A 72,089-nucleotide genomic window follows, 5' to 3' on the forward strand; every position below is an offset into this window, starting at 1 on the left:
TCCGACGGAGGATGTGGACAGGTTGTCTGCCACCAACTCTGAGGTGGAGAGTGCCATGAACCATAGGCGTCGCCAGAAAATTCTTCGCGACGTCTGTTTCTCCCAAGAGGCATTAGATGCCTTCAATTCGGGAGATGCGTACCTCCGTGCCGCTCAAAATGGTCTAGCCAGAGCCACGGAGCAATATGTAAAAGACATACGGGTAAGAAATTTTTGGTAATTATATATATACCAGTAGCCCCCGAGACTTGAAACAGTTAGAATAACTGATTTAAGGATCATTTGTTATGCAGGTTCTTACAGAAAAGAATTCCCTACTATCCCAGGAGCTGGAAGAGTGCAAAGCCCAACTGGAGGCCGCACTAGCCGCGGCAGGGGAGCCCAAGGAGACCCCCTCTGGTAATATACACTTCGAAAGATAAGTATTTTGCGAAGCACGGCATGGGTGCGAATCTGACAAATGAAATTGCAGATGGCGCCGGATTGAATCCGGACAGGCAACAACTCCTACGCCAGCTGAAGGCTGGTGAGAAGGTGCTGACAAAGGTGAGGCAGGAGAAGAATGATCTCCAAGATGCCACACCAAGCTGGGCGTCGACCTGAAAGATGTTCGTGCCCAGCTATCAGACTCCGTTAAGGAGAATCAGCGGCTTCGGCGCGGCATATTTAGTAAGTGCTTGAACGAACCTTTGAAAAAAAGTTCGGCGGGGAAGTCGACTAACAGAGTAATGTCTGTAGGTGTGTTAACAGGTCGTCCTGCAGAGGAGATGCCCGGTTCTACGGGTGACCTTCTTCCCGAGCTCTCGCAACTGCTCGAGCGAGTTCGGAAGGCGATGCAAGGCGTTGCTCAGGCCTTGTGGCCATCCATCTCCATGCCCGAAGGTCTTGGAGAGCTTGCGGAGAAGCTGAAGGGAGCATGGCGGCGCTTCCGATTGTGGAAGATATCGGCCTGCCGTCAAGGCGCTAGGGAGGCCTGGGCCATGGTGAAGACGCGGTACACAAAGGCTGACCCCAACCACATGGACGAGGTCGGTCCTGCGGGGCCCAATGGGAAGGAGATCCCTGTAAGCTTAGTATACGGCCAAGTAGAATTGGCCGCAAAGTATTCCCAACAGGACTGTAAATTAGACAGCCTGTTAGATGGTATTGAAGAGGAATACAATCAGTCAGAATGACTATGTAATTTAATTGACATTTATAATGCCTTCTAGCCGGATTGTAGATCGTTTGTCATGGCCGACCTTTTCGCTTCAGCCTCGGGACCTGACGGTCCGGAGTGTGTCCGAATTCCCATGCGGTTATATAAGAACCGGGGAATGCATGGAGACCAGGCGTAGGGGTCATTAGTGCGTGAACAGACAAGTGCCCGACTAGTTATGTTATATTACATGGTTAGTAAGAAACATCTTCCAGGGAGAATAGTTCCGTTAGGGGTTCCTTTCCGTGGGAGGCATGCCCTAAAGTGCATGTCCATTCTGCAAAAAAGACGAGGGAAAAAGCATCTGGGGGCGCATAAATAAATAAGTGAAAAGATCATCTTTTAGGTCACCGACCGAATATTCCCTTAAGAACGCTAGCTTTAGGCTTCACCCAGTCTGAGGTACACATCCGGCTGATCCGGCAGTAACAATCGCAGAGGTGCTCCCTTTACCGCCTAGCCGAATAATCGAGAACGTAGGGGTAAGCACAGGAGCCAGGCAACCCAGCTTGGCCAAAACATAAGTCATATCGATGCATATAATGGTGAAATAAAAGGTACATGCGGAAGTATAACACATGTGTTGGGCATGAAGCCCGTATAAATAAGCTTCTGTAAAAAGAAGCCCCCAGGTTTAATGAGTGCGAATAGCACGTCATTTGATGAGCCTTTAAAGGCTATAGGAGAAAGGAAGGGGAGAAGGAGAGAAATGTAAGACAGACAGTATATAAAAAATGGACAGAGGAAGGAGACGAACACAGAGTCCAGTGCTAGGCATAGAATCTTCGGAGACGGGCTGCGTTCCATGGGTTCGGCTCGAGTCGGTTATCCGATGCATCTCGCAGGTGGTACGCTCCACCAGTCAGGACTTGGTCAATTATGAAGGGACCTTCCCACTTGGTCTTGAGTTTGTCCTTTTTCTTGTCCAGCAGGCGTAGAACTAATTCGCCAACATTGTAATTTTTGGCCCGTACTTCTTTGCTTTGGTATCTTCGAGCCTGCTGTTGATAGAATGCAGAACGGGCTTTTGCCACGTCACGCTCCTCCTCCAATGCGTCCAAACTGTCCTACCGATCGAGCTCGGCTTCTCTTTCTTCGTACACGCGCACTCGAGGTGAGTCATGAATTATGTCGCAAGGCAAAACTGCCTCTGCGTCGTACACCATAAAGAATGGTGTGTATCCGGTGGTGCGATTCGGCGTGGTCCGCAGCCCCCAGAGTACGGAGTCGACCTCCTCTACCCAGTGTGTGTTAGATTCCTTAAGGGACCGCACTAATCTGGGTTTGATGCCGCTCATGATAAGACCATTTGCACGTTCGACCTGGCCGTTAGTTTGTGGGTGATAGACGGAAGCATAATCGAGCTTGATGCCCATGTTTTTGCACCAGAGTTTTACCTCGTCGGCTGTAAAGTTCGTGTCGTTATCAGTGATGATGCTGTGGGGGACGCCGTAACGGTGTACAACCCCGGATATAAAGTCTATCACTGGTCCGGATTCAGCCGTCTTAACAGGCTTGGCTTCTATCCATTTGGTGAACTTATCCACCATGACCAGTAAGTATTTTTGCTTGTGGGTTCCGCCTTTAAGTGGTCCAACCATGTCAAGCCCCCAGACCGCGAAGGGCCAAGTGATGGGGATGGTTTGGAGGGCGGTGGGTGGCATATGGCTTTGGTTTGCAAAGAGCTGGCAACCGACGCATCGTTGGACTAAGTCCTGGGCGTCTGCCCGGGCCGTCGGCCAATAAAAGCCTGTACGGAAGGCCTTGCTTACAAGGGACCGAGCTGCAGCGTGATGACCGCCGAGTTCGGCGTGAATTTCAGCCAGGAGGTTCCGCCCCTCCTCTTCGGAGATGCACCTTTGAAGGACTCTGGTAGTGCTTTTCTTATAAAGCTCTCCCTCGTGGACTTTGTAGGCTTTGGATCGCCGCACTATGCAGTGTGCCTCATTTTGGTCCTCGGGGAGTTCCTGCCTAGTAAGGTAGGCGAGGAATGGTTCTGTCCATGGGGCGATGACGGCCATTATTACGTGGGCTGAAGGTGTTATTTCATTGGCAGAGCCTCCGATTGTGTCAGAATATTCGGTGTCGGGCAGTGCGGTTGGGTCCGGGCTGTTATTGTTCGGATCCCCTTCCCATACTACGGATGGCTTGAACAGCCTTTCCAAGAAGATGTTGGGGGGGACTACATCGCGTTTAGCGCCGATGCGTGCCAGGACATCTGCCGCCTGATTATTTTCCCGAGCTATATGGTGAAATTCAAGCCCTTCAAACCGAGCTGACATTTTTAGGACGGCGTTGCGGTAAGCTGCCATTTTTGGATCCTTGGCGTCGAAGTCTCCATTTATTTGGGATATTGCGAGGTTCGAGTCCCTGTGCACCTCTAGGCGTTGAATGCCCATGGATACTGCCATCCGAAGACCATGTAAAAGGGCCTCATATTCGGCTGCATTGTTGGAGTCTGTGTACATAATCTGGAGTATGTATTGAACTGTGTCTCCTATGGGGGACGTCAAAACAACGCCAGCCCCTAGTCTGGCCAACATCTTGGAGCCGTCGAAATGCATGATCCAATTTGAATATGTGCCGTACTCTTTAGGGAGTTCGGCCTCCGTCCATTTTGCGACGAAGTCGGCCAAAACTTGCAACTTGATGGCTCGTCGTGGCTTATACGTTATGTCGAACGGGAGGAGCTCAATGGCCCATTTTGCAATCCGGCCTGTTGCATCACGGTTGTTTATAATATCGTTAAGTGGTACTTCCGAGGCTACTGTTATTGAACACTCTTGAAAGTAGTGTCGTAGCTTCCGGGATGCCATGAATACCGCGTACGCAATCTTTTGATAATGCGGGTACCGTGATTTGCATGGAGTGAGGACAGTGGACACATAATAGATCGTCCTTTGAAGGGGGAATTTGTGTCCGTCCGTTTCTCGTTCGACGACGAGCACTATGCTTACAACCTGATGTGTTGCTGCAATGTACAATAGCATTGGTTCGCCAATGTTTGGCGCGGCCAGGACTGGGTTTGTTGCCAATATGGCCTTTATTTTGTCGAGTCCGGCCATGGCTGCCTCCGTCCATTCGAAGTGTTCGGTGCGCCGAAGGAGGCGGTAAAGGGGTAGGGCCTTTTCTCCCAAGCGGGAGATAAAGCGGCTTAGAGCCGCCACGCATCCGGTTAACTTTTGTATTTGTTTGAGGTCCTTTGGGATATCCAATTGTGACAGAGCTCGGATCTTGGCTGGATTTGCTTCAATTCCTCTACCGGATACAATGAAGCCCAAGAGCTTTCCGGCTGGAACGCCGAAAACGCATTTTTCCGGGTTGAGCTTGATGTCGTATGTCCGGAGGCTATCAAATGTGAGCCTCAAGTCATCTACTAGAGATTCGACATGTTTTGTTTTGATGACCACATCATCTACATATGCCTCCACTGTTTTGCCGATCTGGTTTGCCAGACATGTCTGAATCATGCGCTGATATGTTGCGCCGGCGTTTTTGAGCCCGAAGGGCATTGTGTTGAAGCAGAATGGGCCGTATGGTGTGATAAATGCCGTTGCGGCTTGGTCTGAATATGCGTCATTGATTTGATGGTAGCCGGAATATGCGTCGAGGAAACGCAACGAATCGTGTCCTGCGGTAGCGTCGATAATTTGATCGATGCGGGGGAGGGGGAAGGGATCCTTTGGGCAAGCCTTGTTAAGGTCTTTAAAATCAACGCACAGGCGTCAGGATTTGTCCTTCTTTGGTACCATCACCAGGTTTGCTAGCCAGTCCGGATGTTTTATATCTCTGATGAATCCAGCCTCCAACAGCTTTGCTAGCTCCTCTCCCATGGCCTGTCTCTTAGGTTCGGAAAAACGCCGAAGAGCTTGTTTGACAGGTTTGAATCCTTTTAGGATATTTAAGCTGTGCTCGGCCAGCCTGCGTGGGATTCCTGGCATGTCTGAAGGGTGCCTGGTGAAAATGTACCAGTTCTCTCGTAGGAACTCTCGCAGTGCGGCGTCTACATCAGGGTTTAACTGTGCCCCAATGGAAGCTATTTTATTGGGGTCCGTTGGATGGACCTGGAATTTGACTATTTCGTCCGCCGGTTTAAAGGAGGTGGACTTGGATCTTTTGTCGAGTACCACATCGTCCCTATTCACCGTGGAGCGCAGCGCAGTCAGCTCCTCAGCCGCTAGGGCTTCAGATAGTGCCTCGAGGGCCAGTGCGGCTGTCTTGTTTTCGACGCGGAGTGCTATGTCCGGATCACTAGCGAGAGTGATGATCCCGTTAGGCCCGGGCATCTTGAACTTCATGTACCCGTAATGGGGTATTGCTTGGAAGATTGTAAACGCTTCCCGTCCTAGCAGAGCATGATAAAGGCCTCTTCGGACCTGTAATTATCCGGCGTGCCGAACACCACATCTAGTATGATTTTTCCTATACAGCGCGCTTCCCGACTAGGGATTATTCCTCTAAAGGTTGTGCTGCTTCGCTCAATGCGGTTCCAGTCTATTTCCATTTTTTGAAGGGTTTCCTCATAAATGAGGTTCAATCCGCTACCGCCATCCATGAGTACCTTGGTAAGACGAAAGTCTTCCACTATTGGACTGAGGACCAATGCGGCTGGTGCTCGGGCTGTTCGGAATTTAGGTTCATCACTGGCATTAAAGGTAATAGTCGTGTCACTCCATGGGTTTATTGTTGCTACTTGGTAGACTTCGGCAAGGCTGCGGAGTGTCCTTTTTCGCATATTATTTGATGCGAAAGTCTCGAAGACTGTTAATACCGTATTGGTGTCTCTGGGGTGGCTTTCTGTGGCCTCCGGAATTAGGAGATCTTCGCCAATTTTGGCCACCTGCCGGAGTATCCAACATCCTCTAAGGTTGTGAGTTGGTGTGGCGTCCTCTGTACTGTGAATTTTACAGGGTCCATTAAGCCATCCTTCCAGTACGTTTCCATGCCCTATAGAGGGTTTTTGCTTTTTGGTGTTTGACCCGGGTGTCTGGCGATGATGCACCCTTTTTATTTCGGACTGGGTTTGTATTCAGGGCCGGATCGTCCCAAAATTTTATTTCGGTTTTCCAGGCGCTTTCCATCGCATAGTACTTTTTGTACAATGGACGCCAAGTCAGCGAAGCGTGTAATATCACGGCGACTTATGGCGTTGAGGATTCCCTTGTCCGTGCAATTATTGCAGAAGATTGAGATTGCGCCTTCCTCGCGGCAGTCCCTTATCCTGTTCCTAACCAGGAGGAATCTGGCCCAGTAATGATGTACTGTTTCTTCGGGCTCTTGCCTGATTTGGGATAGATCGCTTATGTTCGGGTGGGTGGGTGGAATTAAATCCGAAGCCTCACCCAATCTGAGGCTCAGAGGCCAAGGAATTTCCGAACTCGAAAATTTGGATTCCTGGATGTTTTCCAATGAATCCAGCCCGTCGCCTGACTCTAAGTTCAGGTCTTGAGTGATATCCTCCCCTCCGCGGGTATCCGGCTTGGAGGGGTCGGGAATTCGGACATAGCTAGTCCTTAAGATAGATGAAGGGTCGCCGCACTGTCCCTCTACCACGGCAACGTGATGGGTGACTTGGGGAGAGTTAATCTCTCTCAGATCGGGTTTAGGCCCAATCTGGTCGTAATCCGTAGCGACTCCCAGGGCGGCGATGCAATCCAAGAGCTCGTTTATGGAGGAGAACTCCATTGGATCTAACTGCTCGGCGAGTTCCGAGCTGACCTGAAGATTGTATTCGATGGCTCGAGAGGTCATCGTCGGCGCAGAAGCCGAACAGGTGGTCGTAAGAAAACCACCTAGCCGGAGGGTTTGGCCGACAGCCAAAGCTCCCTTAGCGACAGTGCCGTCTTTAAAGACGGGGCGAGGCATCCTTCCTGATGGTGACGACACAGAGGAACTATCAATGAAAGCACCAATGTCAGTGTCAAAACCGGCGGATCTCGGGTAGGGGGTCCCGAACTGTGCGTCTAGGCCGGATGGTAACAGGAGGAGAGGGACACGAAGTTTTACCAAGGTTCAGGCCCTCTTGATGGAGGTAAAACCCTACGTCATGCTTGATTAATATTGATGATATGGGTAGTACAAGAGTAGATCTACCACGAGATCGGAGAGGCTAAACCCTAGAAGCTAGCCTATGGTATGATTGTTGTTCTGTATGTTGTCCTACGGACTAAAACCCTCCGGTTTATATAGACACCGGAGAGGGTTAGGGTTACAAAGTTGGTTACAATGGTAGGAGATCTACATATCCTTATCGCCAAGCTTGCCTTCCACGCCAAGGAAAGTCCCTTCCGGACACAGGACGAAGTCTTCAATCTTGTATCTTCATAGTCCAGGAGTCCGGCTAAAGGTATAGTCCGGCCATCCGGACACCGCCTAATCCAGGACTCCCTCAACAGGGTTGTCGTACCACTCTGGTGCGGAACGTGTCCTCATGGACCTACGAAGTTCAGTAGCAACTTGATCTGAAGTTTCATGATCATCATCATTAACTTCCTCTCTAGTCGGTGTAGGCACCTCAGGAACATTTTCTTGAGTTGTGCCACTTACCGGTTCAAGAGGTAATACTTCATCAAGTTCTACTTTCCTCCCACTTATTTCTTTCGAGAGAAACTCTTTCTCTAGAAAGGACCCATTCTTGGCAACAAAGATCTTGCCTTCGGATCTGAGGTAGAAGGTATACCCAATAGTTTCTTTAGGGTATCCTATGAAGACGCATTTTTCCGATTTGGGTTCGAGCTTTTCAGGTTGAAGTTTCTTGAGATAAGCATCGCATCCCCAAACTTTTAGAAATGACAGCTTAGGTTTCTTCCCAAACCATAATTCATACGATGTCGTCTCAACGGATTTCGACGGAGCCCTATTTAAAGTGAATGTGGCAGTCTCTAAAGCATAGCCCCAAAATGATAGCGGTAGATCGGTAAGAGACATCATAGATCGCACCATATCCAATAGAGTGCGATTACGACGTTCGGACACACCATTACGCTGAGGTGTTCCAGGCGGCGTGAGTTGTGAAACTATTCCACATTTTCTTAAGTGTGTGCCAAATTCGTGACTCAAGTATTCTCCCCCACGATCTGATCGCAAGAACTTGATTTTCCTGTCACGTTGATTCTCAACCTCACTCTGAAATTCCTTGAACTTTTCAAAGGTCTCAGACTTGTGTTTCATTAAGTAGACATACCCATATCTACTCAAGTCATCAGTGAGGGTGAGAACATAACGATAGCCATCACGAGCCTCAACACTCATTGGACCGCACACATCAGTATGTATGATTTCCAATAAGTTGGTTGCTCGCTGCATTGTTCCTGAGAACGGAGTCTTGGTCATTTTACCCATGAGGCATGGCTCGCACGTGTCAAATGATTCATAATCAAGAGACTCCAAAAGTCCATCTGCATGGAGCTTCTTCATGCGTTTGACACCTATGTGACCAAGGCAGCAGTGCCACAAGTATGTGGGACTATCATTATCAACCTTACATCTTTTGGTATTCACACTATGAAGATGTGTAACACTACGCTTGAAATTCATTAAGAATAAACCATTCACCAACGGAGCATGACCATAAAACATATCTCTCATATAAATAAAACAACCATTATTCTCGGATTTAAATGAGTAGCCATCTCGAATTAAACGAGATCCTGATACAATGTTCATGCTCAAAGCTGGCACTAAATAACAATTATTGAGGTTTAAAACTAATCCCGTAGGTAAATGTAGAGGTAGCGTGCCGACGGCGATCACATCGACCTTGGAACCATTCCCGACGTGCATCGTCACCTCGTCCTTCGCCAGTCTCCGCTTATTCTGCAGCTCCTGCTTTGAGTTACAAATGTGAGCAACCGCACCGGTATCAAATACCCAGGAGATACTACGAGTACTGGTAAGGTACACATCAATTACATGTATATCACATATACCTTTAGTGTTGTCGGCCTTCTTGTCCGCTAAGTATTTGGGGCAGTTACGCTTCCAGTGACCACTTCCCTTGCAATAAAAACACTCAGTCTCAGGCTTGGGTCCATTCTTTGGCTTCTTCCCGACAGCTAGCTTACCGGGCGCAGCAACTCCCTTGCCGTCCTTCTTGAAGTTCTTCTTACCCTTGCCTTTCTTGAACTTAGTGGTTTTATTCACCATCAACACTTTATGTTCCTTTTTGATTTCCACCTCTGCTGATTTCAGCATTGAATATACCTCAGGAATGGTCTTTTCCATCCCCTGCATATTGAAGTTCATCACAAAGCTCTTGTAGCTCAGTGGAAGCGACTGAAGGATTCTGTCAATGACCGCGTCATCCGGGAGATTAACTCCCAGCTGAGTCAAGCGGTTATGCAACCCAGACATTTTGAGTATGTGCTCACTGACAGAACTATTTTCCTCCATCTTATAGCTGAAGAACTTGTCGGAGACTTCATATCTCTCGACCCGGGCATGAGCTTGGAAAACCATTTTCAACTCTTCGAACATCTCATATGCTTCGTGTCTCTCAAAACGCTTTTGGAGCCCCGGTTCTAAGTTGTAAAGCATGCCGCACTGAACGAGGGAGTAATCATCAACACGTAACTGCCAAGCGTTCATAACGTCTTGGTTCTCTGGGATGGGTGCGTCACCTAGCGGTGCTTCTAGGACATAATCTTTCTTGGCAGCTATGAGGATGACCCTTAGGTTCCGGACCCAGTCCGTATAGTTGCTGCCATCATCTTTCAGCTTGGTTTTCTCTAGGAACGCGTTGAAGTTGAGGACAACGTGGGCCATTTGATCTACAAGACATATTGTAAAGATTTTAGACTAAGTTCATGATAATTAAGTTCATCTAATCAAATTACTCAATGAACTCCCACTCAGATAGACATCCCTCCAGTCATCTAAGTGAAACATGATCCGAGTTAACTAGGCCGTGTCCGATCATCACGTGAGACGGACTAGTCAACATCGGTGAACATCTTCATGTTGATCGTATCTTCTATACGACTCATGCTCGACCTTTCGGTCTTCTGTGTTCCGAGGCCATGTTTGTACATGCTAGGCTCATCAAGTCAACCTAAGTGTATTGCGTGTGTAAATCTGGCTTACACCCGTTGTATTCGAACGTTAGAATCTATCACACCCGATCATCACGTGGTGCTTCGAAACAACGAACCTTCGCAACGGTGCACAGTTAGGGGGAACACTTTCTTGAAATTATTACGAGGGATCATCTTATTTAAGCTACCGCCGCTCTAAGAAAATAAGATGTAAAACATGATAAACATCACATGCAATCAAATAGTGACATGATATGGCCAATATCATTTGCTCCTTTTGATCTCCATCTTCGGGGCTCCATGATCATCGTTGTCACCGGCATGACACCATGATCTCCATCATCATGATCTCCATCATTGTGTCTTCTTGAAGTTGTCTCATCATCTATTACTTCTACTACTATGGCTAACGCTTTAGCAATAAAGTAAAGTAATTACATGACGTTTATGTTGACACGCGGGTCATAAATAAATAAAGACAACTCCTATGGCTCCTGCTGGTTGTCATACTCATCGACATGCAAGTCGTGATTCCTATTACAAGAACATGATCAATCTCATACATCACATATATCATTCATCACATCCTTTTGGCCATATCACATCACACGACACATGCTGCAAAAACAAGTTAGACGTCCTCTAATTGTTGTTGCAAGTTTTTACGTGGCTGCTATAGGTTTCTAGCAAGAACATTTCTTACCTACGCCAAAACCACAACGTGATATGCCAATTTCTATTTACCCTTCATAAGGACCCTTTTCATCGAATCCGATCCGACTAAAGTGGGAGAGACAGACACCCGCCAGCCACCTTATGCAACTAGTGCATGTCAATCGGTGGAACCAGTCTCACGTAAGCGTAGATGTAAGGTCGGTCCGGGCCGCTTCATCCCACGATGCCGCCGAATCAAGATAAGACTAGTAACGGCAAGCAAATTGACAATATCGACACCCACAACTGCTTTGTGTTCTACTCGTGCATAGAAACTACGCGTAGACCTAGCTCATGATGCCATTGTTGGGAACGTAGCATAATTTTAAAATATTCTACGCATCACCAAGATCAATCTATGGAGTCATCTAGCAACGAGGGAGAGAGGAGTGCATCTACATACCCTTGTAGATCACGCACGGAAGCGTTCAAGAGAACGGGGTTGATGGAGTCGTACTCGTCGTGATCCAAATCACCGATGACCTAGCGCCGAACGGACGGCACCTCCGCGTTCAACACACGTACGGTTGGGAAGACGTCTCCTCCAACTTGATCCAGCAAGGGGAAAGGAGAGGTTGATGATGATCCAGCAGCACGACGGCGTGGTGGTGGAAGCAACGGTGATCTCGGCAGGGCTTCGCCAAGCACAGGGAGACGGAGGAGTGTCACGGGAGGGAGAGGGAGAGGCCAGGGGCTAGGGTCCGGCTGCCCTCCCTTCCCCCACTATTTATAGGACCCCTAGGGGGGAGCCGGCCCCAGGAGATGCCATCTCCAAGGGGGGCGGCGGCCAAGGGGGTGGCTTGCCCCCCAAGGCAAGTGGGGCGCCCCCACCCCTAGGGTTTCTAACCCTAGGCGCAGGGGAGGCCCATGGGGGGGCGCACCAGCCCACTAGGGGCTGGTTCCCCTCCCACTTCAGCCCATGGGGCCCTCCGGGATAGGTGGCCCCACCCGGTGGACCCCCGAGACCCTTCCGGTGGTCCCGGTACAATACCGATTACCCCCCGAAACTTTCCCGATGGCCGAAACTTGACTTCCTATATATATAAATCTTCACCTCCGGACCATTCCGGAACTCCTCGTGATGTCCGGGATCTCATCCGGGACTCCAAACAACTTTCGGGTTACCGTATACTAATATCTCAACAACCCTAGCGTCACCGAACCTTAAGTGTGTAGACCCTACGGGTTCAGGAGACACGCAGACATGACCGAGACGACTCTCCGGTCAATAACCAACAGCGGGATCTGGATACCCATGTTGGCTCCCACATGCTCCTCAATGATCTCATCGGATGAACCACGATGTCGAGGATTCAATCAATCCGTATACAATTCCCTTTGTCAATCGGTACGTTACTTGCCCGAGACTCGATCGTCGGTATCCCAATACCTCGTTCAATCTCGTTACCGGCAAGTCACTTTACTCGTACCGTAATGCATGATCCTGTTGGGTTTCGTAGTAATTTCAAAAATTTCCTACGCACACGCAAGATCATGTGATGCATAGCAACGAGAGGGGAGAGTGTTGTCTACGTACCCAACGCAGACCGACTGCGGAAGCGCTGACACGACGTAGAGGAAGTAGTCGTACGTCTTCACGATCCAACCGATCAAGCACCGAAACTACGGCACCTCCGAGTTCGAGCACACGTTCAGCTCGATGACGATCCCCGGACTCTGATCCAGCAAAGTGTCGGGGAAGAGTTCCGTCAGCACGACGGCGTGGTGACGATCTTGATGAACTACAGCAGCAGGGCTTCGCCTAAACTCCGCTACAGTATTATCGAGGAATATGGTGGCAGGGGGCACCGCACACGGCCAAGGAATAGATCACGTGGATCAACTTGTGTGTTTAGAGGTGCCCCCTGCCTCCGTATATAAAGGAGCCAAGGGGGAGGGGTGCGGCCAGCCCTATGGAGGCGCAGGAGGAGTCCTACTCCTACCGGGAGTAGGACTCCCCCCCAATCCTATTCCAAATAGGATTCCCAAGGGGGAAAGAGAGAGAGAGGTGGCCGGCCACCTCTCCTAGTCCTAGTAGGACTAGGGGAGGGGGGAGGCGCGCAGCCCACCATGGGCAGCCCCTTTCACCTTTCCACTAAAGCCCAATAAGGCCCATATGGCTCCCGGGGGGTTCCGGTAACCTCCCGGTAACCCGGTAAAATCCCGATTTCACCCGGAACACTTCCGATATCCAAACATAGGCTTCCAATATATCAATCTTTACGTCTCAACCATTTCGAGACTCCTCGTCATGTCCGTGATCACATCCGGGACTCCGAGCAACCTTCGGTACATCAAAATGCATAAACTCATAATATAACTGTCATCGTAACCTTAAGCGTGCGGACCCTACGGGTTCGAGAACAATGTAGACATGACCGAGACACGTCTCTGGTCAATAACCAATAGCGGGACCTGGATGCCCATATTGGCTCCTACATATTTTACGAAGATCTTTATCGGTCAGACCGCATAACAACATACGTTGTTCCCTTTGTCATCGGTATGTTACTTACCCGAGATTCGATCGTCGGTATCCAATACCTAGTTCAATCTCGTTACCGGCAAGTCTCTTTACTCGTTCCGTAATACATCATCTCACAACTAACATATTAGTTGTAATGCTTGCAAGGCTTATGTGATGTGTATTACCGAGGGCCCAGAGATACCTCTCCGACAATCGGAGTGACAAATCCTAATCTCGAAATACGCCAACCCAACATCTACCTTTGGAGACACCTGTAATGCTCCTTTATAATCACTCAGTTACGTTGTGACGTTTGGTAGCACCCAAAGTGTTCCTCCGGCAAACGGGAGTTGCATAATCTCATAGTCATAGGAACATGTATATGTCATGAAGAAAACAATAGCAACATACTAAACGATCGGGTGCTAAGCTAATGGAATGGGTCATGTCAATCAGATCATTCAACTAATGATGTGACCTCGTTAATCAAATAACATCACTTTGTTCATGGTTAGGAAACATAACCATCTTTGATTAACGAGCTAGTTAAGTAGAGGCATACTAGTGACACTTTGTTTGTCTATGTATTCACACATGTATTATGTTTCCTGTTAATACAATTCTAGCATGAATAATAAACATTTATCATGATATAAGGAAATAAATAATAACTTTATTATTGCCTCTAGGGCATATTTCCTTCAGTCTCCCACTTGCACTAGAGTCAATAATCTAGCTCACATCGCCATGTGATTTAACAGCAATAGTTCACATCACCATGTGATTAACACCCATAGTTCACATCGATATGTGATCAACACCCAAAGGGTACTAAGGTGTGATCATGTTTTGCTTGTGAGATAATTTTAGTCAACGGGTCTGTCACATTCAGATCCGTAAGTATTTTGCGAATTTCTATGTCAACAATGCTCTGCACGGAGCTACTCTAGCTTATTGCTCCCACTTTCAATATGTATCTAGATCGAGACTTAGAGTCATCCAGATCTGTGTCAAACTTGCATCGACGTAACTTTTTACGACGAACCTTTTTGTCACCTCCATAATTGAGAAATATTTCCTTATTCTACTAAGGATAATTTTGACCGCTGTCCACTGATCTACTCTTAGATCACTATTGTACTCCCTTGTTTAACACAGTGTAGGGTATACAATAGATCTGGTACACAACATGGCATACTTTATAGAACCTATGGCTGAGGCATAGGGAATGACTTTCATTCTATTTCTATCTTCTGCCGTGGTCGGGCTTTGAGTCTTACTCAATTTCACACCTTGCAACACAGGCAAGAACTCTTTCTTTGACTGTTCCATTTTGAACTTACTTGAAAATCTTGTCAAGGTATGTACTCATTGAAAAACTTATCAAGCGTCTTGATCTATCTCTATAGATCTTGATGCTCAATATGTAAGCAGCTTTACCGAGGTCTTTCATTGAAAAACTTTTATTCAAGTATCCCTTTATGCTATCTAGAAATTCTATATCATTTCCAATCAGCAATATGTCATCCACATATAATATCAGAAATGCTACAGAGCTCCCACTCACTTTCTTGTAAATACAGGCTTCTCCGAAAGTCTGTATAAAACCAAATGCTTTGATCACACTATCAAAACGTTTATTCCAACCCCGAGAGGCTTGCACCAGTCCATAAATGGATCGCTGGAGCTTGCACACTTTGTTAGCTCCCTTTGGATCGACAAAACCTTCCGGTTGCATCATATACAACTCTTCTTCCAGAAATCCATTCAGGAATGCAGTTTTGACATCCATCTGCCAAATTTCATAATCATAAAATGCGGCAATCGCTAACATGATTCGGACGGACTTAAGCATCGCTACGGGTGAGAAGGTCTCATAGTAGTCAATCCCTTGAACTTGCCGAAAACCTTTTGCGACAAGTCGAGCTTTGTAGACAGTAACATTACCATCAGCGTCAGTCTTCTTCTTAAAGATCCATTTATTCTCAGTTGCTCGCCGATCATCGGGCAAGTCAACCAAAGTCCATACTTTGTTCTCATACATGGATCCCATCTCAGATTTCATGGCTTCAAGCCACTTTGCGGAATCTGGGCTCACCATCGCTTCTTCATAGTTCGTAGGTTCATCATGATCTAGTAGCATGACTTCCAGAACAGGATTACCGTACCACTCTGGTGCAGATCTTGCTCTGGTTGATCTACGAGGTTCAGTAGTATCTTGATCTGAAGTTTCATGATCATTATCATTGGCTTCCTCACTAACTGGTGTAGGTGTCACTGAAACAGTTTTCTGTGATGAACTACTTTCCAGTAAGGGAGCAGGTATAGTTACCTCGTCAAGTTCTACTTTCCTCCCACTCACTTCTTTCGAGAGAAACTCCTTCTCTAGAAAGGATCCATTCTTAGCAACGAATATCTTGCCTTCGGATCTATGATAGAAGGTGTACCCAACCTTTTCTTTTGGGTATCCTATGAAGATGCACTTCTCCGATTTGAGTTTGAGCTTATCAGGATGAAACTTTTTCATATAAGCATCGCAACCCCAAACTTTAAGAAACGACAACTTTGGTTTCTTGTCAAACCATAGTTCATACGGTGTCGTCTCAACAGATTTAGATGGTGCCCTTTTAACGTGAATGCAGCTGTCTCTAATGCATAACCTCAAAATGATAGTGGTAGATCGGTAAGAGCCATCATAGATTGCACTATATCCAATAAAGTACGGTTATGACGTTCGGACACACCATTATGCTGTGGTGTTCCATATGGCATGAGTTTGTGAAACTATTCGACATTGTTTTAACTGAAGACCAAACTCGTAACTCAAATATTTGTCTCCGCGATCAGATCATAGAAACTTTATTTTCTTGTCACGGTGATTTTCCACTTCACTCTGAAATTCTTTGAACTTTTCAAATGTTTCAGACTTATGTTTCATCAAGTAGATATACCCATATCTGCTCAAATCATCGGTGAAGTTCAGAAAATAACGATACTTGCCGTGAGCCTTAACACTCATCGGACCGCATACATCAGTATGTATTATTTCCAATAAGTCAGTTGCTCGCTCCGGAGAACGGAGTCTTAGTCATCTTGCCCATGAGGCATGGTTCGCAAGCACCAAGTGATTCATAATCAAGTGATTCCAAAAGCCCATCAGCATGGAGTTTCTTCATGCGCTTTACACCAATATGACCTAAACGGCAGTGCTACAAATAAGTTGCACTATCATTATTAACTTTGCATCTTTTGGTTTCAATATTATGATTATGTGTATCACTACGATCGAGATCCAACGAACTATTTTCATTGTGTGTGTAACCATATAAGGTTTTATTCATGTAAACAGAACAACAATTTGTTCTCTTACTTAAATGAATAACCGTATTACAATAAACATGATCAAATCATATTCATGCTTAACGCAAACACCAAATAACACTTATTCAGGTTCAACACTAATCCCGAAAGTATAAGGAGTGTGCGATGATGATCATATCAATCGTCACTTCACCCTTAACTAGTCTTTGTTTATTCTGCAACTCCCGTTTCGAGTTACTAATCTTAGCAACTGAACTAGTATCAAATACTGAGGGGTTGCTATAAACACTAGTAAAGTACACATCAATAACATGTATATCAAATATACTTATGTTCACTTTGCCATCCTTCTTATCTGCCAATCACTTGGGGTAGTTCCGCTTCCAGTGACCAGTCCCTTCGCAGTAGAAACACTTAGTCTCAGGCTTAGGACCAGACTTGGGCTTCTTCACTTGAGCAGCAACTTGCTTGTTGTTCTTCTTGAATTTCCCCTTCTTCCCTCTGCCCTTTTCTTGAAACTAGTGATCTTGTCAACCATCAACACTTGATGTTTTTCTTGATTTCTACCTTCGTTGATTTCAGCATCACGAAGAGCTTGGGAGTTGTTTCCGTTATCCCTTGCATATTATAGTTCATCATGAAGTTCTATTAACTTGGTGATGGTGACTAGAGAATTCTGTCAATCACTATCTTATCTGGAAGATTAACTCCCACTTGATTCAAGCGATTGTAGTACCCAGACAATCTGAGCACATGCTCACTAGTTGAGCGATTCTCCTCCATCTTTTAGCTATAGAACTTGTTGGATACTTCATATCTCTCAACTCGGGTATTTGCTTGAAATATTAACTTCAACTCCTGGAACATCTCATATGCTCCATGACGTTCAAAACGTCTTTGAAGTCCCGATTCTAAGCCATTAAGCATGGTGCACTAAACTATCAAGTAGTCATCATATTGAGCTAGCCAAACGTTCATAACGTCTGCATCTGCTCCTGCAATAGGTCCGTCACCTAGCGGTGCATCAAGGACATAATTCTTCTGTGCAACAATGAGGATAAACCTCAGATCACGGATCCAATCCGCATCATTGCTACTAACATCTTTCAACATAATTTTCTCTAGGAACATATCAAAATAAACACAGGGAAGCAACAACGCGAGCTATTGATCTACAACATAATTTGCAAAATACTACCAGGACTAAGTTCATGATAAATTTAAGTTCAATTTAATCATATTACTTAAGAACTCCCACTTAGATAGACATCCCTCTAATCCTCTAAGTGATCACGTGATCCAAATCAACTAAACCATGTCCGATCATCACGTGAGATGGAGTAGTTTCATTGGTGAACATCACTATGTTGATCATATCTACTATATGATTCATGCTCGACCTTTCGGTCTCCGTGTTCCGAGGCCATATCTGCATATGCTAGGCTCGTCAAGTATAACCCGAGTATTCTGCGTGTGCAAAACTGGCTTGCACCCGTTGTAGATGGACGTAGAGCTTATCACACCCGATCATCACGTGGTGTCTGGGCACGACGAACTTTGGCAATGGTGCATACTCAGGGAAAACACTTCTTGATAATTTAGTGAGAGATCATCTTATAATGCTACCGTCAATCAAAGCAAGATAAGATGCATAAAAAGATAAACATCACATGCAATCAATATAAGTGATATGATATGGCCATCATCATCTTGTGCTTGTGATCTCCATCTCCGAAGCACCGTTATGATCACCATCATCACCGGCACGACACCTTGATCTTCATCGTAGCATCATTGTCGTCTCGCCAATCTTATGCTTCCACGACTATCACTACCGCTTAGTAATAAAGTAAAGCATTACATCGCGATTGCATTGCATACAATAAAGCGACAACCATATGGCTCCTGCCAGTTGCCGATAACTCGGTTACAAAACATGATCATCTCATACAATAAAATTCAGCATCATGCCTTGACCATATCACATCACAACATGCCCTGCAAAAACAAGTTAGACGTCCTCTACTTTGTTGTTGCAAGTTTTACGTGGCTGCTACGGGCTTAAGCAAGAACCAATCTCACCTACGCATCAAAACCACAATGATAGTTTGTCAAATAGACTCCGTTTTAACCTTCGCAAGGACCGGGCGTAGCCACACTTGGTTCAACTAAAGTTGGAGAGACAGTCGCCCGCAAGCCACCTGTGTGCAAAGCACGTCGGGGGAACCGGTCTCGCGTAAGCGCACGCGTAATGTTGGTCCGGGTCTTCTCGTCCAACAATGCCGCTAAACCAAAGTATGACATGCTGGTAGGCAGTATGACTTATATCGCCCACAACTCACTTGTGTTCTACTCGTGCATATAACATCAACATAAATAACCTAGGCTCGGATGCCACTGTTGGGTTTCGTAGTAATTTCAAAAATTTCCTACGCACACGCAAGATCATGTGATGCATAGCAACGAGAGGGGAGAGTGTTGTCTACGTACCCAACGCAGACCGACTGCGGAAGCGCTGACACGACGTAGAGGAAGTAGTCGTACGTCTTCACGATCCAACCGATCAAGCACCGAAACTACGGCACCTCCGAGTTCGAGCACACGTTCAGCTCGATGACGATCCCCGGACTCTGATCCAGCAAAGTGTCGGGGAAGAGTTCCGTCAGCACGACGGCGTGGTGACGATCTTGATGAACTACAGCAGCAGGGCTTCGCCTAAACTCCGCTACAGTATTATCGAGGAATATGGTGGCAGGGGGCACCGCACACGGCCAAGGAATAGATCACGTGGATCAACTTGTGTGTTTAGAGGTGCCCCCTGCCTCCGTATATAAAGGAGCCAAGGGGGAGGGGTGCGGCCAGCCCTATGGAGGCGCAGGAGGAGTCCTACTCCTACCGGGAGTAGGACTCCCCCCCCCCAATCCTATTCCAAATAGGATTCCCAAGGGGGAAAGAGAGAGAGAGGTGGCCGGCCACCTCTCCTAGTCCTAGTAGGACTAGGGGAGGGGGGGAGGCGCGCAGCCCACCATGGGCAGCTCCTTTCACCTTTCCACTAAAGCCCAATAAGGCCCATATGGCTCCCGGGGTAACCCGGTAAAATCCCGGTTTCACCCGGAACACTTCCGATATCCAAACATAGGCTTCCAATATATCAATCTTTACGTCTCGACCATTTCGAGACTCCTCGTCATGTCCGTGATCACATCCGGGACTCCGAACAACCTTAGGTACATCAAAATGCATAAACTCATAATATAACTGTCATCGTAACCTTAAGCGTGCGGACCCTACGGGTTCGAGAACAATGTAGACATGACCGAGACACATCTCCGGTCAATAACCAATAGCGGGACCTGGATGCCCATATTGGCTCCTACATATTCTACGAAGATCTTTATCGGTCAGACCGCATAACAACATACGTTGTTCCCTTTGTCATCGGTATGTTACTTACCCGAGATTCGATCGTCGGTATCCAATACCTAGTTCAATCTCGTTACCGGCAAGTCTCTTTACTCGTTCCGTAATACATCATCTCACAACTAACATATTAGTTGTAATGCTTGCAAGGCTTATGTGATGTGTATTACCGGAGGGCCCAGAGATACCTCTCCGACAATCGGAGTGACAAATCCTAATCTCGAAATACGCCAACCCAACATCTACCTTTGGAGACACCTGTAATGCTCCTTTATAATCACTCAGTTACGTTGTGACGTTTGGTAGCACCCAAAGTGTTCCTCCGGCAAACGGGAGTTGCATAATCTCATAGTCATAGGAACATGTATATGTCATGAAGAAAACAATAGCAACATACTAAACGATCGGGTGCTAAGCTAATGGAATGGGTCATGTCAATCAGATCATTCAACTAATGATGTGACCTCATTAATCAAATAACATCACTTTGTTCATGGTTAGGAAACATAACCATCTTTGATTAACGAGCTAGTCAAGTAGAGGCATACTAGTGACACTTTGTTTGTCTATGTATTCACACATGTATTATGTTTCCTGTTAATACAATTCTAGCATGAATAATAAACATTTATCATGATATAAGGAAATAAATAATAACTTTATTATTGCCTCTAGGGCATATTTCCTTCAGATCCCGTGATCAACCGCTTGGTCACATTGAGCTCATTATGATAATGCATTACCGAGTGGGCCCAGAGATACCTCTCCGTCATACAGAGTGACAAATCCCAGTCTCGATTCGTGCCAACCCAACAGACACTTTTGGAGATACCTGTAGTGTACCTTTATAGTCACCCAGTTACGTTGTGACGTTTGGCACACCCAAAGCACTCCTACGGTATCCGGGAGTTGCACAATCTCATGGTCTAAGGAAATGATACTTGACATTCGGAAAATCTACAGCAAACGAACTACACGATCTTTGAGCTATGCTTAGGATTGGGTCTTGTCCATCACATCATTCTCCTAATGATGTGATCCCATTATCAATGACATCCAATGTCCATAGTCAGGAAACCATGACTATCTTTTGATCAACGAGCTAGTCAACTAGAGGCTCACTAGGGACGTGTTGTGGTCTATGTATTCACACATGTATTGTGATTTCCGGATAACACAATTATAGCATGAACAATAGACAATTATCATGAACAAAGAAATATAATAATAACCATTTTATTATTGCCTCTAGGGCATATTTCCAACAGAGCTCGCCCGTGCCCGTGGCCGGGGCGGAGCTCGCGCCCGCGTCTGCGTGGCCGGGGCGGCGTCGAACGCGACAGCGGGGCAGCGGACTTGGGCACGCCATGCCGCCTCCACCTCCATGGCCGAGCATAGGAGAGACAGATGAGGGGGTGGGGGAGACAATGAGTGGAAACTTTTTGACACCCGGGCAAAAATCTCGCCCACAGCCCCCCAGGAGGCGAAAAAATGCCTCCTGGGGGGGGCAAACGGCTGGAGATGCTCTTAGATAGGTTAGTGTGTTAGTCTTCATATTGGCAACACTCAGACGAAGGGGGATGCTTTTCTTCGGGTCAACTTGGGCTTCGGTCCTTCTCAAGCTCGTCCATCAAGACAGATTAGACAGAGCTTTGACGTAGGTTTGTGCCAGCTCCTCAAGGTGGCGAGGTTAGGGCTTCTCCACATCCGTACGCGACAACAAGATCTAGTCACTGGCTCTGCATACCGATTCAAGGGTTCAATAGTGGCAACTGTAGCTCTGGGATGTTGGACCTTAGGGGCACGCGCACAAAGGCCTCTTAGTTTTTATTGACAAGGTCAAGCTGGCTTTAGTATGGGAGTGGCGGCAGCAGTGCGTCGGTGGTTTGTTCTGTCAACGGCAGTAGTCGTTTGGTGGTCCAGAAATTATGATGTAATTTTTATTATGTTTGGGATGCTTTGTACTTCTGATGACTTTTATAATATCTTTTGAGTTATTTTCGCAAAATAAAAGACCTTCATGAAAGCCACGTGTGATCTGAGGGCCGCTCGGATGCTCCAACTCTGAGCTCGTCCAAATCCACGCATCAAGAGGGGCCGAACATTCCAGTTCCGTGGAGCCCAAATTCGAGAACGAACGTAGTACGAAATCGCAGAGCACCAAAAAATCGGAGTCCATAGAGCTTAATTCTTAGAACTGTATAATATTACCACAATGTCACTAATATAAATAGAAAAATGTTTTCATCTCTCTCTCTCCCTACATGCAAAGTAAACCATACATAGAGCACAATGATCTCTCCCTCCCCTCTTGCTCTCCACACCATTTGCCGAGAACAAGAATGCCGACGGCGAAGAGAACCACCCTGCACCTCCTGAAGTCACACTGTCGATGTCATTGCCCCTCCAGCGTTAGGATAGAAGGCCCATGTGGAGATGTTGCTCCATCTGCTCGAAATTTGGCCGCCATCGCAGCATAGACACAACACCATGCCTCCCCTTCTCGTCATGTTCTCCATACTCCCGACGACGACCTTCTCCCCACTTCCCACTCCCTTCGATCCCCCAAGCATGCTAGAGGCTCTCTCGGAAAGTACTCAAGAGGGGAATTCACTGAGGAACCATAGATGAGCAGTACCAACGACAAGAAGTGAAGAAGACGAAGATTGGCCGTCGGATCACTGATAACCCACAAGTATAGGGGATCGCAACAGCTTTCGAGGGTAAAGTATTCAGCCCAAATTTATTGATTCGACACAAGGGGAGCCAAAGAATATTCTCAAGCATTAGCAGCTGAGTTGTCAATTCAACCACACCTGGAAACTTAGTATCTGCAGCAAAGTGTTTAGTAGCAAAGTAATATGATAGTGGTGGTAGCAGCAACAAAAGTAAAGAAAGCAAAAGTAATGTTTTTGGTATTTTGTAGTGATTGTAACAGTAGCAACGAAAAAGTAAATAAGCGTAAACCAGTATATGGAAAACTCGTAGGCACCGGATCAGTGATGGATAATTATGCCGGATGCGGTTCATCATGTAACAGTCATAACATAGGTGACACAGAACTAGCTCCAATTCGTCAATGTAATGTAGGCATGTATTCCGTATATAGTCATACGTGCTTATGGAAAAGAACTTGCATGACATCTTTTGTCCTACCCTCCCGTGGCAGCGGGGTCCTATTGGAAACTAAGGGATATTAAGGCCTCCTTTTAATAGAGAACCGGAACAAAGCATTAGCACATAGTGAATACATGAACTCCTCAAACTATGGTCATCACCGGGAGTGGTCCTGATTATTGTCACTTCGGGGTTGCCGGATCATAACACATAGTAGGTGACTATAGACTTGCAAGATAGGATCTAGAACTCACATATATTCATGAAAACATAATAGGTTCAGATCTGAAATCATGGCACTCGGGCCCTAGTGACAAGCATTAAGCATAGCAAAGTCATAGCAACATCAATCTCAGAACATAGTGGATACTAGGGATCAAACCCTAACAAAACTAACTCGATTACATGATAAATCTCATCCAACCCATCATCGTCCAGCAAGCCTATGATGAAATTACTCACGCACGGTGGTGAGCATCATGAAATTGGTGATGGAGGATGGTTGATGATGACGATGGCGACGAATCCCCCTCTCCGGAGCCCCAAACGAACTCCAGATCAGCCCTCCCGAGAGGTTTTAGGGCTTGGCAGCGGCTCCGTATCGTAAAACGTGATGATTTCTTCTCTCTTATTTTTTTCTCTCCGAAAGCAAATATATAGAGTTGGAGTTGGCGTTAGAGGGTCTCCAGGGGGGCCCATGAGGTAGGGGGCGCGCCCTAGGGGGGGGCGCCCCCCACCCTCGTGAGAAGGGTGTGGGCCCCTGGTCTTCATATTTGGCGAGGATTTTTTATTATTTTTTCTAAGACCTCCCGTGGAGTTTCAGGTCATTCCGAGAATACTTGTTTTCTGCACATAAAAAAACATCATGATAATTCTGCTGAAAACAGCATCAGTCCGGGTTAGTTTCATTCAAATCATACAAGTTAGAGTCCAAAACAAGGGCAAAAGTGTTTGGAAAAGTAGATACGACGGAGACGTATCAATCACACCTAATGGCATAATCATTAGCCCTTAGATTTCGTCCCTGGAGCGGAATCGGGAGCCAGGCGTTGGAGTTGCGTATTTGACAACGCTTAAGGACGTTCAAATATGGCCTTTATCGACCACTGCTTGTCCACGCAAGGATGCATTGATGAACAATGGTTCAAAACTTGAGAAATGAAGCTAACACTCTAGTGTACATTTACTGGCAGACAAGAAGTTCATCCCAAACTGAATTAACCAATCGACCTCGATCATCTAGCATTCACCCTGGTAAAAGTACCATAGCTCGAATCATACTAGGAGGAATTCTATAGAGAACTTTATTAGTCAGGATTTATTGGCCCCCTCTAATTCCGAGCCTAAATTTGGTGAAACAATTGACCAAGAAAGAGTTTTATGGCACGAAAAATATATCAGTGAACTCGTATTGAAAAGAAGTTGCAACTGATGTAATTTTTGTGGCCTATGACTCGCAATTTTTAGTTAAATTATGGCTCAAAATTAGACACAAAATTCTAGGTGGACTTGTATACCTGGACACACCCGACCGAAGTGTGACTTCAATTACTATCTTCGTATCCACGCAAAAAGAAAAATACTATCTTTGTAAATCTGAGAATTAGGCAAATTCCTGGCTCCATCATGGACTAATCGGCTTATTAGCAGAGCTCAAAAGGGGAAGATCCTCGATGAATTTTAAGCTAGGTGCAGCAACAAAATTAAGGCTTTGCATGGGGTTAGTATGAGTAAAATGCATCACAAGTCCTAAAACTATCATAGGTGTGTCAGTTTAGTCCTATAACTTTTAAACTACACTTTTGAGTCCTAAAACTATCGGAAGTATGTCAGTTTAGTCCTATAACTTCGAAACTGCACTTTTGGGTTCTAAAACTATTGGAGGTGTGTCATTTTTAGTCCCATAACTTCAAAATTCCAGTTTTGGGTCTCAAAACTATGTATGTTTGTTCATCTGAGGTCCTAATCTTGCATGGCCACCATCCATGGTGCATTTTTTCAAATGAGCCCTTTGTATGTGTTTATATCCCCCAAAGTGGTACATACGCTTCCACGTTGCAGTGTGTCCTGCAATCTGCATGCCCACCACCTGCATGGCCATGAGCTGCACGGTAGCCTCCCTGAGAGGTTTGGCGTGACCGTCGAGGAGACCCCGAGCTAGTCGGCATGAAGGACGACATCCCTCTCCCTCGGCGAGGCCGCCGGGGAGATCCCGAGCCAATTGGGATGGAGTACGCCATCCCATCTCTCTCTCTCTCTGTGTTTGATGATATCGTCGTTGCCCCGACACCCTTGCCGTAGAGTTGGCCGTGCAGGCTGTTGTTTGGGCACGAGCATGGTCATAGGTGGTGAGTTGTCGGGCGACACAGAGGAGTGCGCGGAAACTGCAAAGCTGGCGCAGAGGTCGTCGAGAGTGACACAACCCTAGCAGTAGCCATAGGTGGGTAGCAATTGGACGTTGTGCGACATGTCGTTCTGCTGCTGTTGGGGGAGGCTGAGATGACCGGTCTACTCTCCTTGCTGGAGCTCAAACCATCATTCCACTGATGGCCTCTGTACCGTCGCCTCTGAGCATTCTATGCGTGGGAGAAGACGAGCGCGTGAGAATGAGGCGAGACAACGCTCTAGTTTTTTTTTGCATATTTACCTGGTGGGCCCATTGGGTCAGGTCAACGTGGCTACAATCCAAGCATTTCCAAGTGACTCGTTGGTGGGTCAATGCTAACCATGCAAGCTTTTAGGACCCACAACTACTATTTCAAAGTTATAGGACTAAACTGACACACCTTTGATAGTTTTAGGACCCAAAAGTGCAGTTTCGAAGTTATAGGACTAAATTGACACACCTCTGATAGTTTTAGGACCCAAAAGTGCAGTTTCAAAGTTATAGGACTAAACTGACACACTTCCGATAGTTTTAGGACTTATGATGCATTTTACTCGGTTAGTATTTAGGGCATGTACAATGGTGGCATATGGTTACATATGTCTCATGACAAAAAGTAATTTGAGGTATCTACATTTATTTTTTCTCCCCAATGCAAGCTACCACTAGTGGACCTCATTAAGAAATAGAAAATAAAGACTCTAGTACACATGCATCTCTACTTTTTACTTCAACCTTTTTAACTTTTGTCACCGGATCATACTTTTTCTCTTCAAGCACCCGCCTCCTGAAGAGGATCCCGCTTCCCTATCCGAACCTACTTTACGTTATATCCGATCCTACATGGCATGCGAGACATCATCTTAAGACTATGCATTGTACATGCCCTTAATTAGGCGGCTGTCATGCACTCCCACGTGCCGCCACCTACCAACCATGATCGCCGCCCCTTTCGCAATCTCGCGAGATGCCAATCAGCTCCCCGCATGCACGTGCCACGGTTGGCGCCAAGGATGAAAGATGCCATGCGTTTGTCACCACGGCACCACGTACGCACGCACGCACGTAATCTAGCTAGTCTGACAGGCCGTCATGTACGTACGCCGGTACGCGTACGTACCGTATGCACGTATACGTTGCATGCAGATCTGCCGTACCTGCAGGCCTGAACTCTGGACATGTGGCCGGTGTCGCATGCAGATAAAAATAATCCTTCATGCTAGTGTACTGTCAGAAAATTTAGGAAGAACACGACCCGGCAGTGCTTGCATGCTTGCAGCAGCAAGTGGCATGTGGCAAGTGGCAAGTGGCAAGGACGTTTATGTGTACGGTTGGCCCGGCCTGTACGATCTAGCTAGCTTCTAGTTTTCTGTCTCAAAATCCTTGCGTGGTTTCTTTTTCCGGTCCCTCAGGCAACCGAACACCGTATGGACATAAATGTGTGAGCCGGTCATCCAAAATTATCCGCATGCATTTTAAATCGGATATTTTTATCTAAATCGAACGAAAATATTTACATTTCTGACATATTGTAACTAAACTATACCGGATTACGGTAAAACTAGTCTATGACAAGCCGTGGCGGATCTCTATTCCCACGACATGTCTTTCCTATGTCCAGCATCCCGCTTGTCAGACTGTCGGAAGCCCCAGAGGGATATGTTTTAATGAAAGGGGAAGAATAGCCTCCCTCCACCTATGTAAAGCACGAATCAGGATTGGTTTTTTGGACGGGGGAAGACGGTCGCTGTGGTCTACACCCCTGCTCACTGGGCAAGTCACCGGTTATGTCGCCCGGTGATGTAGTGGCGGTGGCCTTCCTGGACCCAAGCGGCGGCGACCTCCCATGATCTACTTTTCCTTGCTGCCAGCGGCGCCCGCAGGAGTGCCAGCCTCCGCAGACATGACTTATTTCCCTACCTGCCTGTTGCGTTGCTGCCATTGCTCGCGATGGATTCTTCGGGAGACAACGTGAGCTAGTGTGGACGGGCGAGGAGGGGTGGCGATGGAGGTGGCGCCGGATCCGGAGGGTTTGCCGACAAGCCAACCTGTATTGGGTTGGCTCGCCAAGCAACCCAGGCCATTGCAGTGCCGGAGAACTCCTCCTTCTGCTCGTCGAAGACCATGCAGGTGTTGTACAAGGAGAAGATGGAGAGAGCGGAGGCGGGGTGTGGTTCTTGCCCGGCGCCTGGCCACGCTTATATAGCGTGGCGGATGCAAGGAACCAGTCGGAGAGGTGTTTAATGCCGATCGACACAGGAACGGACGTGTGGCGCTAAGGGCGTCAGAGTAGATTCCTTAGCACACATGTCAGTTTAATGGAGGTAGGCGGGCAAACGGATACCATTTCAATGTGGAGAGAGGGCGTGCGCAGCGGACGACGCTCTCGACGGGCGAGCCGCTTCAATATCGGCTCCAGTGAGCGGTTACGTCCGCTCTGGGCCGGCATGAATGCGGGCTGCTGGCATTGGCAGGAAAGTATGCAGGCGCGAGAGAGGGGTTTGTGGTGGGCCACGGCTGTGGGACGCAAGCATGGGAGCAGTTTGTGGAATAAGTACATCTAGACTGGTCTATGGACCAATACAAGACCACGTTGGATGACAAAACATAATCGGACCGTGCGGTCTGAACCGTTACAGGCGGTTTGAGGGTTGGTGTTGGAGATGCCCTCGCCTGCTTATTATTAGTTCCGCTAAACTTTTCGCTGCTCTTTCCAGCTATGGGCACTCCAGGCTAGTGCACACACGATGAAATGAGAAGGGGGTCTGTAAGATGGAGGATACAACAGTTGGATGCGGAGTTGATTAGGGGAGGACGAAAGGAACAGACTCAGCTTTTTCAAAGTTATAACAAACAGAGTAGGGCGTTTTGAAGCTCAGTCTTCATAGAGGCCGGAATTTTGAAAATTTCAATTTTGGACTTCTTAGTGCCCAAAAAATCTGAAAGTAAATTGTACAGGTATATAAGGATGTAATGTGGGACACGGATTTTTGGCTATGGGGAGCATATGCGCCCTAATGAATAGTAAAATAAATTTAAATAGTAAATAAATTTAAAAATTCTGAAGCTTTTTGTAGATGTTCATATTAGTGTAGAAAGTGTGCTTGGCGATTTTCATGCCATATGGGATAGCAGTGCTTAGTTGCTGAAAAAACAAGATTAAGTGTAATATTTGGACGTAACGTTGGGCGTTTGACTTGTTTTTTTTCACTGGTCAAAATGTTTTAAGTTTTTCCTCTGAAAATTTACATGTACAATTTGGGTGTGACAATGAATACATTTTTTTTTTACATTTGTAAAATCCATTTGTGGCACGCAGGAGCATGTGCTCCCTAGAGCCTGGATTTCCATGTGATGTGTGTATTTGTAAAATTTCATAATGTACACACTTGTATGAATAGTGCATGTGCTTTGAAATGCGAGTTGCGCGGTAGAAACAAAATCATAGACTTTAAGGATGAATAGTGCATGTGCTAGAAAGCTGCAGATTTGTTTTTCTATGTAGCACTCATTTTAATGTATTTCGTACTAAAAATGTACACACTTGTACATTATGTTTCCAAGTATACATGTATGTTTAAAAAAAATGAAACGTATAAATATGGATTTTGATCATTTCAAAACCGACAAGGTTATTACATTGATAACTCTCTCCCTTTCTCACTTCTGGCATGGCTAATTTTAGCGTTCGTGTTAGGCCCACTAGTATATCAGGCCTGGAGCACTCGATTTTCTTAATAAAGAAAATACATAAATATCGAAGAGGTGTCAATTACATTTAGTTTTTGCACCAACACGGCTCAAGAGCCACTTAAGATATCGAGGATGCACACAATCAAAAAATTACAAAGGGAAAAAAACACCAGGAGAGCGACTGCAACAAACAACACCCAACAATCATCGAGATGGCGACCCCAGGTAACATGATAGAGACTCCAACAACGATTTCTCCAGGAAGGGAACGCCCCATGAGTGATGTCGTCGTTGGACCCAACCAATGAGGCCAGATGATCTGTTTCCATCTCGGAGAGGAGTCTGAGTAAGCTCCATGCAATATCTTCCGCAAGAAAATGTTGTGTGAATGACACCGTTGTTAGGTTCAACCAATAAAAGTTGGACCTAAAGTTTTCACCCCTGAAACTCAAATCCTTGCAATCAAAAAGCACCACCTGCTGATGTCGCCCTATATTGGTATCACCTATTGACCCATCATTGCAAATCCACGCACGCGCATAATCCGATGAACCTAACCACACAAGCAGAACCATGTCCGCCTAGCACATGTTGTCGAGCAATGCGTAGGCCTAGAGTTCAGACCACCCATGCATCCAATTTATTCATGCCACATGGGGTACCTTGGACAAGGGCGGAGTCCACACATCAAATAGAAATTGAGTCGCTCGATTTGTTGTCGCACACGCCATATCGGGCCATGTCGAGCACTATTAACCTCTACATGGAATGTTAGTCCGTGAATTGCCTCCATGAAGAGATTAGGAAGATGCGACGCCGCAAAAACGGGAACCATAAATATTTATCTATGTCGCGAATTAGGGAACAAAAAGCCTCTGCCGCAAATCACCTCCACCGTCCTTGACGCCACATCCGGTCGCCTTGTTGCCCTCATAGCCATTGCGACATGGCCATTGCCGAGATGTCCTTGGGCCGCTGCCCTAGCGTCGAATCTACGCTGACGTATGCACTATTCAGGGCTGCCGCAACACTCTAGCCCCAAGGACTCATGTGGCATACATTTAAGGCTAGCTGTCTCATTTTCAATCTTGCATTAGTGTGGCATGACAAACGTCCTAATGCGATATAGTGCACGAAATTGTCATCTATTATATCAATTCCAAATCAATTGAAGTTTCAACTTTATCGCAATCGACCAAGTCTATACAAATCATCAGCATTTAAAACATTGAACTATTTCATTACATTCTTTATAAATGCACTATTTCCATACTATATATTTGATGTTGTAAATCTTTTTTTAGTTGATGTTGCAAATTTTAACATATTGTAATCTGCCGATATAAAGAAGGCATACACCATGTATTAACTCAACATTACATTGGTTTCTTGACATGGCATCTAAAACGTGTACCCAACATATTTTCTTTCCTTCATAGTACTAGTTTTGCTATATATTTCTCTGTGTACTACATGTGCTTTAGCTGGCTAGCACTCTGATCCTGTCTATATAGTCGAGGATGAGGGGGCTCGACACGGACCCATGCATGCACCGATTGTCTGATTCGGCTCAGCTTTTACCGTGCAACGACGGACACCAAATGATGCGATGATGTGCATAGAACCTCGGACCTCACCAATCGACGCGTCGCCTTTAAATACGTCCCGTCGATCAAATCGACTGATGCGGCATGAACATTGTACGTACGCCATCACCGGTTAACTCCTGTAGTTGAAACTAGTTATCCCAAAAGAGTAGCGGATGCAGCCACATGACACATGCCTGTGGTGCATCTTGCGTGCATTGCATGTAAAGATAGCTACGGAGTAGATAGTTAGACGAGGAAGTGGCTATCATTGCATAATTAATTGTACACTGTTGTAGTCATTTGACATTTGTAGCCACTCGAGACACGACTTTATGATGCACATACCGAACTTTACCGACCAAGAGAGGCTTACTGTCCTTCTGAGGGAAGAACGGCGCATGAATATGTGCCAAACACTAACGCCGACTTAGAAAGTGCGAGAGCTAGCATGTCACTAATAGATTATCTGATTAAGTCATGTAATCTTTCATTTGTACCCATCATTTGTGGTGTTTTTGTTTTTTTTGCCGTTTTAGTTGATACTATTGACGTTTCAGACCTATTTATTTTCTTTTAATAAAAATGGTTATGTGCATCATGATAATGCAGAGGTCGGGGTCTTTTCTCTTTTTTAAAAAGGAGAAAGTTTTATTAGAGTCTTGAATAAACCACATTTTCCTGCAAATATAATGGGGGATATGCGGTGATCGAGTGACTCGAGTGTGGTACATCTTGGTTTATATTTGTGTTGTCTCTCCTGTACTTGTACTTATGAGAACTTTTGAAAATTTGAGAATAAAAAATGGAAAATTTTGTAGGGAGACGAAAAAAGGGCGAATCCTATATGATGCCCACGGGCGTCATAGAGGTGAGGCTTCGCTGAAGGCGTCCCATCTGACGCCCCAGTTTGTGCCGGCCCACAGTCGGCTTCATTGTTACTTTCTCTTTTATGTTTATTTTCTTTATTTTCTTTTTTCCATTTCCTGTTTCTATATTTTTTCTTTTCTTTCCCTTTTTCTTTTTCTTTTTTTATTTTTTCTTGTGGTATACAAAATTTTATTGTCTATTACAAATGTTCATCGTATACTAAGAAAATGTTCACGGTATATTACAAAAAGGTTCAACGTGCATTACAAAATGTTCATCTCATATTAAGAATTTGTTCAACGAATAATACAAATTTTCACTGCATATTTAATTGTTTTCAGTGTATATTACAAAAAATATTCAATGTGTATTAAAAAATTGTTCAATGTACATTACACAAATGTTCAATGCATATTAAAAAATTGTTCAACGTATATTACAAAATGTTCAATGGATATTTGAAAATTTCATCATACATTAAAAAATGTTCAATGTGTCTTAGAAATTATTTTCAGCATATATATTCATATGCTCAAAATATTTGAAAATAAAATCCGAGCAAAAAAATATGGTGCTACAGTGGACCAATTTTTTTAGGGGTATCACCAAGTTTTATTAAGCAAAATCCACGTGGAGTGGGATTACAAAAGGATCATGGGGATGGATCATCCAAACATGCCGCCCCTGATCTAAAGTGTTTGAAAACTTGGCTAACCTATCGGCTTCGCTATTAGTTGATCGGCCTTCAAAAGTAAAATAGCAATTAAACAAAGAAGCTATGTTTCTAATTTCAGTGATGATGGTGCCAAAAGTACCATTGCTTCCTCTCTGAATATCACTCACCATTTGTTTTGAATCAGATGCGACAATGAAGTCATGTAGCCCCAAATCATCTGCCAATGCTAGGGCCTCTCGGCATGATATGGATTCCATCGTGGCCACATCTAATATTCCATGTACCACCAGAGTCGAGCTTCCCAAGTAGTTACCCTCAGAATCTCTACAAATTGCTGCTGCCGACCCTACCATCTGGTTCCTTGCAATACTTGCATCAATGTGGATCTTGGCATACCCAGTGGGTGGAGCTTGTGGGCGTACAGTAGCTCGTCCAGCGGCCGCAGGTCTGCTTGGGATGTTCGGCTTCATGAGATCAAGCTCCCTCAAGTAACTACATATGGATTGATGTGTAGCACCAGGACTTTGGGAAATCGCCTCATGGAGAGCTTTTCTCCGTGCCCATCAAATTGCCCAAATGGTACAGTACCATCCCGCTATAGTGTTCCAGCAGTACGTTTCTTTTATTTGAACTGCAAATGGGCCGGCCCAGTTGGATGGACCCTATGCGAAGCCAGCCAGAAGAGCTTCTTGACGCACACGGGCGTCCGACAGGGACTCTCTGAAAAAAGACTGTTGCGAATGAGGGAATCAAATTGTCCAGCAATGGACCTGTAGCCCATCAGCGACGGCCTCTAAAGCCCACTAGAACAACCACCAGTCCCGCTTCCTCTCCAACCCCCCCACCACCACCCCCGCCATTGCCGAGCCACCCGAACCGGCGGCCATGTCGAGGTTCTGGAGACCGGGGGCGGAGAAGCCGAGCGCATCGCTCGTCGACGACGAGGAGGGCGGCGTCCTCTTCCTCCCCACCAACACCAACGCTTCCTCCTCCTCCTCCGGGTGCGCTCACTCAAACCCTAAACCCTCTGCCTCCTTCCCTTCTCCTCTGCGCTCCCCTACCTGAGGTTCCTAAACTTGTGTCGGGGTGCTGCTGCCTCTGTTTTTCTTGGTGGTAGGTTTGGGTACGCGTCCTTGGAGAGGCTGAGGCAGCGGCTGCCGGTGTACAAGTACCGCAAGGCCATCCTATACCTGGTGGAGCGGCATGCCACGACCATCATCGTCGGCGAGACGGGTAGCGGCAAGTCCACGCAGATCCCTCAGGTACGTTCCTCCAGGCGATTTTCTCGTACAGCCAGTGCGGGTTCCTAGATCATTTGAGGATTTGTTTCTGTGCTGCGCTCTGTCGGGGGCATTCGGCCGAACAACTGGTGTGCGTATACGCGCGAAGTGCTCAACCGACAGTGTGCATCATTGGTGTCGTATTTGGTGGTTGTTCTGTTTGGATTCCAACAAGCACCGCACGTTTACTATGTTCTATGCTCTGGATTATTGACTGGGCGAGATCGCGGGCTTTGGCTTAAATTTGTAGTAGTGATGGTTCCTCCTTTCTGCATTTGATTGAGGCCTCTAGTTGGTATGTACTATCGTTTGACCATATCGTGTGCCCACATCCTAGCATTATAATCAACATAAAGACTAATTCTCGCAGTAGGAGTAAGCATGAACGATGGCTTAGGGATGACACCTACGGCCATTATCAGAGAAGAGGGGCGAGGGGACAGAATAAAAATAACGAGAGGTGAAACTCTGTTTACAACTTCACCAAATATTTTTTCTGCATTTCTAGATCACCAACGTGCCTGCATACCTATCACCAACGTGCCTGCATACCTAACCTATCAGCAGTCTATCTCTTACATGAAGTTTACACTTATCTCCTGTTCATATTTTGGCCTCCAATAACTTGGCATTATTTTTTACGCCCATAACTTGTACAATAATTGGCTCCTCATTTGAAGTATTACTCTCCAGCTAAAGTTCTGTTTCTTCTCAAGCTACCATCTGGCAAATAATTTATATGGCTGCTGGGTTGGCATGTTTATGGCCTATCTGGCAACTGTCATGGTAATATGTGTTCAGTTATATGGGTTCAGTTACAATACAATGCAAACGCAATGATGGGCACAATCATGCAGAAATTTTTTCTAGCGCTAAAATTAACACAAGAAAATATTGAAAAAGTTATCCAGAGTCTTGGCCTCTTTGGGTGCTGTACTGATGTAGCACCTGGCAACTTTTCATGACTTAAATCTTTCAAGAGGAAGAAAGAGATTTCCACTGAAAGTAGTAACACACGCCTCCTACCTCATCATAATTTGTATCGTAGCAAACATTCAATTTGGCTTGAAAGGTTCTATAAAGGTAGGCTGAACTGAGACCTATCTTTGTAATTTATTCTGCATATTATTTGACATTGAAATTTGACTCCATGCTGAAACCAAAGTAGCTTGCTTAGTTGCACATATATTTCAATTGACTCCGGATCTGCTCCAGTTTTTGAATTTCAACATACATACTTGAAGGTTGAACGGAAAGTTTAGTTTGGTTGGTGAAAATGCCAATTTTGTATTATTTGAAAGTAATGCAAGCCACACACGTCAAACCCTTCTGCCTATTGCCTATCTCATCATCTGTAACTCTTATGCCTATTACCCATCTCATCATCTGTAACTCTTATGCCTATTGCCTATCTCATTATCTTACTTTCATATGATATTTCATTTCTAATTTCATTGTATTTTGAACCAGTATCTTAAGGAGGCTGGTTGGGCCGAGGGTGGTCGACTTATAGGTTGCACCCAGCCAAGACGATTGGCTGTGCAGGTATCAAATGTTTAAATGTTCATCAAACTGTGTATCCTTCTCTAGATGCCATGTAATACTAGGTTTCTCTTTTTACCTTCAGATGAGAGCATGCACCAGATTATTCTTTTGGGTACGTCCCTAGCAACTAGCATGGCGAGTAAGGCTCTTAGCTAATTATCTAGAGCAAGTTTCTGTATTACTTATGGATATTCTCCTACCACATTCTACATCTCATTATATATAGCTCCAAGTCCATGCTAAATAATCAAACCCTAGCAACATGAATCTAAGAAAAAGAAATTATTAGAGATAGATAACTCCTAAAAGATAAGCTTGGAGGACTTTCTCAGGCCTCACTGCCTCAGCCATGGAGGTTTATCCAGCTTCCCCTTTGTGACCTAGCCGTTTGTGACAGGGACACAGGGTTGCCATGTGGTAGTGGCCATAGTGCCCAAAAGTGTGTCTGTAACAGGAGACTGCATCCTGCAAAATTATGTATCTTAACATTGGACAGATGGTTGACAATCCAACATTGAAATGCATTTTGCTGAAAACTTTATTCATGTGGTCCGGCAGTGATTTCTGACATCCTATACGGAGCAGTCAGCTGATAGAACCATATCTGTACTGCTTAGAAGATGGTAGCTGAACATTTTTTTACTGCATTGGTATTACTAATTTTCATATGTTTCAAGTTTTTTTTTCTGTTCTTAGACTACATTTGTAGATGTCTATCCTTTTGTGATCACTTACCTTTTCAACCCATCTTAATAATTTGAACAGACGGTTGCATCAAGAGTAGCCGAAGAAGTTGGTGTGAAACTTGGAGAAGAAGTAGGATATACTATAAGATTTGAGGATGAAACAAACCCCGTATGATACAAGTTTTTCTCCTTGCACTGATTTTCTTTGTCTGAATTCTACAGCATGAAACACATTTTCGGTCTAATGGGTTTCATGCCCTATGTATTCTGCTTATGCCTACATCGTTTGACAGGGCATGACCATGATCAAATTTCTCACAGATGGAGTACTGATTAGAGAAATGATGGAAGATCCTCTTTTAAGCAAATATAGGTGCCATGTTATGACCCTCAACATTAGTATGACCTTAAGCTTGCAATCCAAATTGTCGCACATCATGTTTAATAAAATTTATGTCGATATAGTGATTAGACATTTGTGGTGAATTGGTGATAATTGTAGTGGAGTAAAAACACCTTTTTCAGTCGGATGGTTCCATACTAGTTTACATTATTCACATACCAATCCATGATTTTCTGTTTTATTAGTGTCATTATGATAGATGAAGCTCATGAAAGATCCATTTCAACCGACATATTGCTGGGACTCTTGAAAAAGGTTCGCAATTTTGAGTCCGCAAGTCTGGTTTCTCTTGGAGTCATCTGTGAATAATGTTTAGTTTCCCTCTTTGCATGTTTCCTTACATCAATTGACCAGATTCAACGCCGCCGGCCGGAGTTGCGCCTAATCATTTCCTCTGCAACAATTGAAGCAAGATCAATGTCAACCTTTTTCAGCAATAGGTCGGTCCCTGTCTCCTTTCATTTTTGTAATTCATTGCCATGTAACTTCCACAAGAAAAAGAAGTGCAGTGCGACTACCAGGAATCCTCAAGAAAGTGATGTAGTCAGAAAGATGGTCTATGTAAAGAAGCACAATTGGCTTTCAACTATAGTAACCTATAAGACATCTTCTTCAGCCAGTAAAGAAGAACAATTGCTTTTCAACTATAGTAAAATCTATGACATCTTCTTCAGCCACCAACCATGGTAGCAAATTATTTCCAATTCTTGGTAACATTATGGTTTACATTGTTCACGAAGTCGCTACGTGGTACTCCCTCCTTCCCAACATGTAAGGCATAAGTTTTGTCCTAATTCAAACTTGTTAAGCTTGACTGGGTTTATAGAATAATAGAATAATATATAACATCTATAATACCAAATTGTGAAGACACAATTGTTAAACTCTATATGCACACCAATTTGCGCTAGCAACTTAGTTAGGGTCTGATCTTTGAATCTTCTTTTATCTTCGTTCATGCACAGGTGGAAGAATTCATTGCTCAAGCCTGCTGATGGTTTGCCGAATCCAGAACCTGCTATACTTTCTGTTGAAGTACGTTTTCCTTGTGGCTGAAGTATATAGATGAAGGGCTGTCCTCCTTATTGATGAGAGTAAATTGGTTATACTTCTACAGGGTAGAGGATATACAGTAGAAACTCATTATCTGGAAGAACCTGTCTCAGACTACTTACAGGCTGCTGTGAATACCGTTCTTATTATTCACGAAAAGGTTAGTTGTTTTGTGCTGTGTGTCAAACAATAGATTCCATGTAGGTTATTATGCTTATTAGAATGCATTTGATCATTTGGGAACTTTTGGTTTCCTTATATCCGGGATTACACTTGATTTTTCTGGTCGATTGATTCGTTGCATCACGTGACTTGACAGTTATTATTTATTTCTCATATGCTATGCTTCTTAATGAAACAAATAGCAAGTGTATTAAGATTTTAGATGCTCCACTGCAGCTAATTTAAGCTTTACTACCGCTGACTTATGAGTGGATACCAATTGTTCAGTATTCTGTGAGTTTAGCAGAAGTTTATGGGAAGTTGCATGCTCAATATTGTAAGCGTTGAAGCTCAAATAGTACGTATCAGCTGCAATCAAGTTGCATTTCTGCCCGCAAAAATTGGAATAATACAATGTAAGCATCACAACTAAAATGATTGTTGTTCAAAGGAGATATACCCACATAATTCATTAACACAGTTATGGGGAACCAATTTAACTAAACATAACTTATCTCTTGTACATAAGAGAGATTTGTAGGCATACTTACCTTACGCAGTAAGCATCTCGTCTGCATCACATTAGTTTATAATTTCAGACAAATTTGTTAATGGAAGCAAAGCTGATATGATCAATGTCCATCAGATAAACAGACATATTTTTTCTGTTCTTTTGATAATGTTGTAGACTTGTAGTCTTTGAGGTGAATTTGGAGCCATCATCATTCATCTTTGTAGTATAATAGTAGTGTCTATTTCTATGTTTTATTTCCATTTTGAAGGTAAAAAAACCCCTTCGAATCATCCAATATTGGATAGCTTTCTTTTATCTCCACTCATTAACCAATTTCTGCAGGAACCACCAGGGGATATTTTGGTGTTTCTAACTGGCCAGGATGACATAGATGCTGCTCTTAAGTTGCTAAATGATGAAATTCAACATCTGGGAAAACACTATTTTGGTAACTCTATTTTCCAAATATTAACAATGAAATAGGTCGTTCTTGAAATGGATGTCTGGTCCTTGCCACTTTTATATCATTTTGCGGTGGTAAATTATGTTTTCTAATGCATTCAGATTGCTTTGATTCTCAGATTTGGTGATTTTGCCCTTGTACTCCGGCCTTCCGCGGGGAGACCAAGTAAGTGGTCCCCCTCAGTAGTGCTATAAGAAAAATATAGTTGGCACTCCATGTTGACGCTATTTAGTATTCCTTGGTTTTCTAGGATCTCATTTTTGCTCCTACTTCGAAAGGGAAAAGAAAAGTTGTGATATCAACAAACATTGCCGAGACATCATTGACTCTGGAGGTACCGCATGTCTTTTCTAGCAAATACGATGTTGACAGTCACTGATTTCTCTAAACTGTGCAGGGTGTGGTGTACGTTGTTGATAGTGGATTTTCCAAGCAGAAGTGCTATAACCCGGTACATTCTATTGTTCCATTGCAGTACTTCAATCTGGCTGACCTGGATATAGCTTTGCTTTTATTTCTTCTTCATAGTGTTTCTTTGTGAACCCTGAAACTTGAATGCCAACAGCTGCAATGATATTTGAATAGTTCCTTGTACATCCATCAGAAATCCTTGATTTGGCAATCCAGTACAAACCTATATCTGTAAAATAAATCTAGACGAGTTAATTCAGGATCCATCTCTTTGTTTACTCAATGTTCAGGATATCGGTAACTGGCACCATATCGGTAGGGTGCTGAGTAGGGATAAATAGGCGAATTTTCCAGTTAATCGGCCGATAAATCAGTTAACCGACTATTCGGTGTCCCACTGAGTAGCAATTAACTGACCGAGATGCCGATTAACTGGCCGATATTTGGAACAATATTTACTTATGGATCTGTTGAATAGTTTGTTGTATTTGTGACATACTCCCTCCGTCCCAAAATTCTTGTCTTAGATTAGTCTAGATACCGATGTATCTAATAATAAAACGTGACTTGATACATCCGTATTTAGACAAATCTAAGACAAGAATTTTGGGACGGAGGGAGTACTTCAGTGTTAACGCATCTGGCACTGTGGCATTTACCCCAAGTCTGCCACTCCCTATTAAGCTAGAGGGTGGTTAAATCTGAGATCAAATTTTTTGGTGTAGTTCTTTTGCCATGTTTAGTCTTATTTGTTGTAGCTTAATTGCTTAACTCTATATCTTGTTGTGCAGATTTCTGACCTTGAGAGTCTGGTTGTCGCACCAATATCGAAAGCTTCTGCAAGGCAACGAGCAGGCAGAGCTGGAAGGGTGCGACCTGGGAAATGCTTTAGGTATGTTGAGCAGTTTCTTATTGAAGTGTTGGGATTGTTAATTTATGTCTCCTCTTTTATCAGTCCTTGATTTATTATGCTGATCTATTTTCACAATTCCTAGTTCTCGACTCAAATAGTTTCTTTGCTGAATGCTTTTTTATTTAGTGCCATGTTTCTTTTTAACACACTTAGTTTTGAATATTTTGAAAGTCAAACATTCATGTATTATAAATTCCGTAGATCCAGTATTCTGCAGACTGTAATATTATTCATCGTAGTATTTTACCACTTTTTGCATCTTATAAGCTAATATCTCCTGCAGGCTTTACACAGAGGAATATTACCTAAATGAAATGCAGTCAGATGGCATTCCAGAAATGCAAAGGTCTAACCTTGTTTCCTGCATAATACAGGTATCTTGGCCCATCTATTTCGTGATTGTCTTAGTTACATTGTAAATAAATAAGTAGATATCATATACTTACCATAGCTTGCAGTTATTAACATATTATTATTTCTTAGTATGCCGTGTTTCCAACAGAATGATTTTTGCTGAATGTTATAATCATTGATTCACCCTACCTTTTGGTGCTTATGGCGTACAAGGGAACTTATGCCAGTTTGTGGAGTGAGGCGTTTTGGAGCCTGAGCTCCAGCGAGCCTTTTTTCTTGAAAAACTTGAAATTCATATTTAGAAGTGTCAAAAGATTCTGAAAACCATTTCCATATGTATATATAGATATATTCTACATATGTGTAAAATTCCATTAGAAAATACTTTACCATGTGAGCTACACAAAAAAGACAAATTCGTGGATTTATAGTAACAACTAACAAACAATGTGTGTACTGTTTGCTATTTTCAAATCCATGTATATGTTGTTCTTGTGTACACATGCATAAAAATACGTATTAAATGAAAAATTATAGGTACATAGATCATATCTATATGTACATGTCAAATTATTTTACACTTGGATATCTTTTCCAAATTTGAAAAAAAGGCTCACTAGAGCCTGGAATCGAAAATCATTTTTCGCAGTTTGTGGCCTTATATGCAGATCAACTATCTTATATCAGAAGACACATATGCATGACATATTGTTTTATGCCTAGTAATATAAATTGTTTTTACTTTGTATCGAAATTTAGATATGCCAATTGGCAGTTTACAAAGCAAGGTAACAGTCATTGTGAAGACTTAATTGTTACTACTAGAGAATTAGCACATTGATGACTCTAAAACAATATTACTAAACTTATTAATATAGTATATTAGTATCTCCCATGTTCATCAGCACATTAACCAGCTAGACTGTTAGAGCTTGTCTTCACATCTCTAAATCAATGGTGATTAAAATCGTGCATAGATATATATTATGCATTTATTGTTAACTTTGACAATTCTCGGGCGCTTAACTTTAAATAATGTGTCAGTTTCCTGCATCATGCATACTAGTTTGACAATGCAGCATGATTCACTTATGCACTTGATTTGCTGAGTCATGAAACCTGGAAAATGCCCCAGCTGCCCACAAAAATGTAATTCATAGGTGATACTCTCTACATTTCTTTGAAAAGTATGCACCAAAACATGTCCTCTGAACTGAATATGATTGATCTAATTCCCTGACATATATGATGTGAAGTTTTCTTGAGATTTTTGCACATTATGAGTATTACATAACACATCGTATATTATATTCTGTGATGACAGTTGAAAGCGCTAGGCATAGACAACATCTTGGGGTTTGATTGGCCAGCTTCTCCATCACCAGAGGCAATGATTCGAGCTCTCGAAATTCTATTTTCACTAGGAATCCTTGATGAAGATGCCAAACTAACAGTTCCCATTGGTTTCCAAGTTGCTGAGATGCCTCTGGTATGTGTATCTTATACTCCTTTTTTCTTTCTGATAGTGTGCCTATTCTTGTTTCTTCAAGAACATTTTACAGTTGGCTACTTGAACTAGTACCAGAGGCACATCTTGCTATAGTACTGACTAATGAGGCAGTCCTGTCATGAGAGCCGAGTTAAATCAATTTGTCCCTGAGTTTGGGACGTGTGAGTTAGGAAATTTCGCTCGCCAGCCCCAGTATTTTAGCAGTTTATCTATATATCAGAATTTAATGTCATACTTCTGGCAAAGAATTGCACAAGCATAAAAATCTTGCGTGAAAAGTTCAAATTCTGACTAGTGTAATGCTAGTTCCCACCGAGGAAATTTGTTACAACCCATTTGACGGTAACTGAGTGGCTAAGGAATTTGGACTTGTGGTTTATGAAAGTCATGTAGCAAGTATCTCAGTCTACCATAGCATGATAAAGTAATCGCGGTTGAATGAATTATTTAGGCCATATAGCTCAAATTTAAATAGGACTAACATAATTAATGTCAGTGTGACCTGAGTGAAACAATAATTCCAATATGAAAAAAGATATGCATGATATATATGTACGCACACACACAAGAATATCACTGATATATTTTTGCCTTGCCGTCTGCTAGGTTCAAATAGTAATTTAAGTATCTTTACTATTAAAGAGGAGTTGGTGATTGTTCATCCACACCTTCGTCCCTCCTCACAAATGAGACATTGGGCTTTCAACAATCCCATGTTTTTTCCGCCCCACATGGTGCAACATCCCATGCTATTTTTCAAATCCCTCGTTACGCCTGGTGGTAATCAACAGTGATCTTTCCTTGCTGCGCACTTTGTCCTCACTCGTGCGCACCCGGGAACAACTTCCCGGTTGGTCACCCATCCTCAAATTACCCCAGGCCAAGCACGCTTAACCTAGAGGTTCTTTGGAGCTGACCTTCTGGAAAAGAAGGCACACCTTGTTGATATGAGTAGTCTAATCATTCCTATTAAGCCAGAGTGTCACACTCCCGGTACTTGATTTGAGGCCCATAGATTCATCGTATAAAAACAACTCCATGTTCATCTCAACGATAAAACAAACTTCAAAGCAGCTGAAGTCTTTCTGTCGTCCCTTGCTTCCCCATCATCCTCCAAGCAGCCCCACACCCATGATTCCATCTGACCATTTGCTCTGTCGCCGCATCCTTAAGGCAATCAATGCTGATACCGGTCACCTCTGTCCTTTTCAAGCCACCAGGTCCAAACCTCACCAGCCAGCGCCTCCTATCGACACTGCCAGTCAACCCAGCATCTGGCAAGCGGGTTTTCGATGCGATGCCAATGGAGTGGTTCCCATGTTTGTGTCAATTTATGGATCTAGGATCCGAGCTAACCTTCTTGCCCAAGATGTAGGAGACTGCCCTAGACGCAGGTTGCCCCATCATGACTACAGTCGCTCAGGCGAAGCGCTTCAGGGCCAGTTCTTTTCGGCTGCAGCTTCACCAGAGCTGCCCCACAGAAACAAAAAAAAGGGGCAGCCCGGTGCACGTAGCTCCCGCTTGCGCAGGGTCCGGACCACTTTGGGTCTATAGTACGCAGCCTTTCCCTACATTTCTGCAAGAGGCTGTTTCCAGGACTCGAACCCGTGACCTCATGGTCACAATGCAACAGCTTTACCGCTGCGCCAAGGCTGCCCCACAGAAACAGCGGTGGGAAGAAGTTCTAGAGAAACTGTAGTCCAGTTCTTTTCGGCTCCTATCCCCTTGGCTTAATTTCTGTATGATGTTTTAACTTGTATTACGTATTTTTTTTCTGATGTGTTTATCCTAGATGCGAGCAAGAGAACAATTTACGAACATCATAAAGTACTAGATGGGAGACCTTTTAAGAGCGTAGGTACCACTTTACACACATAAATATATAATGATATATAGCCAGCCAATTAGGAGATGTAACAAATCATAGGCCTCAAATCATCTTCTGGAACGGCACCCTTGGACTTCAGCCAGATGCGGAGGAGAAGCAGCATAAGCAGATGCGGAGGAGAAGCAGAGGTGAAGGAGAAAAAGGGCAGCCAATCAGCCAGGCACATATAGAAACAGAGCATCGGGAGGGGATGGAAGCGAGGGCGGGGAGAAGAAGATAGAGGAGGGAGGGGAGAGGGGCCAGATGGGGAGCAACTACCGGAGAGGAAGCTGGCGGATCTGGTCGCCGGCCGCTGCCTAGAGAGGAGGGCGCAGAGAAGTGAGACAAGGGGGAAAGAAGAGAAGATGGGATCCATACCTTGCCTCGCTGCTGGGAGAGGGATGCGCCAGATTGAGAGGAGCTGAGACTGGAGTGGAAGAAGCTGACGGCGCAGATCAAAGCTGTGGACGGAGGTTCTTCACTCTGCAGTAGCCCCCCCCCCCCCCCCCCCCCCCCCCCCACACACACACACACCTTAGTTGCACGTGTAATTTCGCCCATATTCTCTCATTCCCCGCACGACAGCTTAGTTACCTGCTGCCTACTCCGACTATGGCGTCTGATTTGGCCCAATGTGGTGCCTTGCGCGCCTAAGTGACACTCCAGACGCCTGAAAGCTCCAAGGCGGATGCCTTTCGAAGCTGCCAAAGGCGAGCTCGACGCCTTGCAGTCGGAGAGCGCCCTGACGCCTTAGGGCCGCCATAAAAACAATGTAAACTAGATGATTCCTCGTGCTTTTCTGCGGGAACATGTGCATATAAATTGTTGTAAATAAAATTTTACTGCAGGAACATCCACAAATTGTTTTCAAAAAATTACCATGGAACTCAGTTGGCGACCCCAACAGGTAGATCTAGAAACCAATGCAATCTGCATCTAATCCATCATCGGAGTTGAGTTACAATTGAAGCTAACTCTCCTTCATTACCTAGATCTAACATAGAGTCCTGAAAACTGGACCAATTCAACCAAGCCATAAGTGATGCTCCAAGTAGTATATTGTGTTGCACCATAGGAGAAGGATGATAATCTACATCTACAGCAAACAAAAAGAGTAGAGGTCAGAGTTGAATAGAAGTCCTAGTTATAAGGTAAACCCATGAGCGCTTGCTGGCTTTCAACTATAGAGCCCAAAAAAGCTACTACTCCATAATCAGTGGTGTCAGGAAGTACAAAGAGCAGACCAAGTGACCATTGCAATTCTTGCTTATTATTACACTTTGACTCCATAATCAGACCACAGTAGGTGAATACGAATGGATTGCATTGACAAACTGATTGCTTGTTTGAGGAGTTTCTATGCTCTTATGATGCTTTAATTATCGACTTAACCATCAGGCATACAGTTTTACTCTGCTGACTGTGCTCAATGACTTTATGATAGCACATGAAATTATGCTGCTATGTTGACCATTTACTTAAGGGTCTTCATATCCTTCCATACTTGTGCAAGCCTACTCAATTATACATTTATACTTGTACTGTCTTTTATGTACATCTGGTTTACTTACATTTTGGTGAATAATGCCCTCTTCTAAGTCAAGAGGTTGTTAACAATACTGCTTGATTTTATGCAGGACCCCATGATCTCAAAAATGATCTTGTCAGCAAATGATTTTGGATGCTCTGATGAGATACTGACGATAGCAGCATTTCTATCTGTTCAGGTTAGGATTTTTCTCTGATATGCCTTCATTTTTGTGTTCTATTATAATCTTTGAATTGTTATGATGACCACCAATTTACAGTCTGTGTGGGTCTCTATGCGGGGAGTGAAGAAGGAATTTGATGAGGTCAAACTTCGATTTGCTGCTGCTGAGGTTTGCAGGATCACCTTGCTGCCTCGTATCTTTGGTTACACGGGAACCCTGATGTTACTTTGCTGTTTTTTTACTAATACTTGGCTATTAATATTTGAAAACTAGACCAACCGGGACTAGGCATTGTATTATTATTTTTAATTAAGGGGAGACAACCGTGAGGCACTCCCCTGCAGAGCACATGGCTCAAACGTGGGTGGTGGGCTGGGTGCGCAGCCTTGCACGCGCCTCTAGCAAACTGGTCGACGCCCAGTTCTCTACTCAACCGTTAATATTGACACTCATTTTGGTGCTTAGCGTGGCCAGCTGCAATGTGATAATACCACAGTAGAGGAACATCATGTTACTAAGTACTCCTATAAGGCCCTTCCCAGTGCTCCACCGTGGACAGGGGCTAAGCATGCCACATAAGCGAAAAAATGACATGGCACAACATTTAAGGAGGGGAGAGAGTACTTTGGTGACCCCAGGAAGAACCAATGCCAAGCGCGAGAACCTAGGCAAACCACTTAAATGAAACAATTTGACCAATGCATGAAAGACTTTAGGTGCTAACTCATTAAATAAAGTGTGCTTAGCAACAACAAGTTAAGCACCTATGCATTGGGGAGTTGAGTTGCTAAGGTATTTAATGCACTTAGCACCTCATCTAAGCACCTTTGCATTGGAAGAGGTCTAATCCTTGTTTTCATTTCAGTTAACTCATGATCAAGTTCCTAAAATAGACAAAGACTAAACAATTGCTCTCGTTTTCAGATTTCAGCGTAATCTTTAATGGTTATTCTGTTTAAACGCTCTCATCATTGATCATTATGGCTTACAAGCAGTAAGCTAGTACTGGTGATAGATTGACTAGTTCTAGAACAAATGATTTTGGGTTTGAACCAACAACCCTTGCACAAGCTCCAAGGTGCAAAGAGAGCAAACTTATTTATTATCTTAGTTTCTATTGAACGACTTAGATGCACTCTATTCAAATAGTTGTCTGATAACTTAATGGTTGATCACATGGACAATTTTACCAACAATTTTGCACACAAGCTATTAGAGATGCTTTTAATATGCGTACTTCTGAGTTCTGGCAGTTTGCATATGCATGTGCAGAACACAGGGAAGGAGGCTCTTAAATAGGGGCGGTGCTGGCCGTATGCCTTTTCACGATACAAGTTCTAAATTTTGTTCCATAACACTAATCCTGAGTCATACAAGTTTGCTCTCTCCTTCGATGCCACATCATCACATATCCTATGTGGCAAATTTACCAACATATATCATTCAACTATTGGAGATGCCCTAATTATATTTGCTCTTGGTTGCCCTTTCATTTTTGCCAATGGTCTTGAGTCTTGTATTTTATGTTGTACTGCAGGGTGATCATGTAACATTCCTGAATATCTACAAAGGATTTCACCAGTCTGGAAAATCTAGTCAGTGGTGTTACAAGAACTTTTTGAATCACCAAGCACTGGTCTGTTTTTGTTGTATAAAGACATCATTCTTTTTAATTAAGAATATGCACATATCCAAAGCTATGTTATTTTTCTTTGTTGCACACATCCATTTTGAACAACATTTTGTGCTGTTTGCTGCAGAAGAAGGTCATTGAAATCAGGGCACAGCTTGTCAGGGTAATGAAGAGGTTTGGCATACAGCTGAAATCCTGCGACAGAGATATGCAGGTAGGATCTTTCCAGCTTTTTTTCTCGCACATCGAACATTTTGTAATTGTAGAAGCACACCTAGAAGGCTCAAAAACTTACAGGCCAAATGGAAAACAAAAAGCAAACAAAATTACCGAAACAAAAGCCTGGGCTATTAAAACAAAACCTACACGCGCTAAGCTACATAAACAAGAAGGCAAAAAGGAGCAACCGCGAAGCACTACGGCATGCCCATCACATCTGGAGGCCTATAATGCAGCGGTAGCCTCCTCAAGGACTTGGCACTGGCCAGCTTAACATGCACCATCCAGTATAACCCAAGCAATTCTTCTATTGAAATTGTGAAAGGCGAGACTTAAACCCAAGCCAAGATCTTCTGGCTCTGCTACATATTATTATGCACCAACTATTAGAACCAAAAGTCCTAACTGATGGAGAAGTTGTGCAATACTTCAGCACGAGCAAGATGTCATCCGCAAGTGCATGGGAGTTTGGATTTGCCCCATCGAAGACGCAACGACAGTTTCAGTTATTTTATCTATGATACTTATACCCAAGCTCTGTGTGTGTACCAGGGCTACTTCAAGTGTGCTACTTCAAGTGTTCTCTCTAATGCCATTCTGTAAAATAAAATCTTAAATAGTACTAACTCTTATCCCCATGATCCGTATATCCTTTTAAAAAAAGAAACATCACTTTGGCCGCTGGCTGTTAATTAAGTTGGTCATTTCAGTAATATCCATAACTGAATGAGAATGCATTTACTTTTCAGGCTGTGTTATTATTTGTATGCATTTTTGGAAATTAGATGCTATTATGAAATGGACTGACAATATCCAGCTTGATTCACATAGAACTCAATGACATTCCAATCCGGCATTGTTTCTCCTCATTTGAGGAGACTATTTATACAATGTACAAGACTGTTAGGTATCAACATTTACCACTCAGATAGTCTAACGACTGTTTTGTACCAATTGTTTGTACTAGCGGTTTTCAGTATCTTGCTCTTATAGAACTATTTTCCAACTCGTTCTACATACTGGTGAAAATGCTTAGAACTTCCTGCCTTAATCAATTCTTTACAAGCTGCTGTTATAATGTCCACAGGTGTTGAGCCTTTCATGCACTTATGCTAACTGCAGTGTTATCTCAATATTCTGCAGGCAGTTAGAAAGGCAATTATTGCTGGTTCGTTTGCTAATTCATGTCATCTGGAGGTATTTACTCACATATTACATTATTGAGCAGATTTCATGTTATCATATATCTCTAGGATGTAGCATGTAACCAGAGCTTTGTTTCATGTTATCATACATATCTAAATTTGTCTTTTCTTTTGTGGTTGATATGACGTGTCCTTGCACAATTTTCTTTAGTTTATCCTCAATAAGTGCAGCTATCAGCTGCATATGCAATTAGCATGTAAGTTGCCGCTGTCCCTACTGACTTTCTCTGCTACACAGGAATATGGCCAGAATGGAATGTATAAAACAATTAGGACGTCACAAGAAGTTTACATTCATCCATCTTCCGTACTCTTTAGGTAAGTTTAGCAATTTTTTACTATATTTGACGTTTATTTGGGTGTCTCTGTGGTATAGCTCCTTATGCACTTCTTTGGGAACAATGCTCCTTGTGCACTTCATGACATTGCCCTGACGTTTTAGGGTTAATCCAAAGTGGGTCGTCTACCAGTCTCTTGTTTCAACTGACAAGCACTATATGCGTAATGTCATTGCCATCGAACCATCATGGCTTACTGAAGCTGCACCGCATTTTTACCAGTTCCGAACACCCAATCCAGCTCCACATTAACTGAACTGCGGTAATTTCTTAATCAATTGTGTTTTCCGTTCATTTATCCATTGCAACATTGTTGTTAAGTCATGTTATATTGATTGCAGACGGTGCAATGTTGCATTTATGCTAAGAGTACTAAGGCATTTTGCCTTTTTCTCTCTTGGCTAGTGTACTGAGGTCAGCTGGGGTCTCCCCTTGTCCATCAGTCCATTTGGGCCAGTATACAGATCAATATGACTTGTTCTTATCAAATACTATTAACTATGAAGAAAAGCAGTTGGAGCACATTTGGTGGGCAAAGAAAGTAAGTTTTATTTGAATATTATCTTGTTTCTGCCCTTGGCAGCTGACATATATTTGATATAATAAGACTCCACTTTGATTTTATTTTATGTTTTGTAGGAATCTTCTTATATGTTGTATATAATTTAGACTTATGGTGCTATCCTGTTGCATTAACGACATGAGTGTATTTTCTGTCACTGTTATCTATCCTGAATTGCGCATATGTGGCATTGCCTTGCTGTCTTACAAGTAGGACGTTCATTGCCATATAGCTTGGCACAACCAGGCCAGGAAGCGGCCCTTCTGATGTACCAATGAACTCAGACGTTCCCACCAAATCAGAACATAGAGGCACTGAAAAACGAATGGACCTTGGATCTTGCTGTCTGTGCTGTAGCATCAAATGACCTAAACTATACAGGGTTGTAGCGTCAAAAACATAAACGCAGATGATAACTTTTGTCGTTTGAAGACTTGATGAGTAGTAGCTGAGTTGCATTCTGGAGTTTATTGAGAAGTTAATTAAACTACAACAGAGTTTTGATCTGAGCCGCTGGAAATGCTATTGTATTGCACATAGCTTCAGTTTTTCTTCATAGCAGTGGCAATGGTGTTACTTCTTTCAGTGTTTGTGTAGCCCCGGTGTGAATGCTGTCTTAAATACTTATGCACATGGATTCAGCTGTTTTGGGTCTTTTGGGACGTGCATTAGTTTAGTTAGCATTCCATCTATCATGGGGGCATACTTCCTCATAAAAAATGAACCAACGGGCTGGTAGCCACAAGGCCCATAAGTTTCAGGACTGAGCTCCGTGTTGGTACCCTGTGTTCGTCCAATACAGTGGCAACATATAATTTGGCCACTTGCAACTGCAATGGTCATAGCCGCTTCGGCCAATTCATGGTTACTGGCTTTTCTAACTGTTGAATGCTTAGGTGCAATTTGTTAGATACAACTATTACCATATACCCCTACTTTAGGGATTCTTGTTATGTTCCAAATTTCAGCTCGTCCATCTTGATCATAAACAACTGGATTCTTTAATCTTGATCATAAACAACTACTCCCTCTGTACCAAAATAGTTGTCGCTGGAGTAGCTGAAGTTCAGCTACTCCAGCGACAACTATTTCGGTACAGAGGGAGTAGATTCTTTATCACTGGGCCATAAGTAAAGCAACGAGCAAGTAAAGAAGCGAAGAAAAGAAGTTCCAAGGTGCTGGTCTTTCCCCAAGCTGTGGTTTGTTGCTTTCTGCTTCCACTTTTTTCTTTTGACAAGTCGAGTGTATCCGGCAGACAGTTTGAACTTTGAAGAGTACTCCTATATCTTCAACATGACGCAAAGAACAGTTAGATTGTGGTAGGCCCTAAAGTCTAAGGAGTCGCCAGTCAGCATCGTATCCAACGCAGTTAGTCCTCTGCTGATCTGAAGTCATGCCGAAAACGGAAAGGAGTGTAAAGGGTTGTGTCGAATCCGAGGCCATATATTGGTGTTCTATGTAGCCTCTTGGCCGGTTCTCCTTTGTGTCATGCGGCAAGTTTGTTGCGGATGCCAAATGCAACGATATCTTAACTTAAACCAGCGGCGTAAGCCTGTCCATCTAGAATAATGATGGTTCAGGTTAACTGGATAATAAAATAGGTCACACAGTGGATGAACCTATATCGTTTGGCGCGTTTTTGCGACTGCAATCTTGATGGAAGTGCTTTAGCCACGCCAGCTTGACAAGTGTCGCGGTTGCAGACAGATGGAGAGCCTCTTTCTTCAGCCGAAGGCAACCAACGCTTGGGATTTCATAGGTCCTCAAACCTACAGGAGTCAGCAGTCCGCATTGCATCTTGTGTTCTTATATTTTAGTTCAGATATCTGGTGTTCTTACAACTTGGGTTGGATCTCCCACTTTGTCCTGCCGGCAAGTCATCTTATTTTGTGGTGGTTATGTTTTGAACTCTACTTTGTTTCTTCTTGGATCCCAACGTACTATGAACTTTCTTTTCTCGCGGTGGAGACGTACTATGAGCTAGGAGAGTATCAAGCAATGCATATATAGCCGAAGCCCAAAGGAAACGACATCTTAAACTTCTGCCGACTCTTTGACAAGTTCAGCGCAGCTAGAGTACCCTACGTGGTAGTGTCGCAACGAAGCTGAGTTTTTTTTTCCGGGTGCAACGAAGCTGAGCTGTTGGCGACATTTTCAACTAGCTGACTAATTGCTTCACCACCGTCAGGGGTACACGATTATTTTTCTCTGCCGGTTGGCTAAATTTCAACACCATGAATCTGTCGAAAGCTGAGCTGTTGTCTACGTGTAGAGGATCAGCGCCCGGTCCGGTCAGGATTACATCTCCGTGCGAGCACGTACGGGCTTTGTTTGACGTTAACGCGTCGCCACGTTTCCCCTCGCCGTGTACATCCCGCGGGCGGTCCGCCGGCCAGGCGCCAGGGGACGCGGTGTTCGATTCGCGCGGCTGGCACGCGTCGAGGAAATGAGTTTGATCTATCCTTCCTGTCGATCGAAAGCGAGACGGGCGATTGAGAAGTAGTCCTTGCTGACAGACTACATATCTTTGGGTTGTTTTAAGGTGTCAGGGTGGAATGGTAGATCTTGCGTTCCTGCAGCAACGGGTGGTTGATAATCCATGGGAGGGAGCTCACTGTTTTATGTTCTTTTCAGATCGGGGTGATCGTGATCGTGATCGGCCACTTGCGCTGTCTCATTCGGAAGTTTGGGTGGTGTGGTACACTGGGAGATTTTTCTTTGGCAAATTTGTACGGAATGGCACTTGGAATATCTGAAACCACTTCTACTCCACCCGTCCTAAAATATAAGACGTTTTTTGACATTGAGTAATAAGGCAATTCAAAAGCTAGTCAAGACATTAAGGATGCACACAACATAAAATGATGAAAAATACCGTATTAAGAAAAGACAAAGAAAGCTGACACATCAAACGACTTGCAATAGACCAGCACCGGTCATCCATCGTTCTTGACAAAACACGAGCTGCGAGAAAGCTTCTCTGAAAACTACGCCTCTAAGAAGGTAACGATGCTTAAGTGCCTCCGTAGCGGGATCCAACCATTGCATGTCGGATCTTGGGTTTTCATCCCGAAGAGCACATCTGAGCTGACTCCAAAGCAATGCCTTTAACGAGGTCATGACGTGTGAAAATACCGTCGTTGTTGGGTACAACCATCCAAGGTCAGACCTAAAGTTTTCACCCCAAAAGCTCGAGAGGCGGTGCTCGAAGAGAACCACCAAGCTAAAGACAACATGTGTTGTTGCCACCCTTTGCCGAAGAAGAAGCTACATGGAAAGGCATCCACACACCATAGTAACGGGAAATTAAATCCTAACCGTTCTACGACATTCATGCTGAGGAGTAGCCACTCCTATGCACATCCTTGGCCTTGATATCATCACGCGGTCAAATTTATGCGTACGAGAACAGAACAATACAGAGAGCCAAACATCATCGGGTTCCATCTACCATGCACGTGCGATGAAAACCGACACCGAGACATGTCGACAATTTCGTGGCCGCCATAGGTCGTAGCCGTACCACCCCGAACCTCTCGATGCACTATACGCGTTGTCGCCGTCGTTATCGCTTCACCGATGCCATGCTGACCAGCCCCGAGCCGCCACTGTTGGGAAACTTAGCATGCAATTTCAAAATTTTCCTATGCTCGTGCAAGATCTATCTAGGAGATGCATAGGAACGAGAGAGGGAGAGTGTGTCCACGTGCCCTCATAGAACGGAAGCGGAACCGTTTGACAACGCGGTTGATGTAGTCGAACTTCTTCTAGATCCGACCGATCAAGCACCGAACGTACGGCACCTCCAAGTTCTGCACACGTTTAGCGCGATGACATCCCTTGCCTTCTTGATCCAGCAAGGTGTCGAGGAAGTAGATGAGTTTCGTCAACACGATGGCGTGGTGACGGTGATGGTGAAGTGATCCGCGCAGGGCTTCGCCTAAGCACCACGAGAATATGACCGAGGGTGTAAACCGTGGAAGGGGGCGCCGCACACAGCTAACAATTGATGTTGTGTGCTTGTGAGGCGCCCCTCCCCACATATATATATATATATATAGGTGGGAGGGGAGGGGAGGTAGCCAGGGGCGCCCTAGGGTTGGCTGCCGCCCCCTAGGGGCCTTGCCTTGCCCTGCGACCCCCTTTCCATGTATGCATGAAGGGGAAGGAAAGAGGGGGGGGGGGTAAGGGAAGGAAGTGGGAATCCTAATCCACACTTTTCTTGCCCTTCCCCCCTTTCCTTCTCCTCCTCCTATAGCCTTATAGGGCGTAACAGCCCCTTGTGGGCTGGTATGTTCCTTCACAAGGCTCATATGGCCCATAGGTTTGCCGGGGGTACCCGAAACACCTTCCGGTGACCCGATAAGTACCTGATACCCTCCGGAACATTTCCGTGTCTGAATACCATCGTACTATATATCAATCTTTACCTCTCAACCATTTAGATACTCCTCGTCATGTCCGTGATCTCATCCGGGACTCCGAACAACATTCGGTCACCAAATCACATAACTCATATAATACTAAATCGTCATCGAATGTTAAGCGTGCGGACCCTATGGGTTCAAGAACTATGTAGACATGACCGAGACACCTCTCCGGTTAATAACCAATAGCGAAATTTGGATGCTCATATTGGCTCCTACATATTCTACGAAGATCTTTATCGGTCGAACCGTTATGACAACATACGTTATTCCCTTTGTCCATCGGTATGTTACTTGCCCGAGATTCAATCGTCGGTATCCACAGACCTAGTTCAATCTCATTACCAGCAAGTCTCTTTACTCGTTTCGTAATACACCATCCTGTAACTAACTCATTAGTTACTTTACTTGCAAGGCTTCTTATGATGTACATTACCGAGAGGGCCCAGAGATACCTCTCCGACACTGAGAGTGATAAATCCTAATCTCGATCTATGACAACCCAACAAACACCTTCAGAGATACCTGTAGAGCATCTTTATAATCAACCAGTTACGTTGTGACGTTTGATAGCACACAAGGTATTCCTCCGGTATCCGGGAGTTGCATAATCTCATAGTCGAAGGAATATGTATTTGACATGAAGAAAGTAATAGCAATAAAACTGAACGATCAATATGCTAAGCTAACGGATGGGTCTTGTCCATCACATTATTTTCCTAATGATGTGATCCTGTTCATCAAATGGCAACACATGCCTATGGTTAGGAAACTTAACCATCTTTGTTTAACGAGCTAGTCTAGTAGAGCCTTACTAGGGACACGGTGTTTTGTCTATGTATCCACACCTGTATCAAGTTTCCGGTTAATACAGTTCTAGCATGAATAATAAACATTTATCATGAATAAGGAAATATAAAATAACAACTTTATTATTGCCTCTAGGGCATTTTCCTTCAGCCACAACCATATCCGGACTTCGGATGCCCATCACCACACACGGCCATCCATGGTAGCCATCGCCGTCGTCGCTATCGCTTCACCGAGCCACTGCCGACCAACCCCCAGTCACCACTACCACATACGGACGTCGAATGCCCATCGCCACACACGGCCATCCGTGGTAGCCGCCACCGCCAAAGCAACTCAACGGCACAACCACTACCTAGGGGCACCCGTGGCCTCTGCCCTGACGTCCAAGCTCCATCGACTATGCGGCGTCGTATGTGGCCGACGTGCTGCATGTCGGAGTAGAATTTGGCAGATCCCTCGATAGATCGGAGGGGAAACATGAGACCAGATTTACCCAGGTTCAGGACTTCACGATGGACGTAATAGCCTACTACTGCTCTTGTTGTATTGCAATGGGGTGCACAAAGTACAATGTACAATCGAGAGATTGATCTCAATTAATAGTTATCTGTCTGTCGACTAGCTTGGCCCTGACTTATATAAGATACCAGACCGCTAGGATTACATGGTCCTAGTCGGCTACATCAGTGAGGGGAGTTCTCTGCGGATCCGACTTCCTTGTCTTGAATGGCAAGACTTCCAGAAGTTGTCTTCTATAGAGCCCATGGGCTGACATGATGGCCGAGGGCGGAAACTGCCCTAGGGGTCCTCGCGCCGGCCCACTTGAGTTGACTGTCACAAGGTGAGGCACCCATGGGCCGATGTTCCCACGTAGCACTTGTGAATTTTAATGATCCAGGCTTAGCCCCACCGGACCAGACAAGATGTTTCTCTGGCTGGTCAAGCCGGACCACATGGACCTGCTGACCGCTGGTCAAAGTGATGTGCGTTGGTGGGTTGAGGCCCCACTAATGCCACATATAATCAAGCTAGGCAGCCGTGCTCCTCGATACTTGCATATCTTAACATCGTCCCTCAATTCTCGTGTGGCTTTAACGATGTTAGTGGGAAACCGAAGAGATTTCTTGCCGCGTGGCATAGAATCGGTGATGTCATCCCATCTCTAGATCTAGCTGAGGTCGAGGGAGAGTTTCATCAGCACGACGGCGTGATGACGGTGATGATGAAGTTACCGACGCAGGGCTTCGCCTAAGCACTACAACGATATGACCGAGGTGGAATTCTGTGGAGGGGGGCACCGCACACGGCTAAACAATCAACTTGTGTGTCTATGGGGTGCCCCCTCCCTCGTATATAAAGGAGTGGAGGAGGGGGAGGGTCGGCCCTCTATGGCACGCCTCAAGGGGGAGTCCTACTCCCGGTGGGAGTATGATTCCCCCTTTCCCTTGTTGGAGTAGGAGAGAAGGAAGGGGGAGAGAGGGAGAAGGAAAGGGGGCCGGCCCCCACCCCAATTCGGATTGGGATTGGGGGGGGGGGCGCCCCCACCTTGGCCGCCTCCTCCTCTCTCCAACTAAGGCCCATTAAGGCCCATACACTCCCCGGGGGGTTCTCGTAACCCCCCGGTACTCCGGTAAATGCCTGAACTCATCCAGAACCATTCCGATGTCCAAACATAGCCTTCCAATATATCGATCTTTATGTATCAACCATTTCGAGACTCCTCGTCATGTCCGTGATCATATCCGGGACTCCGAACTACCTTCGGTACATCAAAACACATAAACTCATAATACCGATCGTCACCGATCGTTAAGCATGCGGACCCTACGGGTTCGAGAACTATGTAGACATGACCGAGACACATCTCCGGTCAATAACCAATAGCAGAACCTAGTTGCTCATATTGGCTCCTACATATTCTACGAAGATCTTTATCGGTCAAACCACATAACAACACACGTTGTTCCCTTTGTCATCGATATGTTACTTGCCCGAGATTCGATCGTCGGTATCATCAAACCTAGTTCAATCTCATCACCGGCAAGTCTCTTTACTCGTTCTATAATGAATCATCCCGCAACTAACTCATTAGTCACATTGCTTTCAAGGCTTATAGTGATGTGCATTACCGAGAGGGCCCAGAGATACCTCTTCGACAATCGGAGTGATAAATCCTAATCTCGATCTATGCCAACTCAACAAACACCATCGGAGACACCTGTAGAGCATCTTTATAATCACTCAGTTACGTTGTGACGTTTGATAGCACACTAAGTGTTCCTCCGGTATTCGGGAGTTGCATAATCTCATAGTCATAGGAACATGTATAAGTCATGAAGAAAGCAATAGCAATAAACTAAACGATCATAGTGTTAAGCTAACGAATGGGTCTAGTCCATCACATCATTCTCTAATGATGTGATCCCGTTCATCAAATGACAACACATGTCCATGGCTAGGAAGCTTAACCATCTTTGATTAACGAGCTAGTCAAGTAGAGGCATACTAGGGACACTCTGTTTGTCCATGTATTCACACATGTACTAAGTTTCTGGTTAATACAATTCTAGCATGAATAATAAACATTTATCATGATATAAGGAAATATAAATAACAACTTTATTATTGCCTCTAGGGCATATTTCCTTCAGTCTCCCACTTGCACTAGAGTCAATAATCTAGTTCACATCGTCATGTGATTTCACACCAATAGTTCACATCTTTATGTGATTAGTTCACATCTTCATGTGACTAATACCCAAAGGGTTTACTAGAGTCAATAATCTAGTTCACATCGCTATGTGATTAACACACAAAGAGTGATCATGTTTTGCTTGTGAGAGAAGTTTAGTCTACGGGTCTTGCAACATTCAGATCCGTATGTATTTTGCAAATTTCTATGTCTACAATGCTCTGCACGGAGCTACTCTAGCTAATTGCTCCCACTTTCAATATGTATCTAGATCAAGACTTAGAGTCATCTAGATCGGTGTAAAAAGCTTGCATCGACGTAACTCTTTACGACGAACTCTTTTATCACCTCCTTTACCGAGAAATATTTCCTTAGTCCTCTAAGGATAATTTTGACTGTTGTCAAGTGATCCACTCCTGGATCACTATTGTACCCTCTTGTCAAACTCTTGGTGAGGTACACAGCATAGCATACTTTATAGAACCTATGGCTGAGGCATAGGGAATGACTTTTCATTATCTTTCTATTTTCTGCCGTGGTCGGGTTTTGAGTCTTTACTCAACTTCACACCTTGCAACACAGGCAAGAACTCCTTCTTTGATTGTTCCATTTTGAACTACTTCAGAATCTTGTCAAGGTATGTACTCATTGAAAAATATATCAAGCGTCTTGATCTATCTCTATAGATCTTGATGCTCAATTAGTAAGTAGCTTCACCGAGGTCTTTCTTTGAAAAAACTCCTTTCAAACACTCCTTTATGCTTTCCAGAAAATTCTACATAATTTCCGATAAACAATATGTCATTCATATATACTTATCAGAAAGGCTGTAGTGCTCCCACTCACTTTCTTGTAAATACAGGCTTCACCGCAAGTCTGTATAAAACCATATGCTTTGATCACTTTATCGAAGCATATATTCCAACTCCGAGATGCTTGCACCAGTCCATAGATGGATCGCTGGAGCTTGCACACTTTGTTAGCACCTTTAGGATTGATAAAACCTTCTTGTTGCATCATATACAACTCTTCTTTAAGAAATCCATTAAGGAATGCAGTTTTGACATCCATTTGCCAGATTTCATAAAATGTGGCAATTGCTAACATGATTCAGACAGACTTAAGCATCGCTACAAGTGAGAAAATCTCATTGTAGTCAACATCTTGAACTTGTCAAAAACCTTTTGCGACAATTCGAGCTTTGTATATAGTAATACTACTATCAGCGTCTATATTCCTCTTGAAGATCCATTTATTCTCAATGGCTTGCTGATCATTGGGCAAGTCAACCAAAGTCCACACTTTGTTCTCATACATGGATCCCATCTCAGATTTCATGGCCTCAACCCATTTTGCGGAATCTTGGCTCATCATCGCTTCCTCATAGTTCGTAGGTGTTGGGGAACGTAGTAATTTCAAAAAAATTCCTACACACACGCAAGATCATGGTGATGCATAGCAACGAGAGGGGAGAGTGCTGTCTATGTACCCTCGTAGACCGTAAGCAGAAGCGTTATGACAACACGGTTGATGTAGTCATATGTCTTCACGGTCGACCGATCCTAGCACCGAAGGTACGACGCCTCCGCGATCTGCACACGTTCGGCTCGGTGACGTCCCACGAACTCACGATCCAGCAGAGTGTCGAGGGAGAGCTTCGTCGGCATGACGGCGTGATGACAGTGATGATGAAGCTACCGGCGCAGGGCTTCGCCTAAGCACTATATGACGATATGACCGAGGTGGATTATGGTGGAGGGGGGCACCGCACACGGCTAAGAGATCAATGACCAACTTGTGTGTCTATGGGGTGCCCCTTGACCACGTATATAAAGGATGGAGGGAGGAGGAGGCCGGCCCTCATAGGGCGCGCCCAAAGTGTGGAGTCCTACTAGGACTCCCTAGTCCTAGTAGGATTCCACCTCCCACATGGAATAGGAAAAAGGGAAGGGAGAAGGAGAAGGAAGGAAGGGGGCGCCCCATTTCCCTAGTCCAATTCGGACTAGTCCATGGGGAAGGGGTGCGGCCACCCTTGAGGCCTTTCTCTCCGTTCCCTTATGGCCCATTAAGGCCCAATACGAATTCCCGTAACTCTCCGGTACTCCGAAAAATACCTGAATCACTCGGAACCTTTCCGATGTTCGAATATAGCCTTCCTGTCGTGGAATTGTCACAGTAGATGTCCTAGTGAAAGGACTTAATCATGGAGCCATCACAAGTAGGAAGCTTAAAGGGGTTAAACGGGAAAAACGACATGAGCAGTTTATACTGGTTCGGCCCCTTGCGGTGAAGGTAAAGGCCTAGTCCAATTGAGGTGATATTACTATGTTTCGATGACTAAGGAGCGAATATGCTTAACCTGGCTCTCGATCTGTTGTTTCTTGCCATAAGCCACCGCCGGGTCATCCCCTTATATACACGGGTTGACGCCCTGCGGCCTATAGAGTCCCGGCCGGCTCATACAATGTGTCCGGCTCGGTGACGTATCTTACATGCCTTACATTACAAGTCTATTCATAAATGGCGATTTATACTTACAGGCCTTAAGCCGCCTTTGGGCTTGGGCCTAGTATAGGCCTAATTGTGAACCATCATCTTGTATACTCTTGGGCTTCATTTAGGTAAACCGCCATTGTGGTTGACCCGGCCCCTCCTGGGCGGGTTATATCTGGTAGTCATATCCCCAACATTAGGCCCCAAGTTGATTTGAACTTTGTTCATGTCAATCTTCAACACTTAGAAAAAATCCATCTACCACTGCTGTGAAAGCCTTGTAACCCGCCATGACGTCATCTCCAGGAATTTTGGAAACCCGCCACGACATCACCTTAACGGATCTTTATCTTAAATGCCTTCCAAAAATCAAGGCGTCCAATTAGCTGGATAATCATCATTTTGGCCTCCTCATCTTTCGCGCCTGCCTATCGCCCCTTTCCTTATAAATAGGATCCGAAGCCATCTCACACCTCAGAAGACCGACTCCGGAGTGGCAAGCACAAAACAGTCGCCCACGAAACCGGAGGAGGGAACTCCAGTCGGAAGCAGAAGTGCAAGGCCGAGCCAGCCGCTCCTGGTGAAGCCTTAGCCGTGACTCAAGGAAAGTTCAAAGGGAAACCCAAAGGGTCGTGGAACCCAAAGAAAGTAAAAGATCAAGATGGAAATGATGTGCTAGATTTACCGTGCCACTTTCACACCAAAAAAGATGAAGAGGGTAATTTCATTTACCCGAAGCATACCACTCGACAGTGTCGACTCCTAATCCAGCAATTCCGAGAGAAACAACCCAAGGAAAAGGAGAAGGAAGCGGACAAAGTTGAGGGTGAGGAGGAGGACGATGATGGTTACCCCCACGTCAATTCCACTCTGATGATTTTCGCTGATGTTGAGAGTAAGAGTCGACTGAAAGTCATCAACAGAGAAGTGAACATGGTCGCTCCGGTGACACCTAGTTATTTGAAGTGGTCTCAGACTGCCATTACATTCGACCAGTCCGATCACCCAACGCACATAGCCACCCCTGGGAGGCAAGCGCTGGTGGTTGACCTAGTAGTCGAAGGCACTCGATTGACTAAGGTTTTGATGGATGGTGGCAGTGGTCTAAATATACTATATGCAGAGACGTTGAAAGGAATGGGCATTCCGATGTCCAGACTCAGCGAAAGTAATATGAGTTTCCATGGAGTTATTCCTGGAAAGAAGGCTGCGTCACTCGGTCAGATCGCCCTTGATGTAGTTTTCGGTGATTCCAAGAATTACCGCAAAGAAAAGTTGACATTTGAAGTTGTGGATTTCCAGAGTGCTTACCATGCTATCCTAGGAAGGCCAGCTTATGCACGTTTTATGGCTCGACCATGTTGCGTGTACCTCAAATTGAAGATGCCTAGTCCTAAAGGGGTGATAACTATCACTGGCAGTCGAAAGAAGGCAGAATAGTGCTTTCAGAAGGGCTCAAAGATCGCCGATGCACAGATGGCAGAAGTGGAGTTGCAGGAGTATAAAAAAAATGCAGATCTGAGTGATTTGTTACGAGCTAAGAAGCCTGCCACAGATTCAACATTCCAGTCGTCTGGTGAAACGAAGCCGATTCATAATCATCCAACGGACCCCAATGCTGCTCCGACTCACATTTCAACAACACTCGACTCCAAATAGGAAGAAGCGCTCATCCAGTTCCTCCGTGAGAAATGGGACATCTTTGCATGGAAACCTTCTGACATGGCAGGTGTTCCCAGGGACTGGCTGAGCATCGTTTGCGAGTCGACCCAAAGGTGAAACCAGTCAAAGAACATCTTCGACGGTCCGCCGTACAGAAGAGGAAGCAAATCGGTGAAGAAGTGGCTCAGCTTCTGGCAGCTGAGTTTATCCGAGAGATTTACCACTCCGAGTGGTTAGCTAATGTTGTCATGGTCCCAAAGAAGGACGACTCACTTCGCATGTGCATCAACTTCAAACATATCAATCGGGCCTGCCCGAAAGATCACTTTCCTCTCCCTCGCATCGACCAAATAGTCGACTCGACTACAGGGTGTGAGCGTTTGTCCTTTTTGGACGCTTATTCCGGGTATCATCAGATCCGTCTGTATGGACTCGATGAGATAAAAACAACTTTCATCACCCCATTTGGGTGCTTCTGTTATGTCACTATGCCATTCGGTTTGAAGAACGCTGGAGCTACATTCATGCGGATGATTCAGAAGTGCTTGCTCACTCAGATCAGTCGGAATGTGGAAGCATACATGGATGACATTGTGGTCAAGTCACGAAAAGGTTCCGACCTACTGGCTGACCTTGCTGAAACCTTTGCCAACCTCAGAAGGTATGATATCAAGCTCAATCCATCAAAGTGCATGTTTGGAGTTCCAGGTGGAAAATTACTCGGTTTTCTCGTTTCCGAACGAGGGATCGACGCTAACCCAGAGAAAGTGGGTGACATACTCCGGATGAAACGCCCTGTGCGTGTGCATGATGTCCAGAAGCTTACTGGTTGTTTGGCTGCCCTAAGTCGATTCATTTCTCGCCTTGGTGAAAAGGCACTGCCTCTTTACCAACTGATGAAGAAGTCTGATAAGTTCGAGTGGACTCGAGAGCTGATGCAGCATTTGCAAAGCTCAAAGCCCCGCTTTCCACCCAACCGGTGCTTGCTGCTCCAATCAGCAAAGAGCCTTTACTGCTTTACATTGCAGCCACTGGACAAGTCGTCAGTACAGTACTTACAGTCGAACGGGAAGAAGAAGAAAAAGCTTACAAAGTTCAGCGCCCAGTATACTATGTCTCTGAAGTTTTGACTCCATTAAAGCAAAGATATCCACATTATCAGAAGCTTGTTTATGGGATTTATATGACCACAAAGAAGGTTGCACATTACTTCTCTGATCACTCCATTACAGTCGTCAGCGACGCTCCATTATCAGAGATTCTGAACAACAGAGATGCAACTGGTCGAGTGGCAAAGTGGGCGATTGAACTCCTTCCCTTAGATATCAAGTTTGAGGCAAAGAAAGCTATCAAGTCCCAAGCAATAGCGGATTTCCTCACCGAATGGATTGAACAACAACTGCCGATTCAAGTTCACTTGAAGCACTGGACCAGGTTCTTTGATGGTTCCAAGATGCTGAATGGTTCCGGTGCTGGGGTGGTACTGGTATCCCCCCAAGGAGACAAGCTCCGATATGTCCTCCAGATTCACTTTGATTCCTCCAATAACAAAGCAGAATATGAAGCACTCTTGTATGGGTTGCGTATGGCCATCTCACTCGGCGTCCGTCGCCTCATGGTCTATGGCGACTCGGATTTGGTAGTTAATCAAGTGATGAAGGAGTGGGACGTCACAAGCCCAGCCATGACTGGTTACTGCAACGCGGTGAGGAAGTTTGAAAAGAAGTTTGAGGGGTTAGAGCTCCATCATATACCCCGACTGAAAAATCAAGCAGCAGATGATTTAGCAAAGATAGGCTCCAAGAGAGAAGCTATTCCCAGTAATGTGTTCCTGGAGCATATTCATGCACCTTCAGTTCAAGAATATCCCTTCGCTGAAGAGCCCCTGCAGCCTAAGAGTGCCACAGATCCGACTGAAGTCGAGGTCCCAGCCGTGGTCGACTTGATCATGGAGGTGTTAGTCATCACTCCTAACTGGACGGTGCCATACATTGCATATATCCTTAGGAAAGAGCTCCCAGAGGATGAAGAAGAGGCTCGACAGATCATCCGTCGATCCAAGGCCTTTACTGTAATAAGAGGACAACTTTTCAGAGAAAGTGCAACCGGGGTCAGCCAGAAATGCATAACACCAGAAGAAGGCCGAGTGATCCTCCACGACATCCATTCGGGGACCTGTGGTCACCATGCGTCCTCTCGGACCATTGTGGCTAAAGCATACCGAGCTGGATTTTACTGGCCACGAGCAAATGAAATGGCGAAAGATATAGTCGACATATGTGAAGGCTGCCAGTTCTACTCCAATATGTCGCACAAACCTGCATCAGCCCTGAAGACCATTCCACTCGTCTGGCCCTTTGCTGTTTGGGGATTGGACATGGTTGGTCCACTGAGGACTGGTAGGAGTGGCTTCACTCATGTGCTTGTAGCAGTCGACAAGTTTACCAAATGGATCGAAGCCAAGCCTATTAAGAATCTTGAAGCTAGTACTGCTGTCAGCTTCATCAGAGAGTTGATATTCAGATATGGGGTCCCGCACAACATCATCACTAACAACGGATCGAACTTCGATTCTGATGAGTTCAGAACCTTCTGCGCCTCACAAGGCACACGAGTCGACTATGCTTCAGTTGCCCATCCCCAGTTGAATGGGCAAGCAGAAAGAGAAAATGGCCTGATTCTCAAAGGACTGAAACCCCGACTGATGCGAGATCTCAAGCACGCAGCGGGCGCCTGGGTTGATGAACTTCCATCAGTTCTTTGGGGGTTGAGGACAACTCCCAATCGGTCGACTGGCCGAACTCCATTTTTCTTGGTCTATGGGGCTGAAGCTGTTCTACCGAGTGACTTGCTTCATAATGCACCACGAGTTGAGCTCTTCTCTGAAGATGAAGCAGAACAAGCTCGGCAAGACGCAGTCGACCTCCTAGAGGAGGAAAGAGAGATGGCCTTGATCCGGTCGACCATTTATCAATAAGACTTGCGTCGATTCCACGCTAGACACATGAAGGGTAGAGCCTTTCAAGAGGGTGACTTGGTTCTTCGAGTGGATCAGCAGAAACCACACAAGCTCGCCCCGTCTTGGGAAGGTCCCTTCATTGTCACCAGAGTGCTCCACAATGGAGCATACCACCTTTACGATGTCGAGCATAAGAAGGACGAGCCACGGGCTTGGAATGCGGAGCTGCTCCGCCCTTTTTATACTTAAGTACTCGTTCGAATAAAATGTAATAAGAAATACCTTTGTAATTTGTTTATCAAAGACAAGAGCTTTACAGTCCTCTTGAATGATTGTTGTTGCTTTTATTTGCGTCTGAAATCCCCCAGTGGGTGACTTAGCTGCGAATCCGTTTCGCCTAAGTTCAAAAGAAAATCCTACCGAGTGGTGAGAAAGCCTCTCACTCGAGGGCTTAGTTGCGAATCCGTTTCGCCTAAGTTTAAAAAATCCTACCGAGTGGTGAGCAACCCTCTCACTCGGGGGCTTAGCTGCAGTCCAGTACTCGCCTAAGTTTGTAAAATCCTACCGAGTGGTGAGCAACCCTCCCACTCGGGGGCTTAGCTGCAGTCTAGTACTCGCCTAAGTTTGTAAAATCCTACCAAGTGGTGAGCAACCCTCCCACTCGGGGGCTTAGCTGCAGTCTAGTACTCGCCTAAGTTTGTAAAATCCTACCGAGTGGTGAGCAACCCTCCCAATCGGGGGCTTAGCTGCAGTCCAGTACTCGCCTAGGTTTATAAAATCCTACCAAGCGGTGAGCAACCCTCTCACTCGGGGGCTTAGCTGCAGTCCTGTACTCGCCTAAGTTTGTAAAATCCTGCCGAGTGGTGAGCAACCCTCCCACTCGGGGGCTTAGCTGCAGTCCAGTACTCACCTAAGTTTAAAAAATCCTACCAAGTGGTGAGCAACCCTCCCACTCAGAGGCTTAGTTGTAGTCCAGTACTCGCCTAAGTTTGTAAAATCCTACCGAGTGGTGAGCAACCCTCCCACTCGGGGGCTTAGCTGCAGTTCAGTACTCGCCAAAGTTTAAAAAATCCTACCAAGTGGTGAGAAACCCTCCCACTCGGAGGCTTAGCTGCAGTCCAGTACTCGCCTAAGTTTGTAAAATCCTACCGAGTGGTGAGCAACCCTCCCACTCGGGGGCTTAGCTGCAGTTCAGTACTCGCCTAAGTTTGTAAAATCCTACCGAGTGGTGAGCAACCCTCCCACTCGGGGGCTTAGCTGCAGTCCAATACTCACCTAAGTTTGTAAAATCCTACCGAGTGGTGAGAAACCCTCCCACTCGGGGGCTTAGCTGCAGTCCAGTACTCGCCTAAGTTTAAAAAATCCTACCAAGTGGTGAGCAACCCTCCCACTCGGAGGCTTAGCTGCAGTCCAGTACTCGCCTAAGTTTGTAAAATCCTACCGAGTGGTGAGCAACCCTCCCACTCGGGGGCTTAGCTGCAGTTTAGTACTCGCCTAAGTTTGTAAAATCCTACCGAGTGGTGAGCAACCCTCCCACTCGGGGGCTTAGCTGCAGTCCAGTACTCGCCTAAGTTTGTAAAATCCTACCGAGTGGTGAGCAACCCTCCCACTCGGGGGCTTAGCTGCAGTCCAGTACTCGCCTAGGTTTATAAAATCCTACCAAGCGGTGAGCAACCCTCTCACTCGGGGGCTTAGCTGCAGTCCAGTACTCGCCTAAGTTTGTAAAATCCTACCGACTGGTGAGCAACCCTCCCACTCGGGGGCTTAGCTGCAGTCCAGTACTCGCCTAAGTTTATAAAATCCAACCAAGTGGTGAGCAACCCTCTCACTCGGGGCTTAGCTGCAGTCCTGTACTCGCCTAAGTTTGTAAAATCCTACCGAGTGGTGAGCAACCTTCCCACTCGGGGGCTTAGCTGCAGTCCAGTACTCGCCTAAGCTTAAAAAAATCCTACCAAGTGGTGAGTGATGTCTACTACACAACCTTCTTCTTGTAGACATTGTTGGGCCTCTAAGTGCAGAGGTTTGTAGGACAGTAGCAAATTTCCCTCAAGTGGATGACCTAAGGTTTATCAATACGTAGGAGGCGTAGGATGAAGATGGTCTCTCTCAAGCAACCCTGCAACCAAATAACAAAGAGTCTCTTGTGTCCCCAACACACCCAATACAATGGTAAATTGTATAGGTGCACTAGTTCGGCGAAGAGATGGTGATACAGGTGGTATATGGATAGTAGATAAAGGTATTTGTAATCTGAAAATATAAAAACAACAAGGTAACTAATGGTAAAAGTGAGCGTAAACGGTATTGCAATGCTAGGAAATAAGGCCTAGGGTTCATACTTTCACTAGTGTAAGTTCCCTCAACAATACTAACATAATTGGATCACATAACTATCCCTCAACATGCAACAAAGAGTCACTCCAAAGTCACTAATAGCGGAGAACGAACGAAGAGATTATGGTAGGGTACGAAACCACCTCAAAGTTATTCTTTCCAATCAATCCGTTGGGCTATTCCTATAAGTGTCACGAACAACCCTAGAGTTCATACTAGAATAACACCTTAAGATACAAATCAATCAAAACCCTAATGTCACCTAGATACTCCAATGTCACTTCAAGTATCCGTGGGTATGATTATATGATATGCATCACACAATCTCAGATTCATCTATTCAACCAACACAAAGGACCTCAAAGAGTGCCCCAAAGTTTCTATCGGAGAATCACGACGAAAACGTGTGCCAACCCCTATGCATAGGTTCATGGGCGGAACCCACAAGTTGATCACCAAAACATACATCAAGTGAATCACGTGGTATCCCATTGTCACCACAGATACGCATGGCAAGACATACATCAAGTGTTCTCAAGTCTTTAAAGACTCAATCCAATAAGATTACTTCAAGGGGGAAACTCAATTCATTACAAGAGAGAAGAGGGGGAGGAAAAACATAAGATCCAACTATAATAGCAAAGCTCGCGATACATCAAGATCGTGCCAAATCAAGAACGCGCGCGAGAGAGAGAGAGATCAAACACATAGCTACTGGTACATACCCTCAGCCCCGAGGGAGAACTACTCCCTCCTCGTCATGGAGAGCACCGGGATGATGAAGATGGCCACCGAAGAAGGATTGCCCCCTCCGGCAGGGTGCCGGAAAGGGTCTAGATTGGTTTTTGGTGGCTACAGAGGCTTCTGGCAGCGGAACTCCCGATCTATTCTCCGTTCTGGAAGTTTTACGATACGTAGGTATATATGGGTGCAGGGGGTATGTCGGAGGAGCTACGGGGGCCCCACGAGGCAGGGGGCGCGCCCTAAGGGGGGAGGCGCCCCCACCCTCGTGAGCACTTCCCGTATCTCCTGACGTGGAGTCCAAGTCTATCCGGTGGCTTTCGTTCCAAAAATAACTTCTCCAGTTGATTTTGTTCCGTTTCGACTCCGTTTGATATTCCTTTTCTTCGAAACACTGAAATAGGCATAAAACAACAAATCTGGGCTGGGCCTCCGGTTAATACGTTAGTCCCAAAAATAATATAAAAGTGGAAAATAAAGCCCAATATTGCCCAAAACAATAGATAATATAGCATGGAGCAATCAAAAATTATGGATACGTTGGAGACGTATCAAGCATCCCCAAGCTTAATTCCTGCTCGTCCTCGAGTAGGTAAATGATAAAAAGATAATTTTTTGATATGGAATGCTAGTTGGCATAATTTCAATGTAATTCTTCTTAACTGTGGTATGAATATTCAGATCCGAAAGATTCAAGACAAAAGTTCATATTGACATAAAAATAATAATACTTCAAGCATACCAACTAAGCAATTATGTCTTCTCAAAATAACATGGCTAAAGAAAGCTATCCCTACAAAATCATATAGTCTGGCTATGCTCCATCTTCACCACACAAAATATTTAAATCATGCACAACTCCGATGACAAGCCAAGCAATTGTTTCATACTTTTGATGTTCTCAAACTTTTTCAATCTTCACGCAATACATGAGCGTGAGCCATGGATATAGCACTATAGGTGGAATAGAATGGTGGTTGTGGAGAAGACAAAAAGGGAGAAGATAGTCTCACATCGACTAGGCGTATCAACGGGCTATGGAGATGCCCATCAATAGATATCAATGTGAGTGAGTAGGGATTGCCATGCAACGGATGCACTAGAGCTATAAGTATATGAAAGCTCAACAAAAGAAACTAGTGGGTGTGCATCCAACTCGCTTGCTCACGAAGACCTAGGGCATTTTGAGGAAGCCCATCATTGGAATATACAAGCCAAGTTCTATAATGAAAGATTCCCACTAGTATATGAAAGTGACAACATGAGAGACTCTCTACTATGAAGATCATGGTGCTACTTTGAAGCACAAGTGTGGAAAAAGGATAGTAGCATTGTCCCTTTTTTTATTTGGCCTTTCTCTTTTTTTGGCCTTTCTTTTTTTATTTGGCCTTCCCCTTTTCTTATTTGGCCTTTCCCTTCTTTTGGGACAATGCTCTATTGAATGATGATCATCACACTTCTATTTATTTACAACTCAATGATTACAACTCGATACTAGAACAAAGTATGACTCTATATGAATGCCTCCGACGGTTTACCGGGATGTGCAATGATGCATGAGTGACATGTATGAAAGAATTATGAACGGTGGCTTTGCCACAAATACAATGTCAACTACATGATCATGCAAAGCAATATGACAATGATGAAGCGTGTCATAATAAATGGACGGTGGAAAGTTGCATGGCAATATATCTCGGAATGGCTATGGAAATGCCATAATAGGTAGGTATGGTGGCTGTTTTGAGGAAGGTATATGGTGGGTTTATGGTACCGACGAAAGTTGTGCGGTACTAGAGAGGCTAGCAAAGGTGGAAGGGTGAGAGTGCGTATAATCCATGGACTCAACATTAGTCATAAAGAACTCATATACTTATTGCAAAAATCTAGAAGTTATCAAAGCAAAGTATTACGCGCATGCTCCTAGGGGGATAGATTGGTAGGAAAAGACCATCGCTCGTCCCCGACCGCCACTCATAAGGAAGACAATCAATAAATAAATCATGCTCTGACTTCATCACATAACGGTTCACCATACATGCATGCTACGGGAATCACAAACTCAACACAAGTATTTCTCAAATTCACAACTACTCAACTAGCATGACTCTAATATTACCATCCTCATATCTCAAAACAATCATCAAGTATCAAACTTCTCTTAGTATTCAACATACTCATAAGAAAATTTTATTATTCTTCTTGTATACCTAGCATACTAGGATTTTAAGCAAATTACCATGCTATTTAAGACTCTCAAAATAATCTAAGTGAAGCATGAGAGTTCATCTATTTCTTCAAAATAAAACTACCACCATGCTCTAAAAGATATAAGTGAAGCACTAGAGCAAACAACAAACTACCCCGAAAGATATAAGTGAAGATCAATGAGTAGTCGAATAATTATGCAACTATGTGAAGACTCTCTAACATTTAATAATTTCAGATCTTGTATTCTATTCAAACAGCAAGCAAAGCAAAATAAAATGACATTCAAGAATAGCAAACATCATGTGAAGAAGCAAAAACTTAGGATCAACCGATACTAACCGATAGTTTGTTGAAGAAGAAATGCGGGATGCCAACCGGGCATCCCCAAGCTTAGACTCTTGCCACTCCTTATTCCATAGTCCATCGAATCCTTACCCAAAACTTGAAAACTTCACAACACAAAACTTAACAGAAAACTCGTAAGCTCCGTTAGTATAAGAAAGCAAATCACCACTTCAAGGTACTGTAATGAACTCATTCTTTATTTATATTGGTGTTAAACCTATTGTATTCCAACTTATCTATGGTTTATAAACTATTTTACTAGCCATAGATTCATCAAAATAAGTAAACAACACATGAAAAACAGAATCTGTCAAAAACAGAACAGTCTGTAGTAATCTGGATCAAACGTATACTTATGGAAATCATAAAATTCTAAAATAAATTGCTGGACCTGAGTAATTTATATATTAATCATCTTCAAAAAGAATTAACTAAATAGCACTCTCCAAATAAAAATGGTAGCAATTCTCGTGAGCGCTAAAGTTTCTGTTTTTTACAGCATGATCAACAAGACTTTCCCAAAGTCTTCCCAAAGGTTCTACTTGGCACAAACACTAATTAAAAGCATAAAACCACATCTAAACAGAGTCTAGATGAATTGTTTATTACTAAACAGGAGCAAAAAGCAAGGAACAAAAATAAAATTGGGTTGCCTCCCAACAAGCGCTATCGTTTAACGCCCCTAGCTAGGCATGATGATTTCAATGATGCTCACATAAAAGATAAGAATTGAAACATAAAGAGAGCATCATGAAGAATATGACTATCACATTTAAGCCTAACCCACTTCTTATGCATTGGGATTTTGTGAGCAAACAACTTGTGAGAACAATAGTCAACTAGCGAAGGTTCGGGCCCTACGTCCTGCTTGATTAATATTAATGATATGGGTAGTACAAGAGTAGATCTACCACGAGATCAGAGAGGCTAAACCCTAGAAGCTAGCCTATGGTATGATTGTATGTTGTAGTTGTTGTGTCCTACGGACTAAAACCCTCCGGTTTATATAGACACCGGAGAGGGTTAGGGTTACACAAGGTCGGTTACAAAGGAGGAGATATCCATATCCGTATTGCCTAGCTTGCCTTCCACGCCAAGTAGAGTCCCATCCGGACACGGGACGAAGTCTTCAATCTTATATCTTCATAGTCTAACAGTCCGGCCAATGGAGATAGTCCGGCCAATGGAGACCCCCTAATCCAGGACTCCCTCAGTAGCCCCTGAACCAGGCTTCAATGACGATGAGTCTGGCGCGCAGTATTGTCTTCGACATTGCAAGGCGGGTTCCTTCTCCGAATACATCACAGAAGAATTTGAATACGAGGATAGTTTCTGACCCTGCAAAATAAGTTCCACATTCCACCGTAGAGAGAATAATATTTTCGCAGATCTAATTTGCTGGCTTGTTTTGGCAGCATGACGTTACGTCACGGCCCGGTGATTATTCAAACCGTTTCTTTTAACCAGCCCTGCACATAACGCGAGGCAGTTTTTCGACACGTCTTGTCAAAGCAGATATCGTGTCCCCTTATTACGGGATTCTCATCAATACAGGCGTGGGTAACCCAACCGCGCCATCAATTGCGGCGCTTGGGGGGTAAGCGAGTTTTACCAGGCAAGTGGGGACGCTTAGTTTCGTCTGCCCATATAAAGGGATAAGGATTCACCTTTCTATCCACGCCTTCTTCCTCCCTTACCCATCCGTTTTTGCACACTCGAGCTCTAGCGCCCAAGTCCGCACTTCCCACCTCGACCTTCTCCAATCATGTCCGGAGCGGGAGGCAGGTGGATGGTCTCCTCCATCACAGAGGGAGACATCAAGAAACTGAGGAGAGCCGGATACCTGCCTGACGACATCGCGCACCAGCTCCCAGATGAGGGGCAGCTCATCCCCACCCCAGGCCCCATGAGAGGGTAGTATTCCTCACCCATTTCCTCTGCGGACTGGGATTCCCTCTCCATCCCTTTGTCCGAGGGCTCATGTTTTATTACGGCCTGGATTTCCACGATCTGGCCCCGAACATCATCCTCAACATCTCGGCGTTTATTGTCGTGTGCGAGGCCTTCCTCCGCATCAAGCCCCACTTCGGCTTATGGCTGAA

General features: G+C 44.7%; 1 protein-coding gene across 3 annotated transcripts; it reads left to right on the top strand.

Moving 5' to 3' along the window:
* Positions 1 to 33,300: 33,300 nt before the first annotated feature.
* Positions 33,301 to 49,895, top strand: LOC125543212 (RNA helicase family protein). Of its 3 annotated transcripts, XR_007298342.2 has the most exons (26): positions 33,301 to 33,481; positions 33,598 to 33,742; positions 35,231 to 35,305; positions 35,388 to 35,417; positions 36,071 to 36,160; positions 36,285 to 36,364; positions 36,580 to 36,649; positions 36,749 to 36,834; positions 37,360 to 37,429; positions 37,512 to 37,607; positions 38,466 to 38,571; positions 38,705 to 38,751; positions 38,837 to 38,920; positions 38,984 to 39,037; positions 39,789 to 39,889; positions 40,194 to 40,284; positions 41,589 to 41,753; positions 45,279 to 45,368; positions 45,450 to 45,521; positions 46,891 to 46,989; positions 47,114 to 47,200; positions 48,349 to 48,402; positions 48,649 to 48,728; positions 48,853 to 49,010; positions 49,090 to 49,289; positions 49,388 to 49,895. XR_007298342.2 is itself a non-coding variant. In XM_048706481.2 (25 exons), exons 1-24 carry the CDS (start codon positions 33,366 to 33,368, stop codon positions 48,998 to 49,000), a joined length of 2,136 nt encoding a protein of 711 aa, XP_048562438.1. In that variant the 5' UTR covers positions 33,301 to 33,365; the 3' UTR covers positions 49,001 to 49,010; positions 49,090 to 49,895. The 3 variants fall into 3 exon arrangements, 1 of the variants encoding a protein (XP_048562438.1); XM_048706481.2 differs by having other exon boundaries at positions 49,090 to 49,895; XR_007298343.2 differs by lacking the exon at positions 35,388 to 35,417 and having other exon boundaries at positions 33,302 to 33,481.
* Positions 49,896 to 72,089: the final 22,194 nt, after the last annotated feature.

Source organism: Triticum urartu, chromosome 3A (genome assembly GCF_056163025.1).
Source record: "Triticum urartu cultivar PI428250 chromosome 3A, HENAU_Tu73, whole genome shotgun sequence".
Lineage (NCBI taxonomy): Eukaryota > Viridiplantae > Streptophyta > Magnoliopsida > Poales > Poaceae > Triticum > Triticum urartu.

Bases quoted from the DNA above. Each gene is read 5' to 3' on its own strand.
- LOC125543212 (XM_048706481.2), top strand. From the start codon at position 33,366: ATGTCGAGGTTCTGGAGACCGGGGGCGGAGAAGCCGAGCGCATCGCTC. The intron at 33,482-33,597 runs GTGCGCTCACTC...TCTTGGTGGTAG, and splicing joins GCTTCCTCCTCCTCCTCCGG to GTTTGGGTACGCGTCCTTGG. The intron at 36,835-37,359 runs GTCGGTCCCTGT...GTTCATGCACAG, and splicing joins TCAACCTTTTTCAGCAATAG to GTGGAAGAATTCATTGCTCA.